Source organism: Macaca nemestrina, chromosome 9 (assembly GCF_043159975.1).
Source record: "Macaca nemestrina isolate mMacNem1 chromosome 9, mMacNem.hap1, whole genome shotgun sequence".
NCBI lineage: Eukaryota > Metazoa > Chordata > Mammalia > Primates > Cercopithecidae > Macaca > Macaca nemestrina.
The window spans coordinates 93,844,466-93,916,554 of NC_092133.1; the positions used below are offsets into that span (position 1 = coordinate 93,844,466).

General features: G+C 38.5%; 1 pseudogene; it reads right to left on the reverse strand.

Annotated features, from left to right (window-relative positions):
- Positions 1-17,655: 17,655 nt before the first annotated feature.
- LOC105499824 (heat shock protein HSP 90-alpha-like) lies at positions 17,656-31,421 on the reverse strand (annotated as a pseudogene).
- Between the last annotated feature and the right edge of the window lie 40,668 nt (positions 31,422-72,089).

Here is a 72,089-nt window from a genome sequence, read left to right on the forward strand (position 1 = left end):
CACAAATTCCTAATGCAATTCTTTCTTTTTTTTTTTTTGAGATGGAGTCTCGCTCTGTTGCCCAGGCTGGAGTGCAGTGGTGCCATCTCAACTCACTGCAAGCTCCACCTCTCAGGTTCATGCCATTCTCCTGCTTAGCCTCCTGAGTAGCTGGGACTACAGGCACCTGCTACCACGCTTGGCTAATTTCTTTGTATTTTTAGTAGAGACATGGTTTCACCATATTAGCCAGGGTGGTCTCCATCTCCTGAACTAGTGATCCACTCACCTTGGCCTCCCAAAGTGCTGGGATTACAGGTGTGAGCCACTGCGCCCCACCAATTCCTGGTATAATTCTTTATATAGTACATGTGCTCAAATATCTGTTCACCTTCCATTAAATTAGGATGATAAATGTGTTATAATGCTTCTGGAACATTGATTACTAACACTGTTTATTGTAACATTTAATCTGAATCACATGGGCCGGGCAGAACACATGGTAAACTTCTTTTCCTTATTAAAATCAAATCTCATCACTACAAAAAAGAAACATCATGAAATATAGGTGTAAAACTACATTACTTTAAAATAATAAAAATGTATATTTGTTAACAGTAAAAGATGTCATCCTTGAATTTTTCTCTTTTTTTTTTTTTGGAAACAGAATCTCACTCTGTCACACAGACTGGAGGGCAGTGGTGCTATCTCGGCTCACTGGCCCATTACAACCTCTGCCTCCCAGGTTCAAGCAATTTTACTGCGTCAGCCTCCCAAGTAGCTGGGACTACAGGTGCACGCAACTACGCTGGCTAATTTTTTGTATTTTACTAGAGGTGGGGTTTCACTGTGTTGCCCAGGCTGGTCTCCAACTCCTAAGCTTAGGCAATCTGTCCACCTCAGCCTCCCAAAGTGCTAGGATTACAGGTGTGAGTCACTATGCCTGGCCCCTTGAAGTTTTTTAACATCATACTATGTATGCTAAAAGCTATTTACTTTTAGAATAGTTTTTCTTTGGGAATGACCATCAAGATTTTATTTAGTTTTAGCAAATATTTATTGAATGTTGATGGCACCAGGAACAGTTCTAAGTATTGCTGGTGAAGAGGTGATTAACATAAATCCCTTCTAATAAGATCTAATCTAATCAGAGAATCAGGAACAAGTCATTTAATACCATGTTGTTATTGCTGAATGGAAACAGCCCATATATGTGGCTATTCATTCAGTTTTTTGTGTGTTTGTTTTTTGTTTTGTGTTGGGAGCAGGACCCCAAACTCTGGTCATAAACTGGCCCCAAAACTGGTCATGAGCAAAATCTCTGCAGCACTATAACATGTTCACAATGGCCCTAATGCCCATGCTGGAAGATTGTGGGTTTACGGGAATGAGGGCAAGGAACACCTGGCCTGCCCAGGGCGGAAAACTGCTTAAAGGCATTGTTAAGCCACAAACAATAGCATGAGCAATCTGTGCCTTAAGGACATGCTGCTGCTGTAACTAGCCCAAACTATGCCTTTAAATTTGGCCCATTCCTTCGTTTCCCATAAAGGATACTTTTAGTTAATTTAATATCTATGGAAACAATGCTAATGACTGGTTTGCTGTTAATAAATATGTGGGTAAATCTCTGTTCAGGGCTCTCCACTCTGAAGGCTGTGAGACCCCTGATTTCCCACTTCACACCTCTACATTTCTGTATGTGTGTCTTTAATTCCTCTAGCGCCACTGGGTTAGAGTCTCCCCAACCAAGCTGGTCTTGGCAGTTTTGTTTTGTTTTGTTTTTTGAGTCAGAGTCTTGCTCTGTCGCCCAGGCTGGAGTTCGGTGGCATGATCTCAGCTCACTGCAACCTCTGCCTACTGGGTTCAAACAATTCCCCTGCTTCAGCCTCCTGAATAGCTAGGGTTACAGGTGCACACCACCATGCCTGGCTAATTTTTGTATTTTTGGTAGAGATGGAGTTTCACCATATGCCAGGCTGGTCTCGAACTCCTGATCTCAGGTGATCTACCCACCTTGGCCTCCCAAAGTGCTGGGATTACAGGTGTGAGCCACTGTGCTCAGCGTTCCTTCCTCTTTTAAGCAAGTGGTAGTTGAAAGAGTCTAGATTCTTGAGTAGATTTCCCCACTAGTCTGACTTTCCACAAAAATGTCATTGCATGGCCACTCAAAGAAAATGTTTTGATTATTCATATAATTTCACAGTGCCTGAGACAGCTCTGCTTAGCCCCCTTTTCTGAGGTGTGACACACCAATTGTTGAAGTGAGAACAGGAACCCTCCTTTCCTTCAAGCTGTTGTCCTGTACATTGAACAAGTGAAAGATACTGGAAAACCTTTGTTGGATTCTAAGTTCTTTTGACATTAGTTTGAAAATAAAAAAGAATCAGGAAATATTTTCTTTCTGGGTTAGAGCCAATGATTCTTGGCCAGAAATAACTGTGTAGTGTTCAGCTCGGCTGGACCCATGAGATCAGGCCTTCAAGGGAGTTCCTGGAGTAGGGGAACATGGTGAGTCCAGCACCTCTCATCTGTGTGCACCCACTTGGAGGAGACCTGGGGGAGGTTACCACCTTGAACTGAATCCAGCTTAGAGGAGGGAACCCAGGTTGGGGAGAATTTCCTCTCTAAGCCCAGTGGGCAAGGCCTAGGAGATGTAGCCTTCCTATCAGTTTATCTGAAAACCTGATAGATGTCAGCACATTTTTTAAAAAACCACTTAAGTCCATTGTTTCCTTTTTGAGGAGGAAAAAAGTGCTAAAGAACGTTAAGCTCTTTTAGCAGCACTCTTACTCACAGTCAGATTAAATTTTTCTTCCCTTCATAGAGTCCCTGAGGCATCATTATAATGAAAAAGTAGGCATCAGAAAAACACTTACCTGGTTGTGTCTGGAGAAAAAGTCACTTTGGGGATGACCCATGTAAAAATCTCTACACATTTTATTCTAATTACAGCTCTGCAAGCCATTCTCATCTCCAGTGGATACTAGTGAACTACTGCTCCTTGAAGGTCATGAACTTGGGCATGGGTCAGGGTTTGGTATCAAAAACAAGACTAAAATAACACTAATGGCTGCTTTCAGGAGGTCTGAGAATGAGAGCTGGAGAAGTTCTCCTCTCTAGTCCCCCTACATGGATTTACTCATGAGTTACAACTCTTGACTTTCTCTGCCATTTATCCTTATGTTTTGCCAATCTCTCCCTTTTTGGCCTAGTCATTCTTTGTGTTTCTCATTCATTCCAGACTGTTCCCTTTTTTCTTTCTTCCTGTCCTCAGCCAGCACAGGAGATAAAGGTTAACAGGATTTTGAGTGTAACCTGTGGGGGAAAATGCTTTTGTTTAATTTTAGTTTCTTGACTACCTCAATAGATTTTTGTCTTCAATAAAATTAAGACTATCACGCTTGCCACTGTTTCCTTTGAGCCAGGACCAGTATTTGGTATGCATTAGGCTGTTGTTAAATGATTAAGTAAATTACTTTTGTGAAAAATAAAATGTCATTCAGTTTTCTTCTACTCTTGCCAAACAGTTATTTACTTACCTTTCTTTCTATTCAAAACTCATAGCATGTTACTCCTTTTTCTTATGTTTTCATACAATGCCCTTACTTGTTTTGATGTTCCTTAACCTATCTTATTTTTGCATTTCCTAAGAGTCTTCCTGTGGCAGCACGTTTCATAACCACTATTTGATTTGTAAATTTATCTTTGTAGACCATCTTCCACTCCCAGATGATTACATGAGCAAGTAGCTTGGTTGTAGGCTTGCTCTTTAGAATACATTGCTGTAGATAGAGATGAGAACTGAACTGAGAATAGCACTTCTTTAACATAGTGCCATCTAGGAAAGGACCAGCATCCATGGGAATCAACATCGACACAGGCAGTGAGGTTTTGGGGGACATCACTACAGTTCATAATATTGTCACAAAGTTGCTGGAGAGTGACATATTTTATTTTAGAACTCTTTTAATTTTTCAACGAACTTCCCTTTAGATTTAGAGTTTGATTTTTAGATCAACTCTGTGTAGTAGCTATAATAGGTCCAAACATTCTCATTTCCTAGATAAAGATACTGAATATAAAGATATAAGAGCACCTCCTCTATAAGGGCACCTGTTATATTGTCTTACACATAGTTAAGGGTTTATTCATTTATCAATAAACATTGATTTAGTTTCTATTGCCATAGCAGGTACATTGCTAGGTGTTGGGCACAAAAAGAACAATATAGATAACAATAAAAAAAATCACCTACTCTAAAGTGATCAGTCTATTAGGGAATTAATAACAATAATGGTATCATGAGAATGTGTTTCAAACTATTATTAATTACATTGGTAGTGGAATAATGTGTCTGTTTAGCAAAATCCTAAAGATTTTGTTGTAGGGTAACAACTCATAGCAAAAACCCACGTGGAAAGCTGAGAGAATGGTAGGCAGAATTATTTTATTTGCTCTGTATGATTTTCAAAAACCTATGAAACTGATTAAACAAATTCTAAAAGAGCATGTTTTGAAAGCCTGAGATACTTGTTAGAATCAATTATTCTTTCTCCTTCTAACGAACAAAGCAGGCCCTAAACAGGAGAATGCTACTATTCTTCTGTGCTCTATTGTCTCAGGTCCCTGGTGTGGGTCGGGGGGGGGGGTCCCCAGTCATACACAGCACTCCTTCCACACACGAAAGATGCATTTAGTTCTTATGTCAGAGCCCCCACTCTCCTGCCTGCTGTATAGGCTGTCCTGCATACTTACAGTCACTCATCTCATATCTTTCCTTGTCACTCATCTCATATCTTTCCAATAGTGATTTTTTAAGTGGGGAATGGACTCCAAGAAGAATACCATGAACCTGAACAAGGGAAGAAGATGGTCTGGATGATATCATAATTATGTCTAAATCTCCTTCAGTCTACCATACAACTCCTGGCGAGGCTTCTAGAATATTCCATCACCTCAGCTTGTTAGCCCATGTGATACAGAGATATTGCTCGCTGTCCATGTTGCTCCATTTTGTTGAAGTGGTTTATTTTTCTTTTTATCTGTGCTTCAAAAATTATCAGGCCTCTCATCAACCCGAAGTGGCCTAGGTTTGTTCTTATTTCTTTGACTGTCTCACAAAGTGATCTGACCTTTTAGAAAACCATTTGTCACTTGTTTAAGAAAATCAAGAAAGCTGGCTCCATCTCCTGATAAAATGCCTGCTACAATTATTTCATTGCCTGGGAAAGTGATTGAATCCCATAATAGAAAAACTAGCATCCACTTTTTAAAGAATTGGGCTGATGTTTTGAAAAGGTCAATTCTTTTCGTGGAAAACTGCAAAAAAAAATCCAAATTCACATCTCACTTCACCTAGAGTCAGAACATCTCAACCAGAAAAACCCAGACTGCAGAGCATCCAAGTCAAAGTGGACTCAGGACCAGGAAAAATGTTACAGCTCTGCCATGAAGCCACAGTGAGCATGATTCCTATGAGTCATTAAACCAGATAATCGTAATAGAACCTTCTGTAGATGTTCTCTAGTAGAACTTTTTTTATTTTTCAGTCCACTTCTATATACGTTTCTAACTTCTTTTCAGATCTATTGTTTGAGGTAGGTAGACTAGGTATGAAGATAGTAAATTGCCAGGAAAGGAAACTGAGTTGATTTGCAGAAAGTTCAGCTCACAGCAGGACCAGGCCACTGCTTTCTTTCCAGGCAGTGTGTGTGTGTGTGTGTGTGTGCATGTGTGTGTGTGTGTTTTCCACTTAGACCAATTGGCGCCAGGAAGCTGACATATACCAAACTGCTGTCCCTTTTGGTAAATATAAAAAGTTGTCTTGGTTTTGTGTTCCAAAATCTTTAACAAACATTTCTATGCTTTTCTACTTGAAACTATAATTGCCAGCAAATAATTCAAAATATATTCAAAAATTCAGATAAATATACTGATTTTTGATATTTAATACTTACCCTTTCCAATTGTACAATTAATGCATCAGGAGGAAGAATTGCTGTGTCTGAATTCCTGAAGTCATATGATACACTTAGACATCACGGTGACCTTTCACTTTTGGAATGTATGACTGGTCCATAAATTTAATTTTGAAAGAACTCAATATAGGAAAATACATTGCTTTGTAAAGGCATTCTCTTGTGTTAAAATACATAAAATAGCGGCCAGGCGCAGTGGCTTATGCCTGTAATCCCAGCACTTTGGGAGGTCGAGGTGGGCAGATCACGAGGTCAGAAGATTGAGACCATCCTGGCTACACAGTGAAACCCAGATATAAAAAAATGAGCAGAGCATGGTGGTGGGAGCCTGTAGTCCCAGCTTCTGGGGAGACTGAGTCAGGAGAATGGCATGAATCTGGGAGGCGGAGCTTGCAGTGAGCTGAGATCGTGCCACTGCACTCCAGCGTGGGCAACAGAGCAAGATTCTGTCTCAAAAGCACACATACACATACACATATCAAATAGTTTTTCTATCATTCAGGTTTGTATGTTACTTCCAATTTTTAAATTTTATTGGGATAATAATGAATTTATAATATTTTATTCCTGATTGCAGAAGAAACTTAGAAAAGATGGCATATCTTTATTGATTTATTAAGGCTGGGTAAAAGAAATTGAATATGTACCAAAAAGATGACATTTTCTTCATCTAAAAAGTCATCACTTTCAAAGCAAATATCCAGCCTCTCCTTCCTCTCTCTAATTGCCAGCTGCTACCCCCTCCCCCATATCCTATTTTCCTTGATAACAGAAAAAGAGTGGAAGCATTAAAGAACATTTTGAACTATATTACCGGCAGTACTGCTGTGCACTTAGGCTGCCTTCTGACCCTCCACAGATGAAAAATTATTCCCCCCTCACACTCTATGCCTCAGCAAAGCTCCATTCTCTCTGACTTGCCAGTTCTGGCACTGTCCAAGCACATTAGACCTGGCTGTCTGACAGTCTAGCTTGGAATAAAAATTCTCATAGAGGATGATTTTTCACTTCTGGTACCTCTCTGTAGGTATTTCTTACCATGCCTGCATAGCAGAGCTACTCAAAGGAAAGGATCTGTGTGGTGTGCATATGTTGTATTTTCTCTCCTTAATGCCAAGGATGAAAAGAAAAGGATTTGCAGTGTTTTAGCGCTGTTGGCATCCAGATGGCTGCTATAAAAATAAAGACATGGCTGAGAATCAACAGAAAACTTCCATCCTATCAAGATGTCAACACTACCAGCACTGTCTGTACTACTGAGTGCCTGCTGCAGCCACACCTACTAATGGCTAGCATGCTTTCCATGACAAAGATGAGAAGTTGTGAGTGGAGTTTTTGAGTAGTCAGCTAGCTGATGATGGATTTAATGAGTCAGTGCAAACAAATCACTTTGGATTTTAATATGTATTGCTTTCAGCTTACATGTCTTTGAGATATTGTTGGTCCCTGCCTGCTAAGGAGCACCTAAAGGAGATTCCAGTGGCCACAAAATTCATCTTTTTTTTTTTTTCATATTTTCACTGCTGAAGTTGAATCTCCACTCTCAGTTCCATTAACACTCGTCCATTTGTTTGAAATAATTCCCTGGCTTTTTGCTTCTTGCTTACTTTGTTCCATGTTAGGGCCTTCGGGTCAGAAATTTGTGTGATCTAGTGGAGTGGGAGCCCCTGTATTCTGCACATTTTCACGATTGCCCTAGTCTGAAAGCTTCATTGGCTAACTTGGGTGGTTTGCTTTGAATGTAAATTGCATAAACTTATGTGTATACATTGTTTGAGATACATTAAAATATGTTCCTATCAAAGGATTTCATTTGATACTAAAATACTTTTGGAGGAAGATAGGAAAAGCATTATTTCCATTTAAAGACAAGAAGACTAAGAAAATGCATGATCTTGTTCTTGAATTTTTGACTCCAAGCCCAAAGTCTATTTTCCCACATATTCATATGATTTTACTATACGTTTCTGTAATCCTGAAAAACCTACTGTTGGACTTGTTCCTTCCCAAAAACAAGGGTGATAGGATGAAGGTGGGCCATAGGATCAGGAACAGGAAGTGGATGTATTTAGTCTCAAATGTCTCTTAGTTACTATTAGGGAAACATAAAATTACAAAACAGCTATCTTCAGGGAGAATATAATAAAAGGTTGTATTGCCACATCATGCTGTACAGTGGTAAGGGGGAAAATGAGTCTAATATTTATTGAGTTTCTCCCAGGTGTCATGTTGGGCTCTGTTATGTCATATTTACTTCTCACCAGAACGTTTTGAGTAGATTACTAGCTTCATTTTTAACAGAGTTATGTGCTGGGGCTCTATGAGTTTAATTAGCACGTGAAGGTCACAAAAATAATTAAGTGCCGGAGCCTTGGTATGAATCTGTCTTTTTTCCATTTAATTTTTAAAAATTTGTTAATTGATACATGATAGTTGTAAATATCTCAGGGGTCTGTGACATTTGGATACATGCATACAATATGCAATGATCAAATCAGGGTAATTGGGATATCCATCACCTAAAACACTTAACTTTTCTTATTGTTGGTACCCAAATCTTTTGACTGCAAAGTCAATAGATGAGAGAGCCTCAGCTGTAAGAAACAGGTCATGGAAAGCAATGGAAATAGGCAGACACATAGAGAAACCAGAAAAATTATACCGGTGACAGAGGACTGCGCCCAGTGAAGTTGCCGGTGCCATGTTTTCCTCCTTGGGTCTGTACTTCTTTGTCCCCAGCATGTATTTGTAACATATATGTTTTATTTATTTATAGTTAGGGAATATCTTAAAATGTCTTGACCCCCCAAATATTTGACTATGTAAGAAATAGTTTAACCATATCTTTGTTTCTGTGCCTATTTAATTCTCTATTCCAACACTTATTTTATTTTCACTATATACTGGGAGAAAAGTAAACATTAAAAATATTTATTAATATAGAGATGCATTTTTCTTTTTCTTTTTTTTTTTTGTAAACATTCTCACTCAGTCACCTAGGCTGGAGTTCAGGGGCGTGATTTTGGCTCACCACAACCTCTGTCTCACAGGTTCAAGCAATTCTCCTGCCTCAGCCTCCTGAGTAGCTGGGATTACAGGTTTGTACTATCATGCCCAGTTAATTTTTGTATTTTCAGTAGAGACTGAGTTTCACCATGTTGGCCAGACTGGTCTTGAACTCCTGACCTCAGGTGATCTGCCCACCTGTGCCTCCCAAAGTCGTGGGATTACAGGTGTGAGCCACCGTGCCCGGCCTAGAGATGCTTTTGAAAGCGATAGCATTTGCAGCACAATCTGAATTACAAAATGAACTTAGAGAAGAAAGGAAGTATTTTGATAGCATGAACTAAAAATTTAAGGAAAACGATGAAATAGTCAATGTTGGAAGAAAGATTACATAGAAGATGTGGGAGACCTTGATTTCCATGAAACCAATGAAGTATTTCATTAAACTATCTAACGAAAGCAAAAGAAAAATCTCTCGATTATACTAAAGTCTTTTTTGTTTAGGATTGTTGTTACAATTTTTGGACTAAAATATTTTCCAACAATTTCTTCTGTGATATTCCAATAGCTTCTCACATAAATCATGAGCCCTGTACCCACCCAGAGGTAATAACAGAAAAAGGAATAAAAGTTCATATCACTAAGAGAAAAAGAAATGGAATCTGTTTTTCCATGACAAATCTCCAGCCAATTTATGTCTCTGTGGAAAATGTTTACCTGAAGTAAACAATCTCTAATATTTCCTTAAACATTTTGTAACCTCAATTTTAATATAAAGTATTTGAATCTCAAAGTGCCAATGAGTGATTGTCTAAATATTTATTCTGTGCTATACACTCACGGAATTATTTTACTAAATTGGGACTCTTAACAATGATTCATTGTAGGACTTTCAGAAATTTCTCAGGATTATATATGTGAAACCCACATTCAGCCCCCAGGACTCTGCTACCATCAGATTCAACCATCACCTTCAAATAATTGGTCACAGACAAGTTTTTGAAGCCCTGACTATATATGGGCTTCCAACAATTTATGTTCTAAGCATCAATCTAAAGTTGAACTTCTTAGTATAAAAATCAGTGCATTCTGAAGCATTCTATGCTTTCAAGATGAAAGGTGCTTCAGGATGCTTTAAATTCTTTGATAAATCTAGCAATTAACTTTTATTGTTCCTGTGCCCAGCACCATGCTGAATTATTCATATGCATTTTTTTGGAGGGGGGACAGAGTTTCACTCTTGTTGCTCAGGCTGGAGTGCAATGGCATGATCTTGGCTCACCGAAACCTCCGCCTACTGGGTTCAAGCAATTCTCCAGCCTCAGCCTCTTTAGTAGCTGGGATTACAGGCATGTGCCACCAGGCCTGGCTAATTTTTGTATTTTTTGTAGAGATGGGGTTTCTCCATGTTGGTCAGGCTGGTCTTGAACTCCCAACCTCAGGTGATCCAACTGCCTTGGCCTCCCAAAGTACTGGGATTACAGTCTTGAGCCACCACACCTGGCCTTCATATGCATATTTTTATTTAATCCTCATTGCAATCCTATATGGTAGAGATCATCATTATTCCTCTTCTACCTATTAGGATACTTGATCTTAAAGGAGTTTAGCAAAGTTACCTAAAGTACAAGGTAGAACCAGGATTTCAGCAAATGCTATTCTCACCCCAGAGACCAAGTTTTTGTACATTTCAATTTACCCTCAGAACAAAAAAAAATATACTGTAGTTTTTGGATAAGGGCCTGGTTCAGAAAACATGAAGGCACTCATATGAAATACTGTCTCTGACTGCCTGTTCTATTAAATTGGCACCACTCTGTGATGTACACAATGTCTCTGGTGGGGTTTCCCTAGAAGCACAACCTAAGATGAGCTTTTGGATGTTCGTAGGTTCTATGGGAAGTGACCTCCTCAACTGGAAGCAGAGTGAGAAAGTAGGCGAGAGAAGAAGGAAGGATTTGGAAGGAGATGATACTGAGGACAACTGGGGTTCCATCCTGCTGGGATCTTTAAGAGCAGTTGTTCCTCCCAGAAAGCCAAAACTGGGGGATATTTAAACACTGACTCCTGATGCTCACTGGTAGAGGTTGACTTCCGGGAAAGTTAACTTCCTGACCTTTCTGGAGTGCACACTACTGCCCTAATATTCTGGGGCCTAAGAAACCCTTCAGACAGGCTGGGAGCAGTGGCTCACACCTGTAATCCCAGCACTTTGGGAGGCCGAGGTGGGTAGATCAACTGAGGCCAGGAGTTCGAGACCAGCCTGGCCAACATGGTGAAACTCTGTCTTTATGAAAAATACAAAATCTAGCCGGGTGTGGTGGCATGTGCCTGCAGTTCCAGCTACTCGAGAAGCTGAGGCATGAAAATCACTTGAACCCAAGAGGTGGAGATTGCAGTGAGCCAAGATCACACCACTGCACTCCAGCCTGGGCAACAGAGTAAGACTCATTCTCAAAAAAAAAAAAAAAAAAATCCTTCAGGCAGAGGGTCACAGGTGCTCACCATTGGAATGAATTGAAATTGCGAGCGCTAAGGGGACATAAGAAGGCCAATGATCTATATACAACAGATAATCAATTTAACTTATTATATAATTTTCTAATCATTACAGAGAGAAATTTGCATACTCCAAGTGGATTTCAGATAACCAAACTCCATAGAACCATGACCAGATTTTTTACTTTTATATTTTTCTCCATGAAGTTGTTTTGCAATGGATTATAAAACCCTAAGAGCAAGGACTTGGAATTATTTTTCTTTATGTTCATGTAAGTAGACTATAATAGAAACTTTGTAAATATGTGTTGATCTCAATTAATTGTATTGAGTAAATATTTGTTAAATACCCACTGTGTGCATGACCCTGGTTTCATTATGGGGTACACAAAATATTTCTTCACAATTCCTGCATGTGCAATATGTATACTTAAATTGAAAAGTCAAGAGAGGCACATATAAACTAAGTACAACCAGTGTCCCTAGGCATAAGTAGCAAGTCAGCCAACTCTACTACAAATGCACAGAGGGATTGGTGATGTTGGAAAAGATACCACAGAAAAACAGGACTTTCTGAAAAACTGGTAGAGTCTATGTGGATGGAAAGATCAGGGGACCGCTTTTTGGCTAGGAGGTGGGGTGCTGGCCTTTGACAAGACTGTATGATACAACCTTAAGGGACACAGATCAAGCTGTGGCTTTTGACAGCTATCAGTTCTATAGGCTAGCTACTGAAGAGTCTTTTAAAAGTTTTCAATTTAGTTGTGCTATCATGAAATCAGCATTTTAAGAAGACAATTTAGCAGAAATATTCAAGGTAGTTTAGAGTAGTAAAATATCCATGTTGAAAGTCCATGCAAAGGGCTGGGCAATGGAAGTAATTAGGAAAGAACAGTGGTGAAATCTTTTTCCTTCTGGTGATATAAAATGTGAGAAGTTGAGAAGTGGTGGGCATGGTGGCTCACGCCTGTAATCCCAGCACTTCAGGAGGCTGAGGCAGGCAGATTACCTGAGGTCAAAAGTTCGAGACCAACCTGACCAATATGGTGAAACCTCATCTCTACTAAAAATACAAAAATTAGCTGGGCATGGTGATGGGTGCCTGTAGTCCCAGCTACTTGGGAGGCTGAGGCAGGAAAATTGCTTGAACCCGGGAGGGGGAGGTTACAGTGAGCCAAGATTGCGCCACTGCAATCCAGCCTGGGTGACAGAGCAAGACTCTTGTCTCAAAAAAAAAAAAAAAAAAAAAAAGACTCACAGTATAGGTTTCTGTGTCAAAAAATGGAAATGAGTCATGAAGTTAAAAACTGCTCTTCTGTATTTAATACTAAGAATATGAAAAGGAATAAGGTAGGAGCAGATACTTGGGGTCTAAATCTTTAGAAACTACTTATAATTTATAAATTGGAAGCTTGAGAAAAAAAAATTCCAGGAAAAGAAAGAAAAAAGGAAAAATAACAAGCAAAAGAATCTGGACTATAAGTGCTTCAATTATCAAATGAGATAAGTTTCAAGAAATGAAATATACTTAGAAGTAGTTAATACTACAAAAAGATTCACTTTCTATGATTTTTAAATCATTAATAAAATATTTTAAATTGAGAGGAAGTAAATAAAAAGACTCAAAGTTCTATTTTCAGGTTTGATACCAATCCACATTTTTAACACATTAAGTTGTATTTTCAGTAATACATCACCCCCTCATATTCTGTGTGTTTATATTTGGCAAATTTATCAGGTTACAGTTGAATTCTAGTCCCACGCTGCTTCTGTTGGAAAATACAAAGCCTTCTAAGTGGAAATGTTTTATCTCCTTTGAATCCTATGTTAACTACGTCTGCTGGAAGTTAATTCTGCACTGCAATAGCACTGAATTAAAATGATCTTTTGACAAGACTTTTGTTTACTTAGACACTAAAGTGAACTAGAAGACAGCTTGTAATAGAATGCTGCTTTTTTATAGTATTCTATAAATAAAATACTATAAAAGTGAGGAATTTAGTTGATTAATTTTTTTTGTTGTTGCAGATTCCAAGAAGGATTAAAAGCCATGTAGAAGACTATCTCTCACATTCCCAATTGAAACAGGAGTGTTATTATTCAGAAGTGTTTTCCATTTAGGGAAAACCAAAAATCCTCTAAGTTCAGTCAGTGTGTTTAGAATTTCGTTAAGCTTGAAGTTATGATTCTACTATAATCATGTGTCCTTTTTCTCTTTAGGATAATGAAGAAAAGTAACAGAAAAACAACATTTTTTTTTTCTTAGAGACATGATAGAGATTTAAACATTTTAGGTTTTTAAGATTTTTGGCCAATTTGTTGGTGCAACACATGAAGAAAAGTGTTCAGGTTGAAGATATTCTGAAATCAAGATATTCCTGCAGAGCCTAGTAAGTGCAAATCAAATGTTGACTAAAAGGTGTTTGGATCATTGAGAAACAAAAGAAGAATTAAAATAATAAGTATATAGTAGTCATTAATGAGGAGATATATCTTTGTGTGTGTGTGTGAGAGAGAGAGACAGAGAGAGAGAGAGAGACAGAGAGAGAGAGTGTCGGAGTTTAGCTCCTGTTGCCTAGGCTGGAGTGCAATGGTGCAATCTCGGCTCACTGCAACCTCCACCTCCCAGGTTCAAATGATTCTCCTGCCTCAGCCTCCGGAGTAGCTGGGATTACAGGCACCCACCACCATGCCTAGCTAATTTTTTGTATTTTTAGTAGACAAGGGGTTTCACCATGTTGGCCAGGCTAGTCTTGAACTCCTGATGTCAGGTGATCAGCCCGCCTCAGCCTCCCAAAGTGCTAGGATTACAGGCATGAGCCACTGCACCCAGCCTGATATATATCTCAGTACATACATCCCGTATGGGCAAATTAAACTCATCACTTCCCCCCTATATATCTGCTTCTTCACTCATCTAAGCGTCTATGCTGACGTCACTCTTTGTCCTGATGCCCTTCACTACCTGTGAGTCAGTCTCTGCTGGATGTGCCAATCTACCCCATCCTTGCTGTGCCTTCAATATAGACATTTTCTCCTAGTTGCTCTGTCAGAATAAACTTATGAAAGCCAATTCTACTGGTACCCTAATAGATAAATATCTGTGGTTAAGCAGCAAGACCTGAGAAAATTCTTGAGTGGCAAAAATCAGATTATTCTGTGAAATCTGCTAAGAGGGAGAGAGAGTATCCCTTCCAACTCATCCTGTATAAAATACTCTTGCATTTAAACCTAGCTCAGATCTCTCTTCTGTGGATTTTCTGGGCCCCTTGAGTCCAAAGTTATGTTTTTCTATTCTGTGAGGCCTAACAATTTGTTTGCACCACAACTGAAGCACCTATTGTATTTGCCTTGATTGGTACACTTATAATACTCATGAGATGATAAGCTCTGAGGAAAGATCTTTTAATATTTTGTCCCTTCCATGTATAATATTATTTTTGTAATTTATTAAGCATTAAATGTATTTTGATGAAATGGAATTGAAGCAACTTCTGTATACTCTATCTTTTCATCTGTGAACTATGGTGGGCTCTATGTCTAAAGTCCCTCTTATCCATAGGATTCTAGGATTCTGTGGTATGAACCTTCCTCATTATTAGTATAGCCTGTAAGTATATTTCTCACTGGATTGTGTCTAATTCTAAAAGAATGAGTAGGTCCATTCTGCTGTGTCTGGGTCATTTGTGAATTTACTGGCTAACCTCCTCCATTCCTCTATCTCCTCCATTCTCTTAATCCCTTGGTCTTTCCACCACATTGTCCCTCCAGCTTTGTACAGGCTTTCAATTTCAGGCCACACTCTCCTCCCTCCTCCTGAGTCAGGGGTTCATGGATGTATCAAATCCTTATTCACTTGGCATCATCCTGGCATCACCTTCCTTTGCTCTGTCCCTTTCTGCCTTCTTCATCCTGGCCCACTTGTAACCTCTAAATTCACTGACCTCACAGACACTTCTGCATGATGAAAAAGCCCATTCTATGCTCACCATCTTTTTACTATAAATAGTTGGGGAGTGCAGGCTTGTGGGCTTGATGGGGGCCTTTTCAACTTCAGGGAATTCAACATCTGCTTTTCATGGGGTCCACGTTTTCCAAGGATGAGTTGTTGTGCTAGGCTCCATGAGGAATGGAGATAAAACCCGACACATGGATCTTATCCTGAAGAAACTTATAATTTAATTGAGGAAAACTTGACATAAACAGAGACACATTTAAATAAAAGCAGCCAGCTAGTAGGCATCTGATAAACTGATAAGGGTAAACAAAAAGAAACAGAGATAGGAAAGTTGTTTAGTGCTAACTTTTTAGCTTATGTGTGAAATATATCAGTTTAATGTTCTCACCTTCATTTTTAGTGCTTTGAAGAAAGGCTTACATTCAGTTAGCCGCTCATGCAAAAACCCTCTAAGAGCAGTGAAGTGTACAGGGTTTGAAGGCAAGGATTGTACCCTTATAAAAGGTTCTTTTTTTTTTTTTTTTTTTTTTTTTGAGACTGTGTTTCTCTCTTGTTGCCCAGGCTGGAGTGCAGTGGTGCAATCTTGGCCCATTGCAACCTCCACCTCTCAAGTTCAAATGATTCTCCTGCCTCAGCCTCTCGAGTAGCTGGGATTACAGGCTTGCACCACCATGCCCACCTAATTTTTTATTTTATTTTTTTCTGGACAGAATTTTGCTATTGCCATCCAGGCTGGAGTACAGTGGCACAATCTTGGCACTATAAAGTCACCACAGATGAGGAATTAGTGAATACTGAATCACTGCTCCTAGGAAGATAGAGGGTGAGTTAGTTTCCTGCAAGGCTCTGCTCACATTATACCAACTGATCAATATGTAATCTTGGGGTTTTGTGTGTTTCTGTTAAAGATGCATAATTTACGCCTGGGCAACATAGACCCTGTCTCTACAAAAAATTAACATGAAAAAATTAGCATGGTGTGAGGTGGTGTGCACCTATAGTCCCAGCTACTTAGGAGGCTGAGGCAGGAGGATTACTTGAGCCCAGGAGTTTCAAGGCTGCAGTGAGCTGCGATCATACCGCTGCATTCTAGCCTGGGTGACAGAGTGAGACCCTGTCTCCAAAAAAAATACATACACCAGTATACATTGTTTATTCATTAACTTTGAACTCATGGCCCATAGCAGTATAACTCATGTTTGAATGAAGCTTATATAGTACATGAATGTTCTCCATAAAGCCCATCACAACCTTCTTGTGCTTAGAAACATGGGGTAACACCTCAGCACTACCATTTCAAACAGTAAAATTACCTACAGGAAGCACAAAAATGCGATAGCATGGCTCTGCACAGACTTTCAAAAGGGCACTTGTTTAGAGTCTGCGAGCTCGAATATGAAAGCAGAGCATCGTCTTGTTTGACTCAGATGGTAGCACAAGCATGGACAGGTCCCATTTTTCCTGGTGTACACATCTGCAAATGGTTCCTAAAGCACAGTGGGTATTAGTTTTGGGGTTACAAATAAAGTTTCGCAAGTAGGCAAATTCATCAGTACAGAATCTGTGAATAACTGGAATCAATTATGTGCTGTTATGGACTGAATTGTGCTCCCATAAAATTCATATGCTGAACTCCCTAACCCCCAGTATCTCAGAGTGTGACTGTTTATGGAGATGGGGTCTGGAAGGAGAACATTAAGTTAAAATGAGGCTATTAGGGTGGACCCTAGTTCAATCTGACTAATGTCCTTGTAAGAAGAGGAGATGCAGAAACACAGATACTACGAATACACCAGCACAGAGAAAATGTCCTGTGAGTCCCCAGCAAGAAGACAGCTGTCTGCAAGCCAAGGGGAGAGGCTTCAGAAGAAACCAACCCTACCCCGACCTCAGACTTCCAACTTCCAGAGCTGTAAGGAAATACATTTCTGTTGTTTAAGGCACCTAGTCTGCAGTATTTTCTTACGGCAGCCCTAAGCAGACTAATACAATAGGTGCAGGCCACTCTCAACACATTTTCAAGGCTGATGGACAATGTTGTATGTTTATTTTATTTGACTTCTCAGTGGTATTTGACAGTCGACTGACTTTTTTCATACTAAAATTCTCTGTTTTCCTGGCTATCATTTTCATCTAGTTTTCCTCCTACATCATTAGCTATTCTGTTCTATTTTTTATTTATGGGGACTCATTTTTTAGGATTTTTCTTTTTACTAAAATGTAACATATTATTATAAGAATATTTATAAAATACAGAACTCAATACAATGGAAAAAATAAAAATTATCTTTAATCCTAATACCAGGAATAATATACCTCTTCTATAGCAGCCTCTTCATTCACCAGGTTCATAAAGAGCGCTGTCTCCAAAGGAACTAAGTTCATCTCTCTGCTCTTTGAATTATGTGCAATGAAACTCCTTACCGTTGTTCACCAGCTCGACTAGATCTGCCGCCTCTCTGACTTGACAGCAGCACTTGACCCCTTGGTATCCACACCACAGCCACCCCAGCAGGTCCTTCCTACTGACTGTTCTCCCTGAAGCCCTCTCCACCCAAAGCAGCCACCCCAGGCAGTGCCACGGCTGACTCTTCCAGGGGTCTCAACATGTCTCCCTTTAGCCAGATCCGTCTTATTCCATACTAAAATTTCCCCCTTTCTGTTCATTGAAGACTATTCAAAGCTATATTTAACATTTACCTATTTATTTACTATATAGCATTTACCTCTCTTCTTCCTCTAGAATATTAGCTTCATAAAAAAGAAAAATGTTTAAAATAATGGAACTTCCAAGCCCTCTTTGGTGACTGACACTAAAGTTTTCCCCTCAAATTCCTTCAGCTGTTGGACACAGTATTCACCAATGGGCTCGATCATATAGATCACTTCTAAGCCATGTTTCCGAAGACTTTCCACAAAGGCTGAGTTAGCTACCTGGTCCTTGGTCTCACCTGTGATATAATAGATATGTTTCTGGTTTTCCTTCATTCTGGTGCAGCAGTCCTTGAGAGAACCCATCTCATCACCAGAGGCAGATGTGTAGTAACTTAATAGCTCTGAAAGCTTCTTCTGATTTTGAGAGTCTTCATGTATTCCAAGCTTTATGTTTTTAGAGAACTGCTCATAGAACTTCTTGTAGTTCTCTTTATCTTATGCCAGTTCAGCAAAGAGTTACAAGCATTTTTTTGACCAAATTCTTCCTGATAACTTTCAAAATTTTGCTTTGTTGCAACATCTCATGGGAAATATTTGGAGGGAGATCCTCCAAGTCTACCACCCTTCTAATGAAGTTCAGATATTCAGGGATTAGCTCCTCACAGTTATCCATGATGAAAACATACAATTTGATGTTGTTCTTTTTCTTTCTGTTTTCAAACAGGCCAAAAGGAGCACGTTGTGGGACAAATAGAAGGACTCTGAATTCCAACTGTCCTTCAACTGAAAGACGCTTCACTGCCAAGTGATCTTCCCAGTCATTGGTCAAGCTCTTGTAGAATTCTCCGTACTCCTCATTAGTAATATCATTGGGATTTCTGGTCCAGATGGTCTTTGTTTTGTTGAGTTCTTGATCCATGTACTTTTCCTTAATCTTCCTCTTCTTCTTCTTGTCACCATCCTTCTTTTCTTCTTCTTCCTCATCAGAACCAACATCTTCAATTTCAGGTTTGTCTTCAGACTCTTTCTCTTCTTTTTCTATTTCTTCTTCTTTGTGTTCCTTTTCTTCAGCCTCATCATCGCTGACTTCTTTATCACATTCCTTCTCCACAAAAAGAGTAATGGGATATCCACTAAACTGAGAATGTTTCTTCACAATCTCCTTTATTCTTCATTCCTCCAAGTACTCAGTTTGGTCTTCCTTCTGGTGTAGGATAACCTTTGTTCCACAACCCATAGGTTCACCCTTGTCTGTCCTCACTGTGAATGATCATTCACACTGCTGAGGACTCCCAGGCATACTGCTCATCATCATTATGTTTGGTGATCACAGTTACTTTCTCAGCAACCAAATAAGCAAAATAAAAACCAACACAGAACTGGACAATCATAGAGATATCTGCACCAGCCTGCAAAGTTTCCATGAACGCTTTGGTCCCAGACTTGGTGACAGTACCAAGGTTATTGATCAAGTCAGCCTTGGTCATTCCAATTCCAGTATCCACAATAGTGAGAGTTCAATCTTGTTTGTTTGGTACAGGGTTAATATGCAGCTCTTTCCCAGAGTCTAATTTATTGGGATCCGTCAAGCTTTCATACCAGAGTTTGTCCAATGCATCTGATGAATTTGAAATGAACTATCTCAGAAAGATCTCTTTGTTCGAGTAGAAAGTATTGATGATCAGTGACATCAACTGGGCAATTTCTGCCTGAAAGGCGAACATCTCAACCACCTCCTCCTCCATCGGTTGGTCTTGGGTCTGGGTTTCCTCAGGCATCTTGGCTAAGAGACTGCACAGGGTCCACAATACAGCAGCACCAGGATGCCAAAGATGAAGAAAGAAAAAGAAACAGGAAGAGGAAAAAAAACAAAGTTTGAGAACCTCTGAAAAATCATGAAAGACATATTGGAGAAAAAAGTTGAAAAGGTGGTTGTGTCAAACTGATTGGTGTTGTCTCCATGCTGTATTGTCACAAGCACATATGGCTGGACAGCAAACATGGAGAGAATCATGAAAACTCAAGCCCTAAGAGACAACTCAACAATGGGTTACATGGCAGCAGAGAAACACCTGGAGATAAACCCTGACCATTCCATTATTGAGACCTTAAGGCAAAAGGCAGAGTCTGATTAAGAATGACAAGTCTGTGAAGGATCTGGTCATCTTGCTTTATGAAACTATGCTCCTGTCTTCTGGCTTCGGTCTGGAAGATCATCAGACACATGCTAACAGGATCTATGGGATGATCAAACTTGGTCTGGGTATTGGTGAAGATGACCTACTGCTGATGACACCAGTGCAGCTGTAACTGAAGAAATGCCGCCCCTCGAATGAGATGACGACACATCACACATGGAAGAAGTAGATTAACCTCCGGCTGAGGGATTACTTACCTGTTCAACACCCTATAATTCCTCTGATAATATATTTTCAAGGATGTTTTCCTTTATTTTTGTTAATATTAAAAAGTCTGTATGGCATGACAACAACTATTTTAAGGGGAAGATAAGATTTCTGTCTACTTCTAAGTGATGCTGTGATGCCTTAGGCACTAAAGCAGAGCTAGTAATGCCCTTTAGTTTCACATTGGTTTATTTTAACAGATTGGGGTAACGTGTGTTGTAAGATGTATGTAACATGATGTTAACTTTGTGGTCTAAAGTGTTTGGCTATCAAGCCGGATTCCTAAGTAGACCAAATCTTGTTATCGAAGTGTTCCTGAGCTATACCTTGATGTTTAGAAAAGTATTTGTTACATCTTGTAGGATCTACTTTTTGAACTTTTTATCCCCTGTAGTTGCCAATTCTGCATGTACTAGTCCTCTAGAGATAGGTTAAACTGAAGCAACTTGATGGAAGGAACTCTCCACAGGGCTTGTTTTCCAAAGAAAAGTATTGTTTGGAAGAGCAAAGTTATAAGCCTACCTAAGCATATCATAAAGCTGTTCAAAAATAACTCAGACCCAGTCTTGTGGATGAAAATGTAGTGCTTGAGTCACATTCTGCTTAAAGTTGTAACAAATACAGATGAGTTAAAAGAAAAAAAAATAATGGAACTGTGATTTTCAGATTGAGAAACTCTATTTCACATGTACTTTCCTTTGCCATTTTGAACATTAAGTAGCATCAATAACAATTCAAAAACTCAATATATTATGACTTTAAATGTGGCCTATTAAATAACACCACAAAGCCCATGCTAAAATTGCTAACGGGAGGTAAAAATGCATTGACATCACATAGACATCTTAGTCATGTATTTATTCATTCAACAAAAGCTTATCCATTCCCTGTTTTCCAGTCACTGTGGTAAGTGCTTGGGATACAGCACATTACCTCCTTTTCCTTGTGAGATGAAAAAGTTGTCCTTCAGAAAACAAATATATAGTGACCTTTTATAAAAGAGAATGCATCTTTAGTGCTGCAGTGAATTGATAGTGTATGCTTTCTAACTTTTGCACATACAATTATATTGGAATCTGGATTCTTTTAAAGCAATGTCAGAAAAGTTTAGACTGCAAGAAGCCAACATGTTTCACTTGGCTTAAAGATGGAGCTTTACTGTTATTTCTTTTCTTTATGTCTCTATGCATGTGTGTTTTCATGATTCTAGAATCACTGATGTGGAAAGTCAATTATTGTATGTATTCTTTGGGACCATATATACTGCAAAATACCAAATTAAAAACATGTTTTCTTTGAGTGAATGTGGCCTAGTTAATGGTTGTTATGTACACACCAGTTCTATGGCCAGTACATAAGTGAAACCTCTGATTTACAGGGCAACGTAAAAGAACAGCCATCACTCCATTTCTTAGGAACACTACTGAACTAGACAGATTTGTCTCTACTTTCCCAAGTCATAGTGAAGAAAGGGAAAAGGTCTTACACAAAGGCTATAACTGGGGCCTTATCAGTTGTTTCTGCTTTTTAGACATACAATGAAAATTACAATTTTCATATTTAAATATTTATTCATACTTTGTTTTTTCCTAAAACAAGTGATATTTTCCAAGTAAAATTTTGAAATATTTCTTGAAAAACATTGCCCAATGGCAGATAAAATAATTGAATAAAAACTGTATAGATACTTTCATCTTCTGATGGGCTAATGTAAGTAATTAGCCAGAAAGTAGCTCTTTTTCCTTAAAAAATGGGATGATATGTTCCATCATAAGACTGAAGGGTTCCATAAGACTGAAGGGTTCTATAGATCTCAAACTTACTATTTGTTGGCACATATACAAGCATTATATGAACATAGTTAAATTAAAATGATATGCAAAAGTATCTCCTCCCTATGTTTTATTCCTCCATATTAATTTTCCCTTCTGGACAGAACACCTACAATGGTATTATGGGCTTTGGAGTGGAATGCACAGCTTTGAAAACTTTGAAACAATTTTGAGATGCTTATGATGTTTTAATTACTACAAAATTGAGTTAACAAGTAAATTCTAGTAGATAGAAAGGCTTAATAAATACTTTGTATATTTTATGTCATTAGTTGTAAAATTGTCCCCCAATGCCATCAACTATTAATTGCTCTAAATAGCTTTAAAATGCCCTGGATTTATTGATCAAAGCTGAAATCATATTTTCAAATCATATTTGAAAACTGAAAACATATTTGCAGTTTTCACACATATATAGCCGTCTTCCTATCATAACCTGAAATCTAATTACTAAGTGGTTTTAACTCACTCTCTCTCCCCTCCTCTCTCTCTCTACTTAGCTACAGTATTTTTCCAGAATGTGTGTTACAGAGCAACTTGCAGGATGCTAAAACCCTCATGTTCACTTTTCAACTATGTAGCCATTTTTTTGTCATGCCTCTTGAATGATCTCTTCCTAGTGAAACTGTTGCAAATTGACCTTAACATATTCAAATGTTAGTTTCAGTGTTTTAAAATACAGAGTACACATTGCTGTCTGCTTCAGAAAGCAATCATTATGGAATGTGTTCAAATCCGTTCAAATCCTTAAAAATGTGCTGCCTACCTCCCCGTGAAGTTTATGTGCATTTCCTTAATAAATACATGTCATCAGGAAACAGCTACTCTCTTGAGGCATATCATCATGTCTTCAAAACTCCAAGGAGAAAATGAAGAGTGCAGGGCAGTAAAACTATTTGTTCCATGCATATTAACAGTAGACACCTACAAATCCTTGCAAACATTAGCTTAGTTATGATTCTCCCTGTGGAACTTTGTAAAACATAGTGGATGACAAGGATAATTTAATACCTTGAACAAATGTTGATTTTGGATACACAGAAGTGTGATGCATAGCCATCAACAAAGGCCATTTAATTGTAGCTCTATTTTCAGTCACTTTGGGCTTTGCTAAAGCTTGCATATATTGATGTAAATGAAATGAATATACTAAAAAGTGGAAAAACAAGTCAATGAATATTAGTTCTTTTCACTATTCAAGAGCCCTTAACTCAGAAAACTTACAATTAACTTTCAAAGCTGAAGAAAAAGTTCAAATAATATGAATTACATTGTTAATCCTTTTCCCAGATTTCAGATTTTTATTTCATTGTGTTGGGGAACTTCTGTGGTGAGAATTCTGCTTCTCATTCCTTTGTGTGAATTTGAGCTTGCATTTTAATTTATCTTGTAACTCTTAACTGTGTCTTTGTTTGCCATTTGCTTTAATCCTTGTTTAACCAATTAAAAAAAAAAGCCCTAGAGAAAACCTCCTTTAATATATATCCTAGAAGTTGACTAACTTTATAAGATACTTGTCTCAAGAACTGGCTTCAAGGTTGAGGAGGCAGTCTCTCTTTTGCTTACTGACATGATTTGCAATGCTTTGGGTTTAATTAAGTGATAGAATAAATTCCTGACCACAGCAATCAGGAAATGTTTTGATCCAGATTATTGGAATGGAAATTCTACTTTGCTTTCCCAGTAAGTTAGAACCCAGAATCTTTCACCATTAGATCTGACAACAGAAATTTACTCCATATCCCCTGATATAGCCTGTAAGGAGCAACAGGCCAGCGTGTATGTGACCAGAGGTTATAACATTCTGATTCATTATGCTCTAGTCATGAATCTGGCCCATTACAGACAAACTCTGTCAATCCATTTAGCTGTCATTCTGACCATGAATGTAATGCTATTATGGTGAGACCAAGTCCACAGCTCATGCCAAATGTTGTTAGGAATTCACTCCATCTTATGTATGAACACTGGCTCCTTCAAACAACAAGATGTTGAGTGAATTATATATTTGTATGTTGATGTTGAATGGTGAGTTTTCTTGGCATTTAATTATCCAGCTCAAAGAAACATACTTCCCTAATTGTTTCTGAGGTTACTGCCTATGGTAAACTAAAAGGGATCTTGTGAAGGAATGGTATGAAGTTGGCAGCTGTAGATGCTTGTTCACATACTAATATATTATAACATGGCTGCAAAGATAGAAGGAAACATTTCTTAAAAAGAAAATTCACAGGCCGGGTGTGGTGGCTCACGCCTGTAATCCCATCACTTTGGGAGGCAGAAGTGGACGGATCACGAGGTCAGGAGATCCAGACCATCCTGGCTAACATGGTGAAACCCTGTTTCTACTAAAAATACAAAAAACTAGGCTGGGCGCGGTGGCTCAAGCCTGTAATCCCAGCACTTTGGGAGGCCGAGGCGGGCGGATCACGAGGTCAGGAGATCGAGACCATCCTGGCTAACACAATGAAACCCCGTCTCCACTAAAAATACAAAAAAATTAGCCGGGCGTGGTGGCGGCGCCTGTAGTCCCAGCTACTCGGGAGGCTGAGGCAGGAGAATGGCGGGAACCCGGGAGGCGGAGCTTGCAGTGAGCCGAGATCGCGCCACTGCACTCCCGCCTGGGCGACAGAGCGAGACTCCGCCTCAAAAAAAAAAAAAAAAAAAAAAAACTAGCTGGGCGTGGTGGCATATGCCTGTAGTCCCAGCTACTTGGGAGACTGAGGCAGGAGAATCACTTGAACCTAGCAGGTGGAGGTTGTAGTGAGCCGAGATCCTACCACTGCACTCCAGCCTAGGCCACAGAGCAAGACTCTGTCTCAAAAAAAAAAAAAAAAATTGCAGTTCTTTCTTCAATAGACACATAACCGAATTATTATAAAGATAATTAATGAATTGGGGTTTATCAGAGTCACCCAGATAACAATTAACAAACACTTCAGCTCATTTAAAATGACACCATTTAATATGATATATAGTTGATCTTTAAACAACATGCGGGTTAGAGCCACCAACACCCTACACATTGAAAAATCTTATTGCGGCACTATTCACAATAGCAAAGACTTGGAATCAACCCAAATGTCCATCAGTGACAGACTGGATTAAGAAAATGTGGCACATATACACCATGGAATACTATGCAGCCATAAAAAAGGATGAGCTTGTGTCCTTTGTAGGGACATGGATGCAGCTGGAAACCATCATTCTCAGCAAACTATCGCAAGAACAGAAAACCAAACACCGCATGTTCTCACTCATAGGTGGGAACTGAACAATGAGATCACTTGGACTCGGGAAGGAGAACATCACACACCGGGGCCTATCATGGGGAGGGGGGAGGGGGGAGGGATTGCATTGGGAGTTATACCTGATGTAAATGACGAGTTGATGGGTGCTGACGAGTTGATGGGTGCAGCACACCAACATGGCACAAATATACATATGTAACAAACCTGCACGTTATGCACATGTACCCCAGAACTTAAAGTATAATAATAATAAAAAAACTTCATTGAGATATAACTGACGTAACATAAAAATAACATAAAATTCACTCTTTTAAAGGAAAAAAAAAAAAGAAAAATATAAATTTTGACTCCTTCAAAACTTAACTACTAATAGCTTACTGTTGACCAGTCTTACCAATAAAATAAACAGTTTGTTAACACATACTTTGTATTTTATATAAATTTTATATTGCATTCTTGCAATAAAATAAGCTAGAAAAATGAAAATGTTATTAAGGAAATCATAAGAAAGAGAAAATGTATTTACTATTCATTAAATGGAAGTAAATCATCATAAATCATCTTTGGGTTGAGTAGGCTGAGGAGGAGGAAAAGGAGGAAGGGTTGGTCTTGCTGTTTCAAGAATAGCAGAGGCAGAAGAAAATCCGCACGTAAGTGGACCAGTGCAGTTAAAGCCTGTGTTGTGTTTGTCAGCTGTGGGACAGTTTTATAATGACAGTTCAAAATGGGTGGGCAAAGTTATCTTTTACCAATCTAAAATTCCATCAAAATTATATCTTTATTAAAACAAAGATACTGGCCAGGCATGGTGGCTCATGCCTGTAATCCCAGCACTTTGGGAGGCCAAGGCGGGCAGATCACCTGAGGTCAGGAATTTGAGACCAGCCTGGGGAACGTGTTGAAACCCCATCTCTACTAAAAATACAAAAATTAGCCAGCCATGGTAGTGGGCACCTGTAATCCTAGCTACCTGGGAGGCTAAGGCAGGAGAATTGCTTGAACCCGGGAGAACAAGGTTGCAGTGAGCCAAGATTGCACCACTGCACTCCAGCCTGGGTGACAAGAGTGAGACTCTATCTCAGAAAATAAATAAATAAATAAATAAATAAATAAATAAATAAATAAAAATATTTGTGTAATTTGAAAAAAAAAAGATTGCAGAGTCTTTAAAATATTTTTTCCTCTTATTATATTTGCTAGTAATTTCAGAAACATTTCTATGTTTAGTGCTTTTTAATCTCTAAGGCCTTTTTTGATAAAATTCCTATTTCGATTTCATGTATTTGATACCAGAATTAACAGAAGTGAAAAAAAAACCTTATTTGTATTCTATGGGAGTTTATTTGTGTATTTTCTTAACTAAATAATTGACAATTCTTAGAGGCAATTTACTCTAATACCTAGAAGTCACATGACCCCTTATTACAAAATTGAAATGCAATGCAGTGAAATGTTGCAATAAAAACAGCAATGACAAATGGCTAAGAACCACACCAGACTAGAAGAAAACATCAAAAAATAAAAACCTGACAATGCTAATTCTTTTTTTTTTTTTTTTTTTTTTTTTTTTTTTCAGATGGAGTCTTGCTCTTGTTGCCCAGGCTGGAGTGCAATGGTGCGATCTTGGCTCATTGCAACCTCTGTCTCCCAGGTTCAAGTGATTCTCCTGCCTTAGCCTCCTGAGTAGCTGGGATTACAGGTGTCCACCACCATGCCCAGCTAATTTTTTGCATTTTTAGTAGAGACGGGGTTTCACTATGTTGGCCAGGCTGGTCTTGAACTCCTGACCTCAGGTGATCCATGTGCCTCGGCCTCCCAAAGTGTTCGGATTACAGGCATGAGCCACCGTGTCTGGCTGCCAATTTCTGTCTAATATGTGGAGCAACAGGAACTCCCATTTGTTGCTCATGAGAATGCTAAATGGCACTACCACTGTGAAAGACAGTTTGGCAGTTTCTTATAATGCTAAACATAGTCTTACCACATGTTTTAGAAATCACATTCCTAGATATTTACCAAAATCAGATGAAAACTTTTGTCCACACAATAGCCTATGCACACATATTTATAGCAACTGAAAGTAGCCGCAATGTCTTTTAAAGTAATGAACAGATCAATAAACTGCGGTGTAGCCATACAATGAATGGAATGTGGAATGTGACAGAATAATCTAAATTGATTGCAAATATCAGAAACAACCTCACTGAAAGCAGTATGGGAATACTGTCCTGACCTAAGTAATTCTGGAAAAAAGAGTGAATTATGTAAAACTAAGACCAAAAGGAACTGTACATAAGCACTGTAATCTAATTGATGAAGTTGTTCTCCAGAGGGTTTCATGTTAATAATTCTGAAACTGTTATACATACTGTGATGGTTAACTTTAGGTGTCAAGTCGACTGTGTTAAAGGATACCTAGATAGCTATTAAAACATTATCTCTGGGTAAGTCTGTGAAAGTGCTTCTAGAAGAGATTATCACTTGAATTAGTAGACTGAGAAAAGATTTGCCTTTACCAACTTGGGCAGGCATTATCCAATCTCTGGAGGGTCCAGATAGAACAAAAAAACAGAAGAAGAGTGAGTTGCTCTCCCTTCCTCTGGAGTTGGAATATCCATCTCTTCTCCTGCCTGTGAGCATGAGAGTTCCAGGTTTTTAGGCCTTTGGACTCCAGGACTTACATGAATTCTCTCCTACCTCCCCACCCACCTTTGTGGTTCTCGGGCCTTTGGTCTTGGACTGGGAGCTACACTGTTGGCTCCCCTAGTTCTCAGTCCTACAAATGCAGTCTAAAATTACACCACCAGCATTTCTGGTTCTCCAGCCTGCAGACAGCATATCCTATTGGTTCTGTTACTCTAGAGAACCTAATACACATGTGCATGCTGAAATTTTAAAACTAAATGAATGAATGGTTGATGATTTAAAAAACATGTTTCTCAGAATTGTAGTTGAAGGTTATAGATGAGCAATGGGAGAAAGCTAGAATGCTCCATGGGTAATGGATTAGAGTGGAAATATCAGGATGAACTCATATTTAGTTTAATGCAGACATAGATAGTCACATATGGATATAATGTAAGATATGTGTATGTATACAGGTTAGTATACACACATGTAATTCCTTGCTACGTCAATAAGAGGGTGCAGAATCAATGACATTACAGTAGCAAAGAGTACACCTAGCACCTGGATCTTGTTTTCTAATGTAATTCTTAAAAAAAGTAACCAAGTATCCCTGTATAACTGGCTTCTCCTGGGATTCAGGCAGGTAATGCAAAAGCTAAGCCTAGAGCATCTTGTGGTGCTAAAAAATGGAAAGTGCTCAAAAGAAGGGAAAACATCACAGCGATGGGAATGTGTCAAATAGATACAGGATCCAACTGAAAGGCCTCTCAATGGTCAAAGCTAGAACAAATGGACTAATACAGTAGTATTGGATTATAACCCAAATAATAAAATAAATATCCCCAAATCTTTATTGATATAAATAAATCATCGAATACATTTTAAAATTGGGGGAATAAATGAATCTCCAGTGCAGAAGAGTGATAAATAATTTGTGTAGATCCCCTGCCTTTAAGAGAGTGGAGCAGAACTCTCCACTCTTCATATGTGGATTGTGCACAATGGCTTTTTCCCAAATATGACAGTACTAAAAGAGAGAAGAAAAGACTAATTTTAAAGTGGAGAAAACTTGCGAACACTACTTCAGACCAGGAGATTAAGGCTGACATGAACAGTGATAAATCACGTTTGTAGTATGTTCCCTTAATGTGATAAGAATGGTACTTTATCTCTGTAGTCTTATTCCCCCAAACCCATAACTTCAGTCTAATCATGAAAAGGGTATTAAAAATGCAAACTGAGGATGTGCTGCAAAATACTTCATTAGTAATCCTCAGAAATGTCAAGGTCATCCAAAATAGGAAAAGTCTGAGAAATTGTCACAGTCAAAAGAAACCTAAAGAGACAAGACAAATGTAATGTGGCATTCTGAATGGGATCTCAGAACTGAAAACAGACAGTAGGGAAAAACTGAATGAATCTGAATGAAGTATGGACTTCTGCTAATAATGATGTGCCAATATTGGTCCGTTAATCATGACAAATGTACCATTCTAATATAAGCTGTTAATAATAGAGAAAACTGAGTGTGGGTATTTATGAAAAATCCCATTATATCTCTGCAATAATTCTGTAAACTGTTATGAAGTAAAACTGTCCTAAAAGGTACAAGTTTGCTAGAAATAAATTGAGGTATACCAATTTAATATAACAATTCATTTTAAGCTTCTACTATGTAAGAATTTGATGAAAATCCAAAAGAATATATTTTCTAAGTGGTCGAACCATAATCAAACAGAAAGTAAAGTTTGTTTCAAAGTTATAGCATTGACACATCATTTGCCCCCCAAACCAGAACATATTCTAAATTTATTAAAGACTGTACTCATGGTATTCCCATTCCAGTCTCTGGACTGTGAGTAGACATAAAAGTCAATTCAACGTAATGCATCCTCACAAGTACCTTTCATGAAATAAATAATAGGTGACCACAAGGTTTTATGAATTTTAATCATGAACACGGTGACTGCACACTTTCATCAGAATTAATAACACTTTTAATAAAACAACATTGATATTTATTCATTAATCAGAGTTTATGGTCTATTATTTGAAATAAGAGAATTAATTCAAGTTAGAAGAACCTTAACTGCTGAAGTGAATAAAAACTCTGGAATATTTATGTCCTTCTGATAACCTCATTATGCAGAAAATCTTTGTCGGAATGGAAGTTTTAAAAGACCTGTTAATAAGTAAATATCCAAAGCAGTTAATATATAAACAATCTCTTCTGCTCTTGGAATGGATATTTAAATGGTAACAAATAATAACAGACATGATTAGAATGAAAACATCTGATTTTATGAGCATTTGACAATGTGACTCCAGGGTTGAAATTTGGAGAGACTGATATTTTATGATTTTACAGGTATACATTTTGTTTTTCTTTTGTTTGCTCTCATGCTTTCCTTCTTTTCTATGCATCATATCCCTAGAGATCCCAGTTCCCAGCACATGGTGGTCATATTGAGTTGACAGTCCTGTATCTTAGTAATGGAGTTTCAATCATATTATAGGTTTTGGTGGCAGTCATTGCAGGCTGCAGAGTTGATACTGTTCTCAAACTTTGCCTATTTCTGTTACTAAGCAGCAACTTTATGGTTCAGTGTTAGTGGCAATTTCAACTGATCAATCTTTGATGGAACTTCAGATCAAAAAAGATAAAGATAAACTGAGGCATGTGAATTCCTCCCACACATCTTAGCTCCCTTACTGGGGTATAGCAAATCTGTTTGGATAAGATAATACCCTGGAGGGTCTGCCAAGTGCAATAACTATTTTCAAGGAATGATTCCGGACTGAACCCTGTTGTCTGACACTCACACTATTCTGAGTCTTTCATTCATCCCAATTCCAGCTCACTTTGTCTCTGGTTACTCCCAGTGAGCCAGTATTACCATTTTACTTCGGTTATGCTGCCATGAGAACTGCTATTTTCTCCTGGTTGTGCCAACATTCTTGCATTCTATTGCTTAATGAGGACACATTAGAAGAAAGAGGAAAGAGTGAGGAGAGGATTTGAGCACCAATGATATGTATCTTCATCTTGTGTTATCGGTACTCTTATTAACCTCTACTTTGCAAAAACGTTGATTTGAAAAAATTAAGTAACTTACCCAAGGTGAAAAACTTTTGTCCATTTTTTCATATCATGATAAATATAGACTGATTGTATTTCATCTTTTGCTGCTCAGGGATGTCACCTACGAATATTTCAACAAATTTTTTTGCACCTCCGACATACTGGTTATCATTTCAGGCATCGGGCAGATAGGAAACAAAAAAAGCAAAAATGTCTACCCTTCTTGACTGCATTCTACTAATCCAACAAGCAAAATTACATTAAAAGAAAATGAAAAAAGAACCCCAACTCTTCATTTTTATGTTTTATATTTAGAAAAACTCATGATAAGGAAACAAGTCGAGAATGACTATTGGGCTTCTGGCTTGAGCAACTGGTTAGAAAATGATACAATATTCAAAAGGGAAGGAAGTGAAGAGCTCATTCTTTTTCAAAATTTCTGATTTTGGCTCCTCAACTCAATTTAATGTACTTGGTGAGATTAGGTAAAATGCTCCTTTGTATTTCAAAAATTGGATCTGCATTGAGACAAATCAGGTTAATACGTGATATTGACTTTTCAAGTCCAGATCATTTTTTATAGAAGATCTATGCTTGTTTTATTGAAATATTGACTTTTAAAATGTTACTGTTTCCAACAATGGGTCTATTTATTTTGTTGATAAAATACACATAAAATGATTTGATTTCTAACTTCCATCTCTGAAATTCTCTGTATAGTTGATCTCATTCTGACCGTAAGCTGATATTTGCAGCTGCATCTCCACATATATTTTAATTCTCAAACCAAATATAACTTCTAGAGTTAATGACTGCATAATCTGCCAGGAAGCAAAAGAAAAGAAGTTGAGCAGGGGAAAGTAGTCCTATGACATTATTGACTCCAGATGTTCCAGTTACTCCTTTTGGGGACTTTATTGACTTAAGTTATACAAATCCTCCTCTATAAATCCTTACTCAGTCATTTTTGGCAAAGATGGCATTCTGTTTCTCCCAAAACACCTTTATAAACTCATAGTAGAGTTCACACCTAATAGAAGAGGAAGAAAAATGTCACGGTCACATGAAATCTTATGGAGTTTTAAAAAGACATAGTTAACTGATTTAATCTTTGTCTACTGAGAGTTGATTTATATCAATACAGCACAACATTCTAAGGCATTTCATGTTTTTTAAAACGTTTTGTTCATAGAGCAGTAAACCATTCTGTGAATTAGATGTGATTGGAATGATGACTCCTAATTATGTTTCCTAGTTAAAAATATTTATCCTTTACCTCCAAATCATAGCCTGCTCAATACTCTCCTTGATTAAATCCTTTTTTTTTTTTTTTTTTTGAGATGGAGTCTCGCTCTGTCCCCCAGGGTGGGGTGCAGTGGCACAATCTTGGCTCACTGCAAGCTCTGCCTCCCGGGTTCACGCCATTCTCCTGCCTCAGCCTCCCGAGAAGCTGAGCCTACAGGCGGCTGCCACCACACCCGGCTAATTTTTTGTGTTTTTACTAGAGAAGGGGTTTCACCATGTTAGCCAGGATGGTCTCGATTTCCTGACCTTGTGATCTGCCCTCCTGGGCCTCCCAAAGTGCTGGGATTACAGGCGTGAGCCACCACGCCCAGCTACTATTTAACAACTTGTTCAAAATAATAGTAGCAACAACATATGCCGGTATTCATCCTCATACACACACACACACACACACACACACCCACACACACACACTCTTATGTACATTTACATATAAATGAAATAAATGGTAGTAGTGAAACAGAGGACAGAGGAGTTCAAATTACTTTGTTATTGTAAGGTACTTGCACTGCACATGAAGTGGTAGGTATAGTGTTATTTAAGAATGAGCTTGGATTGGTTGTAAATGTATATTGCAAATTTAGGGCAACAATTAAAAAAAGTAAAAATAAAAGTATAACTGATATTCTAAGAAAAAGGATAAAATAAAATGACATAAAATTTTCAGTTAAAACTACAAATGGCAGAAAAGTAAAGTTAAACAATAGAAAAAAGAATGAAGAGGAATGAAAAACAGTAACAAATATAGTAGATATTAATCCAATTGTATTAACAATCACTTTCAACAGCAATGGTGAACACCATTCTAAAACTAAATAAAAGGAAGCAGAAGTAGCTATATTAATTTCAAACATAGCAGAATTCATAGCATGAAAAGTTATCAGGAATAAAAAGGAGTACTACCTCATAGTAAAGTGGACAACTTGCCAAGATAACATAATAATCCTTAGCGTGTCTGTATCTAGGAACAGAGCATCAAAATATGTGATCAAAAGCTGACAGAATTACAAGGATACATAGATGAATCCACTATTATAGTTGGAGACTTGAATACCTCTCTATCAGAAATGAAATGATCCAACAGGCTTATGAGATTAAACAAATCTCATATTATGATTTATTTCCTAATTGGTAGTTTATTTTTTATGAATTTAGCATTTTTCATCTAAATTTATATTAAATTTAAACATGTAACTAGGGCATTAAACTGTAAATGATATAATTCTCATTTCATCAACCCAATTGACATTAACAATTTATGGTAGAGCTGTTGGTTTTGTGTTGTTTTACAAAAAAAAAAAAAAAAAGTCCTGTTTGGTGTGCCTAGGTGTGATGTCATCATTACCAGCTCACCTGTCACTTCATCAAGTCTCTCATAAAGTGTCAGCTAAGCTTTTTCAGAGCATGAGAGTGGTTACTAAATATGCCTGTTGTAGAAATACCCAGTTTATGATGTTCTAGTACAGTGTACATTGGCAATAAACCACCAGGGCACAGGGAAAGAAAGAAGACACTATGAGATGCAGAAAAATTAACTGAAATGGTGTAATACTTGAAAGTGGTTCACACAGGGCCTGCTACAGACGAGACACCCAGTAGGTTTTAAATTTTTTTTTCCTTTTTCCTTTTTTTAAGGAACGGGAAGTGAAAGTCTTTTGAAAAAATTGTATGTTTGTTGGCAGAGATTGGTCTCATTTGATAATTTGTTTCACATTTTAAATAATTTGTTAATTGGTAATGCTAAAATTATGCCTACATGGTGTCAAAACATGGAACAAAATGGAACATAAAAATTACTCATGTTTAGCTAGTAAAAGGTAAAACATTATATAGATAAGGGTTTTATTTTTATGCCACTGAATTATAAGGTACATAAAAAGTCTATCGTGCGCCAGGCATGGTGACTCATGCCTACAATCACAGCAGTTTGGGAGGCCAAGACCGGCAGATAATCTGTCAGTAGTTTGAGACAAACCTGGCCAACATTAACAAACCCTGTCTCTACTAAAAATACAAAAATTAGCCAGAAATAGTGGCTCACACCTGTAATCCCAGCCACTCGGGAGGCTAAAGGACGAGAATCGCTTGAACCCAGGAGGTGAAGGTTGTGGTGAGCTGAGATCACATCACTGCACTCCAGCCTGGGTGACAGAACAAGACTCTGTCTCAAAATAAATGGCACAAGTATACATATGTAACAAACCTGCACGTTATGCATGTGTACCCTAGAACTTAAAGTATAATAATAATAAATAAATTTTAAAAAAATAAAAAATAAAAATAAATAAATAAATAAATAAATAAAGTCTATTGTGACATGGGAAACTGTAGAAATGGTGACAATGTTGTCATCTCATGTTAAGATCTATGAGAGGTTTGCTATACCGAGAAACATTTAGTAACATGTACAACCAATACATTAATTTACTGTATATTTTGACCTTAAGGGCAACTTAGCTCTAACTGCTCCCTCATTAGGATCAGATGCAGATTTAACTGCTCTGCTTGGCCATGGTGGGGATCCCCTTCATTATTCACATTTTTAGGTCCTTCTTTCTTAACAAGAGCTTAAGGAAAAACAATAACCTTCAAAAGGCAGAGAAGAACTGTTTTCTGGTCAAGGACATTTATTTCCTAAGTCTCTGCTTAATATCATTAATCAAATTCTCAAGGTTTATTTATAAGAAACCAGAGAATGTCAAGGGTCCAAGACTGAATCTTGATTTTTCTGTTTCAAGCACTAGATTCCTTGTGAAGATTTTATTTTAAAATAAAATCTGTCTACTTGATGGTTGAATTTATTTCTGCCTTATCACCTAATCAAACACTTCAACTGAGGATCTAAAATATGCATGTGTGTGTGTGTATAATTTTCAATGGTCTAGAGCAACAGATTTCCATTACTTTAGCCTTCTAAACACACATTTTACTACCTGCGAATGACTTAGTAGAGTAATGGAATTTTCTGATTTAGCTGGAAACTTGGCTTTTGTCTATTCATATGCGACTTAGTGTTCCAGTAATTTTTGTTTATAACATGTTAAAGCTACTGGGCAAACTTGACATGCAATGGAAAAAATTTCATGTACATCTGTGAGCCTGTATACTGAGGCAGGTGGTGTGCAGAGGTGGAGAGGTTCAGAGGAAAATGTTAATTTTCATTTTTCTGTCTGGGGATGCAAGCATTTAGCATACAGCACTAGGAGCGCCATAAGTTATTATCCTACAAGTGAGACTGTTGCCCTCTTCAAAATAATAGAGTGTCTGAGAAAGCATTAAATTCTAAGAGCAGGAGAAACTGCTTTAAAGTCATGAAATTTTAATGAGACATTTGCTGTGGCAAATGTCTGAAGAGGGTGAAAATTTTAACATTCACAGAGCTAAGAATATAATTCAGGTGTTTTGGTGATAGCTGGCACAAAGAAAACAGAAACAACTTGTATCATTGACCAGCAACAACTCGCTGGGGTGTGACTGAACTTCTTGCTGCTAAAAAATCTGATGTGAGTATGAAATACAACTTAGTATGTTTTCCTTGATCCAGAAACATCACCATGTGGACTCAATTGTATCTAGTGTGATGGGGTAGGTTCTTGAAGTACCAGTGACCTCCAAGTGTGCTCTAAGCAGATTATCTCTGAGGTCATGGGACAGAACAGTGCCTAGACCCAAGTAAGATGCTCAAGTCACATGGCTTGCTAAATCATATAGCAAGATGCAAGGAGAAAGAGGAGGTAGGTTCATAAACTTAGGAACGGGAGCTAGCAAAATGAGAAGATCACAATATCTGAACTCAGTGTTACACAACCTTCACATATCCTGTTTCTTTGACACATAAGCCTACCCTGTGGTGGTACGGTTTCAAGGTCCAGAGTGCAGGGTGAGCAAGGGGTTCAGTAAGTGCCCTGAAGCTAGCACTCACTTCCTCCCACTGAGAGGCACATGTTCATGAACTCCTGGCCAGCAGCTGGGGCTCACTGAAAACTGCTGAGATGCTCTGGGATTTGTCTGCATATCCCAGGCAGGAGACATATGGGGCCAGAATGGGGTCACCAAAAATCGAGGAAGATCTAGTGCCCCATAACTATATAATGCTTGCTGGGGCCTTTTCTCCCCTCCTATCCATGTTCAATACACTTAGGCTGAACTTACTTTTCTGAGTCTAGTGATTCTCACAAGCTACTGACTATCCCACAGTCAGCTTTATCCCCTTAATTTGTATCTCTGTGTTCTAAAAGAATTCAATACTGTCAAATGATGTAACAATTACACTTGTTTAGGTTAAGATGTCAAAATGAATAAATCAGAAAGTAAAAATGTAGATATTTCCTTTTATCATGCAAAGCTTACTACAGGAATTTTTGCATATTCTTGTAGCTTTCTTGTACCTCCCAGGTAGATTCTCCTCTGCAGCCTTTCCCCATCACAGAAGTCATGTAGCCAGGGGCTAGAAGTATAATGAGCAGCTCCTGAGATACCATACTTTTTCTCTTCCCTCTGCTTTCCTCCTCCTCTTTCCTTTTGGCTTCCTCTCCTCCTCTTTCTTTTCATTCTCCTTCTCCACTTTCTTTTCCTTCTTCTCCTTCCTTCTGATTAATCCTGATTTGGGAATTGTGGGTTATATACTCGCAAATCATTTACCCATTAATCTTTTATCCAACTGTAATATATCTTACTTTGTGTGAGTAATAGTGAGTAGAAACTCACCACGTACTAAACTAATTAAAGTTTTTCCCACAAATTAAGATCAGCTGAAATACCGACTACAGAACACTGCTTTAATTATGGTTTCTACCCTCTAGCATTAGGTAAGTGTCATTGAGAGTCTGCTCATCCTATTTGTGACAGGTCCAAACTTATGCAACGCTGGCTGAGGATAAAATGTACATCAAGAGAGTAAGACATGCCAAAATATGGTTAATTAATTAATTAATTAATTTTATTTATCTTTTTGAGGCAAAGTCTCACTCTGTCTCCCAGGCTGGAGTGCAGAGGAGCAATCCCAGCTGGCTACAAGCTCCACCTACCAGGTTCAAGTGATTCTCCTGCCTTAGCCTCCCAAGCTAATTTTTTTTGGTACACGCCACCACACCCAGATAAATTTTTTTGATATTTTTAGTTGAAACGGGGGTTTCACCACGTTGGCCAAAATGGTCTCGATCTTCTGACCTTGTGATCCACCCGCCTTGGCCTCCCAAAGTGCTGGGATGACAGATATGAGCCATCGTGCCCGGCCAGTTAGTTTATTAAAAGAATATATTGGGCTGGGCGTGGTGGCTCACACCTGTAATCCCAACACTTTGGGAAGTGGAGGTAGGTGGATCACTTGAGGTCAGGAGTTTGCGACAAGCCTGGTCAACATGGTAAAACCCCGTCTCTACTAAAAGTACAAAAATTAGATGGGTGTGGTGGTGGGCGCATGTAATCCCAGATGCTTGGGAGGCTGAGGCTGGAGAATTGCTTGAACCTTGGGAAGCGGAGGTTGCAGTGAGCCGAGATGGTGCCATTGCATTCCAGCCTGGGCAGCAAGGGTGAAACTCTGTCTCAAAATATATACACAAAAATAAATAAATAAATAGAAAAAGAAGTCAAAAATATATATTCTGGGCACAATGAATTGTAGATCTATATTAAAATGATCAGACAGATTGGGTAAAATAACAGGGAAGACCAAAAAATATTTGTAAGAGTATATGCCTCTCTGCCTCTTGGTAGGTAGATACAGTGATTTCTCTATGAAATGTGCTAGGCTAAGGAGTATAAAAATATAAATACCATGTAGAAGTTGCAGTTCATATTTAAAAAAACAATGCTCCTCTTCTTTCTCATTTCATTTTTTTTCTTTTTTTTTGTCATTTGTGTCTGTGTGTGTGTGTGTCTGTGTGTTGCTTTTTTTTGTTGTTGTTGTTGGAGTCTTGCTCTGTTGCCCAGGCAGGAGTGCAGTGGCATGATCTTGGCTCACTGCAGCCTCTGCATCCTGGGTTCAAGAGATTCATCTGCCTCAGCCTCCCAAGTAGCTGGGACTACAGGCACGCTCCACCACGCCCAGCTAATTTTTGTATTTTTAGTAAAGATGGGGTTTCACTATATTGGCCAGGCTGATCTCAAACTCCTGACCTCATGATCTGCCCGCCTTGGCCTCCCACTGTGCCCACATGTCCTGTGTTTTATATTTTACCTAAATAAATAATTAAAGTGACATTATTACTTGGAGTCTTTTATATTCCTCCTTTAATCTAATTTAATTTAAAATATATAATTGACAAATAAATATTGCATAGGGCCTCCTTTAATTTTAAATACCCAAATATTGCACAGTTTAAATATGGGCTGGGTGTAGTGGTTCATGCCTGTAATCCCAGCACTTTGTAAGGCAGAGGCAGGAGGATCATGAGGTCAGGAGATCAAGACCATGATGGCTAACATGGTGAAACCCCATCTCTACTACTTAGCCTGTAGTCCCAGCTAAGCGGGAGGTTGAGGCAGGAGAATGGTGTGAACCCAGGAGGTGGAGCTTGCAGTGAGCCAAGATCACACCACTGCCCTCCAGCCTGGTCAACAGAGTGAGACTCTGTCCCAAAAAAAAAACAATGTTATATTTTCTCTTTATAAGAATTTCATTTTAGAATAGAGTCCAGGCTTATCATTTAGTAAGCGCATTTAGTAAACTGGTAGGGCAGCTTCTGTTCATTCTAAAACTTTTGAGAATACATCAGTAAAAACACACACACACAAACACACACCAGTCTAAATTCAAGTAACACTGGACCTCACAGAGTGACCACACTTACTGACAGATATTATAACAGTATATCTCCTTGCAGAAGTGGAGAGCTATAGGTATATAAAGGAAAAAAGATGAATGCATAATTACCATTTATGAAATTTATGAAAATTTACCATTTTTCATAAAATAAAACTAAGGCCAGCAACTTTTTTCCATTTAATTAAATTGTTCTGTGTTCTATGGAAAAGAGGAAAGATTTAATCCCCTATGGTGTAAGATGAACATAGTTGTTAAATCTTAAGGGGAAAGAAAAATTTTGTAAAATTTTATTTTAATTTGCCTTTCACCTCCATCATTTTCCAAAAACTGTGTCTATGAAGATCAACAGTGACCTCTTCATCATTAAGTCTATAGTCGTGTCTCCATTTTCATCTTTCTTGACCTATGAAGTACATGGGGCAATTGTTCACTCTCTTCTCTTTGATAGTCTCTTCATCAGGCCTCCAGGGCCCTACACATCTATGGTTTTCTTTCAGCCACATTATTGCCCTCCCTCAGCCTCATTTTTCAGTCCTCCTCTACCTTCTGCCCCCTTATAAAGAAGTGTCCCAGCACTTCATCCTTGACCTTTACCCTTGGTCATTAAATTTAGTCATTAAGTTTTATTTCTTTATTTTAATTATTTTCTTTTTTCTTTAGACACCCCATAATGCCCTGGATAGTCGTATTAGTTTTAAATATTATCCACATGCCAAGATATCCTCATTGTTTACATCTCCAAGGCAGATGTCTTTATGAAACCCAGACTCCTTCATCCAGTTGCATCATCACTTGAATGTAAAATAAAATTCTCAAACTTAACACGTCCAGACTGGGTTCTCAACAAATTCATTTCAAACTGCTTACCTACAAACCTCTCCTTTTTGATTGAAGAGATGGGATTCATCCTTCTAATTTCTCAAGCCAGAATCCGTGGACTCATTTCTGACACCTCTCTCCCACACAGCCAGGCAATCCAACAGGAACTCTTGCTGTAACCAGGTATCCCTCCCTTCTCCAGCCTGAATCCCAGGAGAAGCCAGTTATCCAGGGATACCTGGTTACTTCGAAGTATATCCAGGCTCTCTATGTTGCTCTCACATCCCCTACTAGTGCTCTAACCTAAAGCAACCAGCAGCAATATTAATTACCTCCTCATTGTTCTCTCAGCTCCATCCTAGCTGCACTGCAATCTTTCTTAATAATGCAGCCAGAATGATTCTTCTAAGACATTAATGAAATCATGACAGTCTTCTCCATATAACTCTATGATGGCTGCTCATTTTATACCAAATAACAACCAAAGTCCCTAGGATGATCTACGACAAGATCCTCTAGATCTTGGCCACAGTTATCTCTGACCTCATCCCCTAATACTCCTCTCCAAGTTCATTAGGCTCTAGACACACTGATTTTCTGAGACTCTTTGAACACACCAACCATTCTCTTACCTCAAGGCTTGTTTTTTTCTCTGCCCACAAACCATCTTTTGTCCTGGTCATCTCCCTCCCTTCCTTAGAGCCTTTGTCCTTATGGTATCATTTCACTTGGGCACCCCATTTGGCACTGCAGGTTGCCCCATTTTGCAAATCCAAACCTGGTACGCTGATATACTCTTCATTTTTTTCTGTAGAAAAAAATTTAATTTAGCCAATTAAGACATGAAATTAAGAAATGAACAATTGTCTAAACAAATGAAAGACTGTTAGACTTAGTCATGTTACAGACAGATTAAAGGGACTGTGGTATCTCTCACACATACCCCCCAAAAAACTATATCTTTAGCCAGAATCCTGGAAAATTCAAAGTGATTAATATCTTGATTGGTATACTCTATTATATGAATGGTAATTGATACCTTCCAATTTATTTTTAAAATGTAATGTTCTTCAACGTCTAAAGAATGTTCACTTTGGCTGGGCGTGGTGGCTCACGCCTGTAATCCCAGCACTTTGGTAGGCCAAGGCGGGTGGATCAAGAGGTCAGGAGATTGAGACCATCCTGGCGAACACGGTGAAACCCTGTCTCTACTAAAAATACAAAAAAAAAAAAAAAAAAAAAAAATTAGCTGGGCGTGGTGGCATGCGCCTGTAGTCCCAGCTGCTTGGGAGGCTGAGGCAGGAGAATCGCTTGAACCCAGGAGGCAGAGGTTGCAGTGAACCGAGACCGCACCACTGCTCTCCAGCCTGGGTGACAGAGCGAAACTCCACCTCAAAAAAAAAAAAAAAAAAAAAAGAAAGAAAGAAAAAAAGAATGCTCACTTCTCTTAATTAAGTGCTAGAAGTTTTGATAAAATTGACATAAATACAACCAAACTGCCTTCTCATTTGTAAAAATGCAATAGTAATATAATGAAAACTGGTAGAATAATTATGCCTGCTCTATCACCAAATAAATTCCCAATTTTCGTGCTAAATTTGACATCATGGAAGGCTGTTCACTTCAGTAACCTAGTTCTTTTCTAAGTGCAAAGTGAAAGGCAGGCTTGGAATAATTTTTTCTTTATATCTTCCTTCAAAATTGTCAACAAAGATAGAGATAGCATTAATTGCCTCATCATACTTGTGTATGGTTTTACATCTGATTAGCCATGGGAAAAAACTGTGGGTTTTAAATACATGAAATTAGAACTCTCTGGAAGCTGCTTGTCAGGAACGTGTCAGCTCAGTTTCAATATTTCATTCAAAAGTATTTAATAATACTTTTTCTCTTGGTACCCGTTCATGGTAAGATTTGCTAAGCCTGACAGAAACATTTTAATTACAATTTGAACTCAAGTCACTTCTTTAAGATCCATCTTCAGCTCACCTTCTGATAATTAATATTGAGAAATATTAATACCAAAATTAATTTGGAGCTTCTCTATGTATTTAAGTGCCTTCTACAATGGGTATAAAGACATATAGCATCTATATTCTATATAATTACACGTCCATAGACTTACTGCATTCTATCGTAGTTTATAATTTACTTCTTGTCTATGACCTCTAGAATAGTTTCTAAACTAATGAGTTTGGAAATTGTTGGATGAATATATATGCAACGTTGCTGCTTCCACTATTTACAGAGAAGATTGTTTTCTTCTATTCCTAGTCTGCCATTTTAGTTTTCTTCTCCTGCTCACTGTAAAACAGAAAAAAATTTTAAATTTAAATTTTATGTGAGAGATCAGATAATATTAAAATATTTTGTACATAAAATAAACGTAGAGGCCGGGCGCGGTGGCTCAAGCCTGTAAACCCAGCGCTTTGGGAGGCCGAGACGGGTGGATCACGAGGTCAGGAGATCGAGACCATCCTGGCTAACACGGTGAAACCCCGTCTCTACTAAAAAAATACAAAAAAAAAAATAGCCGGGCGAGGTGGTGGGCGCCTGTAGTCCCAGCTACTCGGGAGGCTGAGGCAGGAGAATGGCGTGAACCCGGGAGGCGGAGCTTGCAATGAGCTGAGATCCGGCCACTGCACTCCAGCCTGGGCTACAGAGCGAGACTCCGTCTCAAAAAAAATAAAAAATAAAAAATAATAAACGTAGAAAAGACTCCTGACTTTGTGATAAAATACAAATTCATAGAGGTACTCTTCATCTGAATCAGTTATGAAGTTTGCCTGTTAGTAGCTTAAGTGAACTTACAACCAAAAGTGAAAATAATTTACTCTCTTTATATTAAATGCATTTATTATGTATTATTTCAGATTAGGCAAAGGTGAGCTTAGAGATGTGTGTTCATGGATGTCTGTATTCAGACACAGCCTAGTTGACATTATGAATATTGTAGTCTGGAAGGGAATTAATTTTATTCCATTTTTTGTATATGTATACATTTAAATATAAATACATATATATAGATAGAGATACCCAGTGTAAACAAGAAGAAGAAAAATTATTAAATAATGTCACGTAAATAGATGCTTGAAAAAATCAACATTTTAAAACTGCAGCATTTCATAATGGAAACCAAATAAATACTTGTTTTATAAAAGCCTACTTACTTTTTTTTGAGATGGAGTTTCATTCTGTCGCCCAGGCTGGAGTGCACTGACGCGATCTCGGCTCACTGCAACCTCTGCCTCCTGGGTTCACGTGATTCTCCTGCCTCAGACTCCCGAGTAGCTGTAATTACAGGTGCACACCACCATGCCCGGCTAATTTTTTTTGTATTTTTAGTAGAGAAAGGGTTTCACTATATTGGCCAGACTGGTCTCGAACTCCTGACCTCCTGATCTGCCTGCCTTGGCCTCCCAAAGTGCCGGGATTAAAGGTGTGAGCCTCCGCGCCGGGTGCCCATTAACTTTTTTTTTTTAATGAAGTATATTTAAAATTTAAAATATAAGTGATTAACATTGTTTTATTTCTTTTCTTTTTTGTTTTGAGATGGAGTCTCACTCTGTCACCCAGTCTGGAGTGCAGTGGCACCATCTTGGCTCACTGCAAGCTCTGTCTTCCGGGTTCACACCATTCTCCTCCTGCCTCAGCCTCCCAAGTAGCCGGGACTACAGGCGCCCGCCACCATGCTTCGCTATTTTTTTATTTTTTATTTTTAGTAGAGACGGGGTTTCACCGTGTTAGCCAGGATGATCTCGATCTCTTGACCTCATGATCCGCCTGCCTCAGCCTCCCAAAGTGCTGGGATTACAGGCCTGCGCCACCATGCCCGACCTAACATTGTTTTCTAGACTAAATTATTTACATTCAGTTCCTTCTGAGGCAAGCTCAAGGTTATTGAATCATGAAGAAACAACTCGATTACTATTCAAATTCACATACAGACAATATTAGTATCATAATTGTTTCCCCAATTCTGATAACTTTCTACATTCAATAACCTACAAATATTTTGCTTCAGATATAATCTTGATTATAAAGCCCACACTAGAATATTCAAAATTCCTGCTGGATGTACTACTATTCTAGCAAGCTCAGCCTGGTTCCTCAATTTTAACAGAGGATCCATACCAGGGGAGTGTTGAAGAGAAGTCACCCAGTGACAGCTGCTTAGCAGTAGAAAGAGTTTAATTATTATTTTGAGGGAAAAAAAATGGGGTAAATAATGGAGAAAAAAAGAGCTAGAAACTCCAGGAGAAACAAATTGTTCTGCAAACACACGGCTGAAATATTAAGCAAAGTAGCAGCAACATGATTGTAAACACCTGGAGGCATCTATAAAAAGCAAATGCACTGTTTTTACATGACCCAAGTCTACACTGGACCCCATGAAAAGGCAGCCTAATCTTGGCACAGTGTTTGGACAAGCATGGGCCAATGTCTATGCAATCATGACAGTGTGACATTCTTCATGTTCAATTTTTAGCTTACAGAAAAGCATAGGAACCTTGGTTGCGATTGTTAAATGTAGATATTGTTATTCTCATGAAAAGTGGAGCTTAAAGAAATTTGGGATATAACAAGTGTATGGTGCTAACAGCCTCAGCTTATGAAGAGGCATTCAAGGATGGCTTAGGAATTTGGTGGATCAAAAATAGATATTCAAAAGTATTAGTTGAAATTACAAACACAACAAACAAACAGATACAAGCAAAAGAAACAGAAAAGCACAAACACATGCCTGTACACACACGCACACATGCACGCACACACACATGCTTACAAAGCATTATAGAATGTGAAGTGTAAGTTAACTAAACTCCACATCTTTCACATCAAATGATCAGTTATTTTATTTTTTTATTTCTTATTTTTTACTTTTTGCGACAGTCTGATCCTGTCACCCAGGTTGGAGTGCAGTTGTGTGATCTTGGCTCACTGCAACCTCCAACTCCTGGACTCAAGAAATTCTCGTGCCTCAGCCTCCTGAGTAGCTGGGATTACAGGTGTATACCACCACGCCCAGATAAATTTTGTATTTTTAGTAGAGATGATGTTTTTCCATGTTCTCCAGGTTGGTCTCAAACTCCTGGCCTCAAGCAATTAGCCTGCCTTGGTGTCCCAGAGTGCTGAGACTACAGGCTTGAGCCACTGTGCCTGGCCAATTATTATTTTTTTTAAAAAATAAAAATGCAAGGGAACAAGGTATAACTATTTAAATGCATGATTTTAAAACTGTGCAATGGAATAGGAACAGCTCCAGTCTCCAACTCCCAGCGCGAGCCACACAGAAGACTGGTGATTTCTGCATTTTCAACTGAGGTACTGGGTTCATCTCACTGGGGAGTGCCGGACGAGGTGCTGGTCAGCTGCTGCAGCCCCACCAGCGACAGCTGAAGCAGGGCGAGGCATTGCCTCACCTGGGAAGCGCAAGGGGGAAGGGAATCCCTTTTCCTAGCCAGGGGAACTGAGGCACACAACACCTGGAAAATCGGGTAACTCCCACCCCAATACTGAGCTTTAAGCAAACAGGCACACCAGGAGATCATATCCCACACCTGGCCAGGAGGGTCCCACACCCACGGAGCCTCCCTCATTGCTAGCACAGCAGTCTGTGATCTACCAGCAAGGCAGCAGCGAGGCTGGAGGAGGGGCGCCCGCCATTGCTGAGGCTTAAGTAGGTAAACAAAGCTGCTGGGAAGCTCCAAGTGGGTGGAGCTCACAGCAGCTCAAGGAAACCTGCCTGTCTCTGTAAACTCCACCTCTGGGGACAGGGCAATAACAAACACAGCCAAAACCTCTGCAGACGCAAACGACTCTGTCTGACAGCTTTGAAGAGAGCAGTGGATCTCCCAACACGGAGGTTGAGATCTGAGAAGGGACAGACTCCCTGCTCAAGTGGGTCCCTGACCCCTGAGTAGCCTAACTGGGTGACATCCCCCACTAGGGGCAGTCTGACACCCCACACCTCACAGGGTGGAGTACACCCCTGAGAGGAAGCTTCCAAAGCAAGAATCAGACAGGTACACTCGCTGTTCAGAAATATTCTATCTTCTGCAGCCTCTGCTGCTGATACCCAGGCAAACAGGGTCTGGAGTGGACCTCAAGCAATCTCCAAAAGACCTACAGCTGAGGGTCCTGACTGTTACAAGGAAAACTATCAAACAGGAAGGACACCTACACCAAAACCCCATCAGTACATCACCATCATCAAAGACCAGAGGCAGATAAAACCACAAAGATGGGGAAAAAGTAGGGCAGAAAAGCTGGAAATTCAAAAAATAAGAGCGCATCTCCCCCGGCAAAGGAGCGCAGCTCATCGCCAGCAACGGATCAAAGCTGGACGGAGAATGACTGACGAGATGAGAGAAGAAGGCTTCAGTCCATCAAATTTCTCAGAGCTAAAGGAGGAATTACGTACCCAGTGCAAAGAAACTAAAAATCTTGAAAAAAAAGTGGAAGAATTGATGGCTAGAGTAATTAATGCAGAGAAGGTCATAAACGAAATGAAAGAGATGAAAACCATGACACGAGAAATACGTGACAAATGCACAAGCTTCAGTAACCGACTCGATCAACTGGAAGAAAGAGTATCAGCGATTGAGGATCAAATGAATGAAATGAAGCGAGAAGAGAAACCAAAAGAAAAAAGAAGAAAAAGAAATGAACAAAGCCTGCAAGAAGTATGGGATTATATAAAAGACCAAATCTACGTCTGATTGGGGTGCCTGAAAGTGAGGGGGAAAATGGAACCAAGTTGGAAAACACTCTTCAGGATATCATCCAGGAGAACTTCCCCAACCTGGTAGGACAGGCCAACATTCAAATCCAGGAAATACAGAGAACGCCACAAAGATACTCCTCGAGAAGAGCAACTCCAAGACACATAATTGCCAGATTCACCAAAGTTGAAATGAAGGAAAAAATGTTAAGGGCAGCCAGAGAGAAAGGTCGGGTTACCCACAAAGGGAAGCCCATCAGACTAACAGCAGATCTCTCGGCAGAAACTCTCCAAGCCAGAAGAGAGTGGGGGCCAATATTCAACATTCTTAAAGAAAAGAATTTTCAACCCAGAATTTCATATCCAGCCAAACTAAGTTTCATAAGTGAAGGAGAAATAAAATCCTTTACAGATAAGCAAATGCTTAGAGATTTTGTCACCACCAGGCCTGCCTTACAAGAGACCCTGAAGGAAGCACTAAACATGGAAAGGAACAACCGGTACCAGCCATTGCAAAAACATGCCAAAATGTAAAGACCATCGAGGCTAGGAAGAAACTGCATCAACTAACGAGCAAAATAACCAGTTAATATCATAATGGCAGGATCAAGTTCACACATAACAATCTTAACCTTAAATGTAAATGGACTAAATGCTCCAGTTAAAAGACACAGACTAGCAAACTGGATAAAGAGTCAAGACCCATCAGTCTGCTGTATTCAGGAGACCCATCTCACACGCAGAGACATACATAGGCTCAAAATAAAGGGATGGAGGAAGATTTACCAAGCAAATGGAGAACAAAAAAAAAGCGGGGGTTGCAATACTAGTCTCTGATAAAACAGACTTTAAACCATCAAAGATCAAAAGAGACAAAGAAGGCCATTACATAATGGTAAAGGGATCAATTCAACAGGAAGAGCTAACTATCCTAAATATATATGCACCCAATACAGGAGCACCCAGATTCATAAAGCAAGTCCTTAGAGACTTACAAAGAGACTTAGACTCCCATACAATAATAATGGGAGACTTCAACACTCCACTGTCAACATTAGACAGATCAACGAGACAGAAAGTTAACAAGGATATCCAGGAATTGAACTCATCTCTGCAGCAAGCAGACCTAATAGACATCTATAGAACTCTCCACCCCAAATCAACAGAATATACATTCTTCTCAGCACCACATCGTACTTACTCCAAAATCGACCACGTAATTGGAAGTAAAGCACTCCTCAGCAAATGTACAAGAACAGAAATTATAACAAACTGTCTCTCAGACCACAGTGCAATCAAACTAGAACTCAGGACTAAGAAACTCAATCAAAACCGCTCAACTACATGGAAACTGAACAACCTGCTCCTGAATGACTACTGGGTACATAACAAAATGAAGGCAGAAATAAAGATGTTCTTTGAAACCAATGAGAACAAAGATACAACATACCAGAATCTCTGGGACACATTTAAAGCAGTGTGTAGAGGGAAATTTATAGCACTAAATGCCCACAAGAGAAAGCAGGAAAGATCTAAAATTGACACTCTAACATCGCAATTAAAAGAACTAGAGAAGCAAGAGCAAACACATTCGAAAGCTAGCAGAAGGCTAGAAATAACTAAGATCAGAGCAGAACTGAAGGAGATAGAGACACAAAAAACTCTCCAAAAAATCAATGAATCTAGGAGTTGGTGTTTTGAAAAGATCAACAAAATTGACAGACCACTAGCAAGACTAATAAAGAAGAAAAGAGAGAAGAATCAAATCGACACAATTAAAATTGATAAAGGGGATATCACCACCGACCCCACAGAAATACAAACTACCATCAGAGAATACTATAAACACCTCTATGCAAACAAACTGGAAAATCTAGAAGAAATGGATAATTTCCTGGACACTTACACTCTTCCAAGACTAAACCAGGAAGAAGTTGAATCCCTGAATAGACCAATAGCAGGCTCTGAAATTGAGGCAATAATTAATAGCCTACCAACCAAAAAAAGTCCAGGACCAGATGGATTCACAGCTGAATTCTACCAGAGGTACAAGGAGGAGCTGGTACCATTCCTTCTGAAACTATTCCAATCAATAGAAAAAGAGGGAATCCTCCCTAACTCATTTGATGAGGCCAACATCATCCTGATACCAAAGCCTGGCAGAGACACAACAAAAAAAGAGAATTTTAGACCAATATCCCTGATGAACAGCGATGCAAAAATCCTCAATAAAATACTGGCAAACCGGATTCAGCAACACATCAAAAAGCTTATCCACCATGATCAAGTGGGCTTCATCCCTGGGATGCAAGGCTGGTTCAACATTCGCAAATCAATAAACATAATCCAGCATATAAACAGAACCAAAGACAAGAACCACATAATTATCTCAATAGATGCAGAAAAGGCTTTTGACAAAATTCAACAGCCCTTCATGCTAAAAACGCTCAATAAATTCGGTATTGATGGAACGTACCTCAAAATAATAAGAGCTATTTATGACAAACCCACAGCCAATATCATACTGAATGGGCAAAAACTGGAAAAATTCCATTTGAAAACTGGCACAAGACAGGGATGCCCTCTCTCACCACTCCTATTCAACATAGTGTTGGAAGTTCTGGCTAGGGCAATTAGGCAAGAGAAAGAAATCAAGGGTATTCAGTTAGGAAAAGAAGAAGTCAAACTGTCCCTGTTTGCAGATGACATGATTGTATATTTGGAAAAGCCCATTGTCTCAGCCCCAAATCTCCTTAAGCTGATAAGCAACTTCAGCAAAGTCTCAGGATACAAAATTAATGTGCAAAAATCACAAGCATTCTTATACACCAGTAACAGACAAACAGAGAGCCAAATCAGGAATGAACTTCCATTCACAATTGCTTCAAAGAGAATAAAATACCTAGGAATCCAACTTCCAAGGGATGTAAAGGACCTCTTCAAGGAGAACTACAAACCACTGCTCAGTGAAATAAAAGAGGACACAAACAAATGGAAGAACATACCATGCTCATGGATAGGAAGAATCAATATCGTGAAAATGGCCATAATGCCCAAGGTAATTTATAGATTCAATGCCATCCCCATCAAGCTACCAATGAGTTTCTTCACAGAATTGGAAAAAACTGCTTTAAAGTTCATATGGAACCAAAAAAGAGCCCGCATCTCCAAGACAATCCTAAGTCAAAAGAACAAAGCTGGAGGCATCACGCTACCTGACTTCAAACTATACTACAAGGCTACAGTAACCAAAACAGCATGGTACTGGTACCAAAACAGAGATATAGACCAATGGAACAGAACAGAGTCCTCAGAAATAATACCACACATCTACAGCCATCTGATCTTTGACAAACCTGAGAGAAACAAGAAATGGGGAAAGGATTCCCTATTTAATAAATGGTGCTGGGAAAATTGGCTAGCCATAAGTAGAAAGCTGAAACTGGATCCTTTCCTTACTCCTTACACGAAAATTAATTCAAGATGGATTAGAGACTTGAATGTTAGACCTAATACCATAAAAATCCTAGAGGAAAACCTAGGTAGTACCATTCAGGACATAGGCATGGGCAAAGACTTCATGTCTAAAACACCAAAAGCAACGGCAGCAAAAGCCAAAATTGACAAATGGGATCTCATTAAATTAAAGAGCTTCTGCACAGCAAAAGAAACTACCATCAGAGTGAACAGGCAACCTACAGAATGGGAGAAAATTTTTGCAATCTACTCATCTGACAAAGGGCTAATATCCAGAACCTACAAAGAACTCAAACAAATTTACAAGAAAAAAACAAACAACCCCATCAAAAAGTGGGCAAAGGATATGAACAGACATTTCTCAAAAGAAGACATTCATACAGCCAACAGACACATGAAAAAATGCTCGTCATCACTGACCATCAGAGAAATGCAAATCAAAACCACAATGAGATACCATCTCACACCAGTTAGAATGGCTATCATTAAAAAGTCAGGAAACAACAGGTGCTGGAGAGGATGTGGAGAAATAGGAACACTTTTACACTCTTGGTGGGATTGTAAACTAGTTCAACCATTATGGAAAACAGTATGGCGATTCCTCAAGGATCTAGAAGTAGATGTACCATATGACCCAGCCATCCCATTACTGGGTATATACCCAAAGGATTATAAATTATGCTGCTATAAAGACACATGCACACGTATGTTTATTGCAGCACTATTCACAATAGCAAAGACTTGGAATCAACCCAAATGTCCATCAGTGACAGATTGGATTAAGAAAATGTGGCACATATACACCATGGAATACTATGCAGCCATCAAAAAGGATGAGTTTGCGTCCTTTGTAGGGACATGGATGCAGCTGGAAACCATCATTCTTAGCAAACTATCACAAGAACAGAAAACCAAACACCGCATGTTCTCACTCATAGGTGGGAACTGAACAATAAGATCACTTGGACTCAGGAAGGGGAACATCACACACAGGGGCCTATCATGGGGAGGGGGGAGGGGGGAGGGATTGCATTGGGATTTATACCTGATGTAAATGATGAGTTGACGGGTGCAGCACACCAACATGGCACAAGTATGCATATGTAACAAACCTGCACGTTATGCACATGTACCCTACAACTTAAAGTATAATAATAATAAATAAATTAAAAATAAATAAATAAATAAATAAATTATGCATATCCAAAAAAAAAAAAAAACTGTGCAATGAGTATACAGTTTTCCAAAATTCCTTTAGAGAGTGAATCATTGAAGAGATTTCAAGATCACTGGTCTAGTCTCAGCTTGATGCACAGTCCTGAAGCCTGGCTCTCAGTGGCCACCTCCTGTATGTCTGTATCTGCACCCCACTGCCCTGCAGTCTTATGCCCTTTAACCCTTTCCTTTTCCAGATGTGGCTGCTTTCACTTACCCTAGGCCTCTCACTTTCTCTTCTCTACTTAACCCTCTTTACCTAGCTGACATCTTAGGCTTCCTGTTTTTATTTATTTATTTATTATTATTTTTTTTTTGGTTTAGTTTTTGAGACGGAGTCTCACTGTGTCCCTGAGGCTCGAGTAGAGCGACTCTATCTCGGCTAACTGGACCTCCACCTCCCGGGGTCAAGCGATTCTCCCGCCTCAGTTTTCCAAGTAGCTGGGGTTACAGATGCCCACCATCTGTAATCTGGCTAATTTTTGGATTTTTAGTAGAGACGGGGATTTCACCATGTTGCCCAGGCTGGTCTCGAACTCCTGACCTCAGATGATTCACCTTCCTTGGCCCCCCAAATTGCTGGGATTACAGGCATGAGCCACAGCGCCCAGCCTAGGCCTCCTGTTATCTGTAAGCCTTCCCTGATGGGCTGAGGCCTCTGCTGTGGAAATATCAAATGGGCTGTAGTTCTTCCCTTCTCTTGTCACATTTTGACCCTAAGGTGGCACCGTGTTTCATATCTTCATCTTCTACACTGGGTTCTGTGAGGGTAGAGACTTGTTTGCTGTAACCCCAGACATAGCAGTCCAGGACACAAAGCAGATGCTCAGGAACTGTAAGTGAACTTGCAGCAATAACAATTACGTGAAATAAACTAGCAAAAAATGCATGCAGTGTGATCAGAGGTAGGGTGGCCAATATTTTAGTACTAAAATCATTTTTTTAATAAAAATATTGATCAACAAAGCATTAAAATGCTCCACATGATAAATACGTAGTATAATTCTCTGTAAAAATTATATATTTTGAAATCAGTGTCTGACTGGAAATAGATGCACAAAACACACTTATTGCAAGAATGAATTCATGAGGCCACAGTACAGCATTGTGCTTAAGAGTTCAATCCCTCCAAGTAAACACGCTTGGGTTCTTGATATTAGTTGTGTGAAAAAGGGAAATTTATCAACCCCTATGAGTCTCAATTTTCTTATCTGTAAAACCGGGACGATATTGTACCTACATCTTTGCATTGTAAGAATAAAGAAAGATAATGCAACTGTGCTCAGAAGGTATTAAGAACTAAGAAGTAGATGTTATTATTAGGTTTTTGATCATCAAAGAGAGATCAAAACTGTATTTACTGATCATGTTAAACTGAAACATATTGACCAGTGTTCAACAGCCTCCCACAGAGTACATTTATTTTAGGTGATGTTTTCTTTGTACCTCTTTGAAACACTTCTTTTCCACTTAGGACTCTACTTCAGCAGATACTCAACAATTTCATTTCACCCACAGAGTTTATTAGCAGGGTGTCTTGTCCCTTAGGTATATAGTATTCCAGGTATATATGTACCACATTTTCTTTATCCAGTCTATCATTCGCAGGCATTTGGGTTAATTCCCTGTCTTTGCTATTGTGAGTAGTGCTGCAGTGAACATAAGTGTGCATGTATCTTTATAATAGAATGATTTATATTCATTTGAATACATACCCAGTAAAAGAATTGTGGGTCAAATTGTATTTCTGTCTCTAGATCTTTGAGGCATCGCCACACTGTTTTCCACAATGATTGAAATAATTTACACTTCCACCAACAGTGTAAAAGTGTTCCTTTTTCTCCACAATCTCATCAATCTGTTGTTTTAATAATCACCATTCTGACTGGTATGAAATGGTATCTCGTTGTGGTTTTGATTTGCATTTCTCTAATGAACATGATCTTATTTCATTCTTCAATACCCTTAAGCACTTCTAGTGAAAAATAATACCACTTTCCTGATAATCTCCTTATAAAGTTGTTTGTGTTAGTTGTATTGGAAGTAATAAAACTGGAAATATTTATTTATCCAAGTCACATTGAAATTTTTTCAGATGATTTTAATGTTAGTATAAAACTCCCATGCAGATATATGCAAACTGCAGGATAACATATATTAATAGATAAAATATTGACTGAAAAAAGGCCTAAAATAGGCAACTAGAAAACAGAAACAATAAAATACCGAACAGAGTTTGTAGTTAGAATTTACTAATTTAAAGAACATAATGTAAATAACATATGTTGTAAGTGACATTTTAAAAATACACGAGGAGGCTGGGTGTGGTGGCTTATGCCTGTAAACCCAGTACTTTGGGAGGCCGAGGCGAGTTGATCACAAGGTCAGGAGTTCAAGATCAGCCTGGCCAAGATGGTGAAACCCTGTCTCTACTAAAAATACAAAAAAAAAAAAAAAAAAAAAATGAGCTGGGCATGGTAGTGGGTGCCTGTAATTCCAGTTACTGAGTAGGCTGAGGCAGAGATTTGCTTGAACCTGGGAGGTGGAGGTTGCACTGAGCCAAGATGGCACCACTGCACTCCAGCCTGTGCTACAGAGTGAGACTCCATCTCAAATAAATAATAAAGTATAAAATACACGAGGAAAGAAACGAAGGCAAGAATAAAAACCCAATAGAGAGGATATAAAATCAGGGGAAGCTAAGGTTGATCTTCAACCAAAAGGCCAAGAGAAAGAGAGAGGTAACATGAAACACTGAAGAAAGAAGTCCAGAAGCAAACAAAACCCAATGTGAGATTCCTCAAAAAAAAAAAAAAGAAAATGGGAAATTTGATTTTAAAGAATCTCTAAAATTAAGCTACTGCTTTTTCATTACATTTAAGTATGTGTAAGAAACTTAATTTCAATTCAGAAAAACAGCTGAAATACAAAGCTGATTAGCCACGTGGAGTCACGTATGAGAAAGGAATATTTTAAAGACACAATAATCAGCTTCGTGTTGCTTATTTGATCCCAGCACTCTGGGAGGCCGAGGTGGGTGGATCACGAGGTCAGGAGACTGAGACCATACTGGCTAATGCGGTGAAACCCCATCTCTACTAAAAATAAAAGAAAAATTAAAAAAACAAATAGCCCGGCGTGGTGGCAGGCGCCTGTAGTCCCAGCTACTCCGGAGGCTGAGGCAGGAGAATGGCGTGAACCCAGGAGGCTGAGCTTGCAGGGAGCCGAGATGTCACCACTGCATTCCAGCCTGGTGACAGAGTCAGACTCTGAGAAAGAAAGAGAGAGAGGAGAGAGAGAAAGAGAGAGAGAAAGAGAGAGAGAGAGAGTTGTTCAAGACCCTCTTAATTTAAACCTTAAAAGCACCCCCACCAAGTGACAGCGTAGGATCCAGATTCAATTTTAGCTTTAATAGCACAAAGTCACCTTCAGATGTACAAGTCTACATGTCTAGCTATTGGGATGATTTTTTTTTCTAATTCTGCCGGTGATTCGTAAAATAATCTCAGGAGAGACAAAGTGAGACAAAGCAAATATGAAAAATTTTAAGGCCAATTCTATACAATTTTCCAATGATAAAACACATCCTAGGAAGTGAGGTAAGTAGAAAAACTTCTCTTTCTCTCACTCCCTATCCCCTATTATGTCTCTCTCTCTCAACTCAGCTGTTCATTCCTAACAGTAATACTTATTTCAGAACTTGCTCTAGGCCAAATGAAAGTAAGATGATTTTTCTTTGGCACCTCAATTCCCTTTTTTTTGTTATTCTGTCTTCTGTGGGTCGTTCCCCCTTGGCTGTCCTAACTATATTTGGCTTACATTATTTTGTTAATGCTTTTTCCCTTTGGAGTTTTTCTGCCTCCATCAAACTTTATTGTTCTGAGTCTCGTTGTGATTATAATTATATATCATGATGACAAGAAATCTGGAAAACACATAATAAGCAAATATCTCATAAGGGATTAATGTTAACTCCATGGGAACAATTGCATTCTAACTGGAGAATTCTGGAAAGACAAAGCCCTAAGTCCAAGGGTGAAGCATATGTGAAACTGGATATAATTTTACACTCTTTAAAGTGAGACTCAGTGAGTCTGGTTCAATTTCTCATATAGGGCTGAATTTGAGGAGAGAATTTCTAGTCACTGACTGGTAGTTTGCAAGTTCTTCTGGCCCCATTTGCAAATATAGAAATGTGACCAAGGAAATAAATTGTGAGACAATTGTTTACACTATAATTCCTAAGGTTTAGGAAACATACTGCTATTACTAGAAGAGAACATAGATATCATTTGTCAAATGCTATAGTTTAAATGTTCATGTCCTTTTCAAAATTCACATTGGGACTTAAAGCCTAATGTGATGGTACTAAGAGATAAAGCCTTTAGAAGGTGATTAAGTCAAGAGGGCAGAACTCTCATGAATGGGATCACCCACTTTATCAAAGGGCTAGAGGGAACTAGTTGGGCTCTTTTTGCCCTTCTGCCTTCTGCAGTGTGAGAGTCCAGCATTCTCTGGACTCTGGAGTCCTGAGAGTCCAGGACTCTGGAGAAGGCAGCAACAAGGCATCACCTTGGAAGGAGCCAGAGCTGCCCTCAACAGACACAGAACCTGCCAGCACCCTGATCTTGGACTTCCCAACCTCTAGAGCTATGAGAAAATGCATTTCTACTCTTTATAAATTACCCACTTTGTGGTATTTAGTTGTATCAGCACAAATAGACTAACACACGTACGAACATTATGCTAACTGCTTTTTCCATTATCTCACTTAATTTTTACTACAATTCTTTGAGATAGACACTGTTGTCCCCATTTTGCAGATGAGAAATCCAAGTCTTGCTTGATAAATTTAAGTAAGTTGTCCAAAGTCACATGGTTGGTAAGTGCAGAGCTAGAATGCAAACCTAAGGCTACCTGACTCCAAGCCCGGGCTCTTCCCCCTGTGCTGCAGAACCTGACAGAGAATGACACTGAGGCACAGGAAGTTATGTCCAAGCTCCTATGGTTAGGGCTGGACACCCTTGACTCCAGTGCAGAACTCTTTTCGGCTCTTTACTATCCAACTTGACAATTTGTGCCTTATTGGGGCTAGATACTAGATCAGGTATGTGAAAATCTAGTCAATTTCACAGATTTAAAATGGTTATGTGGGGGCAAAAACACCACATTTTTTAAAATTCCAGCTCTACCTGAGATGAGTAAAATGGATCACATATTTTCCTGATGATTTGTTATATAAACATTGGGATAATGAACAAAGAAGAATATTCAAATATTAAATGAAAAAAGTAAAAATGTAACTAAGTATCATAACAAATTCAATCTTCTTCTAATCAGAAAATCATCTATCTAATGATGAAAATACATTTCATCACCTGAGTTTATCGTGTTCAGGTGACAGAGATTTTATATTCAAAATATTGCCATAGTTAAATACTTTTCATTTCTTCTGTGACTGTCTTTTGTTAAAACTCAGGCTATACAACCCAGGGCATAAAATTCTTACCATCTTTTCAGATAGAATTTTTCTTCCTTATATTAATTTCAAAAAAAAAAAAAGTCAAAATCTGTAGGCCCTGTAAGACACATTTTTGCAAACTGTATTAAATTCAAGAAAATGATTATCTCTGTTTTTAAGAATAAATATGATGTGAATGAAATGTAATGCTAACACTATGTAAACAATAACCATCCTGCAATTACAAATCTATTTCCTTCATGACTGCTGATTCCTCAAACCTGAAGGAACACCATGGAAGACAAAGAAAACTAAAGAAAAACAATCCATTTCCTTCAACCTTTCCTGCTCAATAATTACTTCCTGCATTTTCTGATATCTACTTCCTGTTGCCTATTTCTTTCTTCTTCTTTTATTTTTGAGATGGAGTCTCGCTCTGTTGCCCAGGCTAGAGTTCAGTGGCCCAGTCTCGGCTCACTGCAAGCTCCACCTCCTGGGTTCATGCCATTCTCCTGCCTCAGCCTCCTGAGTAGCTGGGACTACAGGTGCCCACAACCATGCCCTGCTAATTTTTTGTATTTTTAGTAGAGATGGGGTTTCACCATGCTAGCCAGATGGTCTCGATCTCCTGACCTAATGATCCTCCTGCCTCAGCCTCCCAAAGTGCTGGGATTACAGGTGTGAGCCACCGCACCTGGCTGCCTATTGCCTATTTCTATATGTTTTGCCCTTGTAAATGACCAAGGTCAACACTATGAACAGAAAAGGATTTGTAGCAATTGTTGTTGGCAAATCTCCAGTTCTGCCTCATTCAAACATGGAATTAAAATTAGAAAGGCAATATTATCCTTTCACCTTTGGTTTATAGTAGTTGTCAGAAATGGAGCATTGAAATATGCTTTCAAGACAAGGCCACCTAAATATTTAACTTACGTTTTTTCTTTTGTCTTTACAATCAGGGACATTTGGGTTTATCTGATTTCTTCCATTTGCATTTGCTTACACACTCACGTCCTTTCCCATTTATTCAGTAAAATCCTTTTTCTTTCTTTTCTTGAATGATTTGATAAAACAAATCTGTGACTACATCTTTTAGAGTTACAAAGGTATTTTTAACACATTGATACACTTTCTGTACTCCTTTGAATTCATTCGGAGTGATTATATAAACAGAAAAATTAACTCTAAAATGGGGCTATGTCTTGTTTTAGAAGTGCCCATTTTGCAGAAAAAGCACTCATTCGCTTCCGCTTTGAATTATTCTTGAATATGTAAGCTTCTGCATATAAATCATGCCTTCTCTTTAGCCAGGGGTTTGTGGTGTATCCAATTGGGATAAAATATAAAAATGCAGGCTTCCCACGTGTTCTAGAACCTCTGCTTCTCAGAGTGTATGCATAATAATAGATGCTACAAAAGTTAGTAGTGAAAGAATTTAGAGAATTTCATAAAGTTAAACCTGTTTCTTCACTGCAGAACTTCTCAGAATCTATACTATAGCAAAGTACATGTAAATTTCCATATATGTGTCAAGTAAGATGTAGTTTAAGACAGTTTCCCCCATCCTTATACATAAAATCACTCTGTGGTGCACATCTCTAGACTACTGTTCTGCCTAAGATAAATTGGGAAATGTTTCACAAAATAATAGCTCTTCAAGGACTAAATGGGACATTTTGCAAAACCTCAGGAATTTCTAGCTGTGGCTGACTGACCCAGGCAGGAAAAGCAGAGGCAGCAGTTAGCTTAAGGGGAGGTGCTGTGGGCTTCTTCCCATTTGACTGGAATATTTTTTCAACAGTTACAGGAAAAAAGGCCCATTAGCAAGAATGATATGCTTCTGGAAGTATAAGTGAGCCAAAGTGTGGTTTAGCAAACTGTATAATACAAAGAAACCAGCCAAAGGAAGAAACAATTTGATGAAGCTATCAATGGACAACGTACAGGAAAGACTACTCATCATTGAACGTGTCTATTTAAATAACAGTGATATGGTTAGGCTCTGTGTCCCCACCCAAATCTCATTTTTAATTGTAATCCCCAGGTGTTGAGGGAAAGATCTGGTGGGAGGTAGTTGGATCATGGGGTCTCTTTTCTCCATGCTGCTCTAATGATACTGAGTGAGTTCTCACGAGATTTGATGGTTTTGTAAGGAGTGCTTTTCCCTTCACTTTCTTCACATGCTCTCTTGCCTGCTGCCATGTAAGATGTACCTGCTTCATCCTCCACCATGATTGAAAGTTTCCTGAGGCCTCCCCAGCCATGTGTAACTGTGAGACAATTAAACCTATTTTCTTTACAAATTACCCAATCTTGGGCAGTTCTTTATAGCAGTGTGAGAACAGACTAACGTAAACAGCAAAACTTTCCTGGCTGTTATGTAAGACTTTACAGTGTAAACTAGAATTTGTAAGCTAAATAGTGCTCAATAAAATTAAGGGTTGCTACTGATAAAGAATTTTATTCCATAGCCGTAATATTAAACGGGAAACAAACCTTGGTTAATGTCACATCACATTTATTGCATAGCAATGTGATCACAGGAATCAATATTTCTAGACATACATGAGTCTGCTCCTCAGAGTGCTGTCATTTTAAACACTTCTCCAAAAGTTGAGTTAGCAATGGAATAATACTTGTTAAGTAGAAATTCTGAAATCATGGAATTCTTCCTGTAGAAAATGAAACACTGGCTGGACAAGGTAGCTAACGCCTGTAATCCCAGCACTTTGAGAGGCTGAGACAGGCGGGTCACCTGAGGTTGGGAGTTAGAGACCAACCTGACCAACATGAAGAAACACCGTCTCTACTGAAAATACAAATATTAGCTGGGCATGATGGTGCATGTCTGTCATCCCAGCTACTAGAGAGGCAGAGGCAGGAGAATCACTTGAACTCAGGAGGCGGAGGTTGCAGTTAGCTGAGATCACATCATTGCACTCCAGCCTGGGCAACAAGAGTGAAATTCCATCTCAAAAAAAAAAAAAAAAAAAAAAAAAAGAAAAGAAAAGAAAAGGAAACACTAACTTCAGTATTACTGAAGCTCTATCATCTGAAGTTCAAATCACAGACAAAAGATATTTTTGTACACTAAAAAGATGGGAATTATCATCAATTTTAAAATTTAATTGTATTGGTAATTTTGTGGAATATTTTCTAGGAAAGATCTCCTTTGTTGGAGATGGATTTCTTTGTAGATGGTGAATTAATTTAAGTTTAATTAAACATTATTTTGTAATTATTTTCCTAAAATATGTATTCTTCAACATATATTAACTTAAAGTTAAAATGTGGGAATGAGATAAATAATAAAACATAAGCCATAATATCTTTTGTATGAAAGAAAAATGTGGAAGATTGATATCTATATCTTGTGAGCAAATATAGCAAATTCTCACATTTTTACTGCCTATTTCTAGGGAGCTTAAGCAACTTAAGCTCTGAACAGCTTAAGTAAAAGTAGTTTTCCATTTACAAAAAATGGATATGGGAAATAATCATTTTATTTCAATCCATTTATAACAACAATTGCATATTTTTATTACATTTCCATAGATATTAATAGACAAGGACATTGCATAGTTTATTTAATTAAATCTTTAAAATTACCTTTAAGGGTAGACACTCATTTTATTTTAATTAACAAATGAGGAAATTTCTCAGCTGGGCTAAGTTTATTTAGATGGCTAATAATGGAGCTATGGTTTAAACTTAGGGGGAACAACCATGGTCTATACCCTTAATCTCTGAGATCCACACATAGGTATGCAGGGTGCCTTGCCTTGGCATCATCACCACGCATAAAAGTTCAGTTAGTGTTGGTAAACTATCAGGTCTTCAGAGGTCTATATCTCATTCATGAAGCTCACTCATGCACTTATCTTGAGTGTATATTGAATAAAAATGCACCAGTTAACCTACATGATGCATCACACATCTTCTCTGTGTGAAGATGAAGATCACACATCATCTTCTTACTGAAATAGAGTGTTAAATGTGAGCTATAGAAGCAGATAATCTTCTTTTTTTCTTTCTTCTGCTGTTTCCTCATTTATTTTTTGAATTCTTTTGACATATATTCATTGAGCACCACTAGGGAAAAGTGTCTGATACTGGGATAGAATCAATGTATGAATTTAAAAAAGAACAAAAGTAGATTATATTTACCCTCAAGGAAGGCACCATCTCTTATTAGGGTACAGAACTATGAAAAATAAGTGAAAAGAGTGTTTATATGCTATGGTGGAACATGTAGGAGGCCCCTAAGAAGGGAGCACTCATTCAATCCTACTGACAGAGCAGGGAGTGAAGCCAAAATAATTCATCACTAGAAGACATCCTAGCCAAAGCTCAAAAGATGAGGAGGTAGTAAGAACATGTGGTCGGGGGAGACAGTAAGGACAGAGATAAGGGGATGGGGCTGTGTGTTTCAGCTGTGAAAGGACAGCTGGCTTGGCGGAGCAGGATAGAAAGTGAGAAGAACACAGAGAGAACAGACCAGAGGTTCAGAGGTCAAATTAAAATTGGTCTTGATTCTATAAGGATAGGAATTTAGACTGTAACCTTTAGAGGAAGCAAAAATCATTGAAAGATTTCAAGAGAGACAATGGGATGATCCAAAATTTTAAGGAACATATTTTAAAGCTGCATTAATTTGTTTCATTACCTAAGAGCGATATACATGCCTCTTAGAAGCCTTAGGCATAAAGGAGGCTGTACAAGCTGGAGGTATGAAAAGGAACTAATGAGGCCTCCTGGAGTTGTCCACTGCACAATCTATGAGTCTGTATGTGACAATATTATTCTAAACTCAGAGCATAGAAATGAAAATTTCCTATGATTCTAACTCCTAATAATATAAACATTTTTCTAAGTTTTCTTCCACTTTCTTCTAAGTATGTTGTATTTTTCCCATTCAAAAATTCATCTATTTTATTCATGCATTCATTTAAATTTAAACTTTTTTTAGAGCAGTTTAGGTTCACAGCAAAGTGGAGAGGAAGGTATAGAGATTTCCTATATACCTCCACACCCCACACATTTCCCCACATGCGGAGCCTCCCCCATTTTCAACATCCCCCACCAGAGTGGTACATTTTCAACAATTGCTCAACCTAAATTGACACATCATAGTTACCCAAAGTCTATGGTCTACATTAGGGCTTACTCTTGGTGGCGTACTTTCTATGAGTTTGGACTAAGAGATATTCTTTATGGAAGACAAACTATGGCAGCAGTTCCAGAGATTTTTTGGAGTGAGTCAGGACTAGAGGGAGAGAGAATAGATAATACATTATTGCAATGGGTAAGGTCAGACAAGACGAGGGGCTGTACGACTGGAGTCATTAAGATATAGGATATGTTTATGGATTAAATGTGTGCTCTATGGAGTGGGAGGTGTTAATCAATATGCCATCATAGCCAGTGCTTCCTGCTCAGTAAGGTAAATACTACTAGAAGTTGATTAAGTTCATGGGGAAAAGAGGATGAATGCATGATGCAGTTATCAAATATCAACTATGGGTGGGATCTGATTCACGCTGAAAACATAGAAGATAAATTAGAAATGGTTTTGGTCTTCCAATGATTCATATCCTGTTAAATATGCCCAATAAGACTTCAGATGAGGCTGGGCATGGTGGCTTATGCCCGTAATCTCAGCACCTTGGGAGGCCGAGGCAGGTGGATCACTTGAGGTCAGGAGTTTGAGACCAGCCTGGCCAACATGGTGAAACCCCGTCTCTACTAAAATACAAAAAAAAAAAAAAAATTAGGTGAGCAGGGTAGGGGAATCACTTGAACCGAGGAGGCAGAGGTTGCAGTGAGCCGAGGTAGCACCACTGCACTCCATTCTGGTGACAGAGCAAGACTCCATCAAAAAAAAAAAAAAAAAACAAAAAAAAAAAACCTTTAGATGAAGTCTGTTAAACGAGTGCAAGACCAGCCTGAGCAACATGGTGAAATTCCATCTCTACCAAAAATACAAAAATTAGCCAGGCGTGGGCCAGTAGCGGGGGATCACACCTGTAATCTCAGCACTTTGGGAGGCCGAGGTGGGTGGATCACAAGGTCAGGAGATCAAGACCATCCTGGCTAAGATGGTGAAACTCCATCTCTACTAAAAATATAAAAAATTAGCCGAGTGTGGTGGTGGGCGCCTGTAGTCCCAGCTCCTTGGGAGGCTGAGGCAGGAGAATGGAGTGAACCTGGGAGGCAGAGCTTGCAGTGAGTCGAGATTGCACCACTGCACTTCAGCCTGGGCAACAGAGCGAGACTGCATCTCAAAAAAAAAAAAAAAAAAACCAGAAAAAAAAAACCGCCAGGCATGGTGACATGCACCTGTAATCCCAGCTACTTGGGGGGCTGAGGCATGAGAATTGCTTGTACCCAGGAGGCAGAGGTTGCAGTGAGCTGAGATCACACCATTGCACTCCAGTCTGTGGGAGAGAGTGAGACCTCGTCTCAAAAATATCTAAATAAATAAATAAATAATAAAATGGTCCTCAAAGGAATAGATATATATAATGAAAAGACTACTGTAAGCCACAAAAAAAAAATGCATTTTTGTCCAACAATAAATGAAAGGGTAAAGGAAATGTGGTATTTATACACAATAAAATACTATTCAGGCATAAAAAAGAATTAAATTCTTTCATTTGTGGCACATTGGGTGAGTTTGGAGAACATTATGTGAAGTAAGTCAGGTGTAGAACCATAAATATCACGTGTTCTCATTTGTATGTAAGAGCTTAAAAGGTTGAACTGAAAGACACAGAGAGTAATTATTAGAGGTTGGGAAGGAGTGGTGGGGAGAGGACAGGGAGAGGCTGGTTAATGATACATAGTTACAGTTAACTAGGAGGAATAAGCTCTGGTGTTCTTTAGCAGTGTAGGGGAAATACGGTTAACAATCATTTATTGCATATTTTCAATAAGCCAGAAGAGAGGATTTTGAATGCTCATAATACATAGAAATGATAAATGTTCAAGATGATGGATATGCTAATTGCCCTGATTTGATCATTACACTTTGTATATACATCATCATATCACTTTGTACTCCATAGATATGTAAAATTATTTCATATATCTACTAACAAAGTAAAATAAATGCATTAAAAAACAAATTTAGGCTTAATGTAAATAAATACAAATCACTATTATGAACAGAATTTCTGATTCTTCAGTATCTAATGATGAGGCAATTTATATTACTATAGAAATACTATTTCTGTTAGTGCTACAAGGACTCTCATTTGGTCAATAAAAGGTTATTAAATAGTATAACGGATATGTATGGCAATATGAAATAGCCATCAATATGTTGGTATTTTTTTGTAATTATAGTTAAAAACAGATGTCTGCAGGATTGTGGTGGATGCCACAGAAACATGTTTACAAATGACCTGGACCCCTGCCAGTCTCTGCCTATGTGGATTATTAACCAGGGTGCATTCCCAGACCATTGCATTTTCTTGAGGGAAAGGCAATGAATAGCATCCCTATTGTATTCATTCATAGACATCAGTGTAATTTCTCCATCCATGATGGCTTTTTAAGTCTTTTTACAGTAATTGAGAGCTGAACTTCTTAATGGAACTGTCCAGTGGAATAGTTATCCCATAATAATATATTTTATGGAATACCATAGCACAGTGTAACACTCTAAAGGAATCCAAAGAATTAGATTTGAAAACAAGTCTTCCTTTCTTTTTCTTTCCTTCTTTGAACATTCAGTCCAAAATCCTGAGTGAGAAAGAATCAGAGGAAGTATGGGAGTGCTAGAATCAGAACCTGGAGAGGAAAGTGGTCAAGTGAGAGAGCAACTGCCTGGCTGGAGTGTGCCGCCCAGGGGAGGAAGGTGACTGAGAGGATGGAAGTGTCTCAGGAGAGGGGAAAGTCCACAGGAGGCAGATGGTCTACAGCAGTGACCCACTGGGGAATGGAATTGATTACAATTAGGGGAACTGAGCAAATAGAAAGTATACTGAAGATAATGAAGGACAAGTTTTGCTCTACAGCAAATATGAAAATACGGAAAAGAGAAAAAACTAGAATGAAGCCTGCAGTGTTGAATTGGAATTGGAGGTGTATCAATGTGAACTCATGGTTTTCAATATGTGAGTATAGTTAGGAAGTCAAGCAAAAATATTAATGCTGGTGGTGGGTGTGTGTAGATACATCTCCAACTCGATTTTGGTTTCTGAATACCATTCTCCACTGAAAGGAACGAGGACTCCTTAAAGAAATGAGTGATTCCAGGGCTGGACAAGGAAAATACAAGATGAGCCTGGAATATCTTAAGTGCTCCAAGAAGGCTGAGGTTATGTCAAAAGGAAGGTAGAATCCAATTTGAAGGAGCTTTATTTTATTAGACAAATCTGGGCCAATTTGAGTATCAAAATAAATAATGATAGCAACAGGTTATAACCTGTTGAATAAAATAATAGTCTGTGAGTTCATACTGATATAAAATAGACAAATAAATAAGTGAGGGGAAGAAAACTTTTCCTTAGAGTATAATGCCAACTAATAAATGTAAAATGAACCATGAATTTGGAAGATTACCATTTGACAAGCATCATAGAAATAGATGCTAGAGAGATGTTCCCATGTTCTGAAAGTATGTACATATAAAAAGCTGCTGAAGAAAAGGAGGGAAATGTAGTGGGAACACCAAGGAATTAACACTTCACCAACCAATTGAAGTTAACATCACTCGTAACAAGACAAAGCTAACGTGTGTGCCAAGTGAGAAAACATTAAATCGCTTCTGTGATATACCCCACCAAAGTGCACAGCCTGAATTACATATTAAGGAATATTCTACAAGGAGTCTGGTCTTCAAAGGTGTCAAGGAAGCCAGGCATGGTGGCTCAAGCCTGTAATCTCAGCTACTGGGGATATCAAGGCAGAAAGGTCGCTTGAGATCAGGAGTTCAAGACCACCCTGGACAACATAGTGAGACCCCATCTTTTCTTTAAAAAAGTGTCAAGGGTTTGAAAGTCAGGAGAAAATTAAGGAAATATTCTACATGGAAAGAGGCTGGGACCACCTGAACACAACGTACAACAAATGATTGTTAGTTGGAATGTTTTGCCATAAAGATTGTGAGGAAACTAGAATAAATGTGGAGGTTAAGATTGGAAGGAAGTACAGTGATTATATCCTGATTTTGGTGGTAGTGATGCGACTACATAGGAAAGTGTTATTCATGGGATGTGAGCACTGAAGGATCAGTGCATGTGTCTGCAGCCTGATCTTGGATGATTCAAGAAACAAAGTTTAGACTATTATTGAAACTTTTCTGAAAGTTTGAAATTATGTGGAAATATTAAGAAAACACACACACTGGATGGGCATGGTGGCTCATGCCTATAATCCCAGCACTTTGGGAGGCTGAGGCAGGTAGATCACCTGAGGTCAGGAGTTCAAGACCAGCTTGGCCAACATTGTAAAACCCTGTCTCTACTAAAAATATGAAAAAAAAAAAAAAAAAAAAAAAGCCAGGCGTGGTGGCAGGCACCTGTAATCGCAGCTACTCGGGAGGCTGAAGCAGGAGAATCACTTGAACCCAGGAAGCAGAAGTTGCAGTGAGCTGAGATCATGCCACTGCACTCCTGCCTGGGTGACAGAGGGAGATTCCATCTCACACACACACACACACACACACACACACACACACACACACACGTGTGTATAGGCAGTGTGTTGGGGAGTGGGGAGCAGGATAATAAAGAAGGATAATCATAAAGTGATAATTATGCATCTGTGTGATTGGTCCATGTGGCTCCTTTATGGTATTTTCTTTATTTTTGTGGGTTCTTGTAACCATGGACAATTTTTTGAACTTTCTGAGCCACAGTACAATGTGACAAATGTTAGCTAAACATATTCAAATAAAAGTTCAATGTGTTCAGTTTTGTAGTATGCATAGAATTGACTTTGGTTAATGGTTTACAATACTTAATAACTTGATGGCTTCTTGCTACCTTTGATGAGATAGAGATAGAAGATACAGGTGACCAGCTAGGATATGGGAAGTTTTGCTGTGCTCTTGTGATAAGCAAAAATGTGCTCCAGAAACTGATCACTCAGCCACTTATTATTCTGGTCCAAGCCACCAGGTTTTTGCTTGAATAACTTTGACTTGAATTATTATAATATCTTTCCAAAATTTATTCTTGTAACTTCTCCCCATCCAGTTTGCTTCCCTCTTCACAGTATATTTCCAATAGCATTGTCAGGAGAATCAAAACAGATCAGCAACTGGGACTTGTTTGTTCAAAACAATCTCTTGTGAAAGGCTATTTTTACATGACCTCCAAGGCTCCACACGCATGTGATTTTCTGATGTCATCTCCTAACATTCTCATTCTCCTTGCTTATTCTAGCTGCATTGTGTGTGTGTGTGTTTAATTTTGTTGTTTGTCTAACACACAAGTCAGGCTCATGCCTCATGTCTTTGCCTTGGCTACTCTCTTTGCATGGAACAATTTTTCATCAGATATTCCTATGCTCACTTCTTCATGTTCTTCAAGTCATAATTTAAATATTGAATTCCCTGAGTATCCTCTTTGAAGTTGTACCATGTAGACTCTTCCTATTCCCTTTTCATACTGTTTATTCAGCTACAACACTTATCACCCTGTGTGTGATATATATTTTACTTCTTTATTACATCAAAGGATTCCTAAGAGAAAAGAAAGTACATGAAAATGGAAATCCTACTTCATTTATACTCATGCAATCTTCTACTAGACTAACTTTCTAGAAAATAACAACAATAAACTCTGGAATAAGTACAAGAAATCTCAAGACAAGAAAGTGAAAAACAAGCAGATTCTAGGTAGAAGTTGATACACAGAAGAAAAGAAGCAGAAACCTTTCGTCTTTTCTTTCTTTCTTTCTTTCTTTCTCTCCTTCCTTCCTTCCTTCTTTGCTCCCAAAGAAACAGTATTTGCTTGAGTCCAGCAAAATCAACTACCTTAAGGTTTTTGCAATTTAAGAGAAAAGGCAACCGGTGAGAACAAATCTAAGGTGAAACAGACCTTAGAAACAGAAATAGGACAAAGGAATCCTAATCATGCTAATTGATATAAAGTAAAATAGGCTTACAAAAACAGCATGTATCAGCAAAGAAATAAGCTATAGAAAGAACAAAATAGAAATTCCAAAACTGAAAAACACAATATGAAAAATTTAAATAATGAGTCACCTTAGTATCTCCTAATCTCTAATTAAAAACTATAGGCCGGGCGCGGTGGCTCAAGCCTGTAATAGGATCTAGAACTAGATGTACCATATGACCCAGCCATCCCATTACTGGGGATATACCGAAAGGATTATAAATCATGCTGCTATAAAGACACATGCACACGTATGTTCATTGCGGCACTATTCACAATAGCAAAGACTTGGAATCAACCCAAACGTCCATCAGTGACAGACTGAATTAAGAAAATGTGGCACATATACACCATGGAATACTATGCAGCCATAAAAAAGGATGAGTTTGTGTCCTTTGTAGGGACATGGATGCAGCTGGAAACCATCATTCTTAGCAAACTATCACAAGAACAGAAAACCAAACACTGCATGTTCTCACTCATAGGTGGGAACTGAACAATGAGATCACTTGGACTCGGGAAGGGGGACATCACACACCGGGGCCTATCATGGGGAGGGGGGAGGGGGGAGGGATTGCATTGGGAGTTATACCTGATGTAAATGATGAGTTGATGGGTGCTGACGAGTTGATGGGTGCAGCACAGCAACATGGCACAAGTATACATATGTAACAAACCTGCACATTATGCACATGTACCCTAGAACTTAAAGTATAATAATAATAATAATAATAAAGAAAAACAACAACAACAACAACAACAACAAAACTATAGAATACAGGATCACATAATTAAAAAGTGTTTAAAAAAATGAAAATGACAGAGTAATAAGTCAGAGGACATAAAAATTCTAGTAGAAATTATGCAATATGAATTTTAAAAAAGAAAAAATAAAGATTGTAATAAAATATGAATAGGGCTTTGAAGGCCCGTGGGATGATATCAAAATGTCTAACATGTGCATAACTGGAGTACCAGAAGAAGATAACCTATTTGAAGAAATTATCTCAAATTTGGTGAAAAAGTTCACCAAAGTTCAGTGAATCTTAAAGAGGATAAATATGAAGAAAACCATGCCTTAGTGCATCCCAGTCAACCTGCTTTAAAACAAAGAGAAAATCTTTAAAATCTTTAAAGCAGCCACATTATAAACAAGATACTAGTGATTGAAGTGCTGGCTGGCTTTTCCTTTGGACCATGGAAGATGGATGGTAACAATTTTAAATTACTGAAAAACAAGCCCAAACAAATTAAACAAAAAATTCTGCCAATGATAAATTTTATCTCCAACAACAATATCTTGTAATAATGAGAGTAAATATATACAAAGAGAATTTGTTACCAAAAAAATTGTCTTCAAGAAAGTAAGTTCTTTCATTTGAGGAAAAACAATACCAGGTGGAAATTCAGATCTTCAGGAAGAAATGAAGAGCATCAGAAATGGTAAATAGCCAAATAAATATATAAGATGATTATTATTTGCTCTTATTTAAAGAAACACATATAACTATTTAAATAACAATGATAATATTGTAATGTGGGGTTTATAATATATCTACTTGTAATACAGATGACAAATATAGATTGAAGAATGGAAAATATAAGTGGTGAGTACTTACTATGTTTCTATATTTTGCATGAAGCGATACAACATTAACTACAGAGACTGTGAAAAATTAACTATTGTTAGTCATGAAACAACCATTAAGAAATTCAAATAGGCCAGGCGCGGTGGCTCATGCTTGTAATCCCAGCACTTTGGGAGGCCGAGGCTGGTGGATCATGAGGTCAGGAGTTTTGAGACCAGTCTGGCCAACACAGTGAAATCCCGTCTCTACTAAAAATACAAAATTAGCCAGGTGTGTTGGCCCCACCTGTAGTCCCAGCTACTTAGGAGGCTGAGGCAGGAGAATCACTTGAACCCAGGATGGAGGGGCTGAGGCAGGAAAATTGCTTGAACCCAGGAGGCGGAGGTTGTGGTGAGCCAAGATCACACCTCTACACTCCAGCCTGGGCAACAAAGCAAGACTCTGTCTCAAAAAAAAAAAGAAAGAAAAAGAAAAGAAAAGAAAAAGAAAGAAAGAGAGAAAGAGAAAGAGAGAAAGAAGGAAAGAAAAGAAAGAAAAGAAAGAAAAGAAAGAAAGAAAGAAAGAAAGAAAGAAAGAAAGAAAGAAAGAAAGAAAGAAAGAAAGAAAGAAAGAAAGAAAGAAAGGAAGGAAGGAAGGAAGGAAGAAAGGAAGGAAGGAAGAAAGGAAAGAAAGAAAGGAAGGAAGAAAGGAAAGAAAGAAAGAAAGAAAGAAAAGAAAGAAAAAAGAAAGAAAGAAAAAAAAAGAAAGAAATGCAAATAATTGGCCAGGCACGATGGCTCATGCCTGTAATCCCAGCACTTTGGGAGGCCAGGTGGGTGGATCACAAGGTCAAAAGACCCAGACCATCCTGTCTAACATGGTGAAACCCTGTCTCTACTAAAAATATAAAAAATTAGCTGGGTGTGGTGGTGTGCACCTGTAGTCCCAGCGACTCAGGAGGCTAAGGCAGGAGAATTGCTTAAACCTGGGAGGTTGAAGTTGGAGTGTGGCGAGTTCGTGCCACTGCACTCCAGCATGGGTGACAGAGCGAGACTCTGTCTCAAAAAAAACAAAAAAAGAAAGAAAGAAATGCAAATAATTATAGTCAAAATGTGAATGATTAAAATAGAATGTTAAAGCAAGATTTCATTTAATTCCAAGGAAGGCAGGAAATGAGAAATAATAGGACAAAAACTAGAGAAGAAACAAGAAACAGATAATAAAATGGTAGACACTAATCCAACCACATCATTATTTAATGTATGAGTATTAATTTAAGTTTAATTAATTATTTAATGTAATGTACAAAAATATCAAAATAAAAGGCAACAATTGTCAGGATGGATAAAATCCAACAGACACATTCATGAACTATCAATAAGAGACATATTCAAATTATACAGACACAGAGAAGATGAAAATAAATAGATGGAAAAAGATCTTTCATGTAAATAGTAGAAAAAGGCTAGGTTAACTACAATAATATCAGATAGAATAAACTTTAAGGTGAAAAGTATTAAAAGTGTCAAGGAAACCTAAGAACAATAAATGCGTATGTGCTTAAAAACAGATTCAAACTATATGAAGTAAAAACTGACAGAAATAAAAGAAGAAATGGAAAATTTCAAAATCATAGTTGGAAATTTTTACACCCCACTCTCAATAATCTATGGATCAGGGGGAACTCACCTACAAAATTAGAAACTAGTTTTAAAATACAACACATGCCAGGCGCAGTGCCTCACAACTGTAATTCCAGCATTTTGGGAGGCCAAGGTGGGTGGATCACCTAAAGTCCAGAGTTTAAGACCAGCCTGGCCAACGTGGTGAAACCCTGTCTCTACTAAAAATACAAAAAATCAGCCAAGCATGGTGGCTAAGCCTATAATCTCAGCTACACGAGAGGCTGAGGCAGGACAATTGCTTGAACTCGGGAGGCAGAGGTTGCAGTGAGCCAAGATCTCCCCACTGTGCTCCAGCCTGGGCCACAGAGTGAGACCCCATCTCAAATAAATAAATAAATAAATAAATAAATAAATAAATAAATAAAATAAATAAAACACAACACATCAACATTTGCGGGACTTGGGAGAAATTTAACTTTATGGGCCTATATTTGAAAAAAACAATATCTAAAATTCAGTAACCTATGGTGTAACATTAAACACTTAGAAAAGAAAGAGAAAATTGGCCAGACAGAGTAGCTCATGCCTGTAATCCCAGCACTTTGGGAAGCCAAGGCGGGAAGGTCATGAGGTCAGGAGTTCAAGATCAGCCTGACCAACATGATGAAAGCCCGTCTCTACTGAAAATACAAAAATTAGCTGGGTGTGGTGGCACGCACCTATA